The following is a 72,089-nucleotide window of genomic DNA, read 5'->3' as shown; positions in this document are numbered from 1 at the left end:
TTTGTTCGACCAGCTGAGAGGAGCCAGCGTGTTCTCAAAAATAGATCTAAGGTCAGGTTATCACCAGCTCAGGATTCGACCTTCGGACTTCCTAAAGACGACATTTATTACCAAGTATGGGCTATATGAGTTCACCGTTATGTCTTTTGGCCTAACAAATGCACCAGCCTTCTTCATGAATCTGATGAACAGCGTATTCATGGATTATCTTGACAAGTTTGTGGTGGTACTTATTGATGACATTCTTATATATTCTCAAAGTGAGGAGGAGCATGCAGATCATTTGAAGATGGTATTGCAGAGATTGCGAGAGCACCAACTCTATGCAAAGTTGAGCAAGTGCGAGTTCTGGATCGATGAAGTCTTATTCTTGGGTCACATAATAAACAAAGATGGATTGGTTGTGGATCCAAAGAAAGTGACAGACATTCTGAACTGGAAAGCACCAATAGATGCTCAAGGAATCAAGAGCTTCATTGGAATGGCCGGATATTATCGGCGATTCATTGAAGAATTCTCGAAGATTGCGAAACCGATGACAACTTTGCTAGCCAACAAAGTTGAGTTCAAGTGGACCCATAAGTGCCAAGAGGCCTTTGAAGCGCTGAAAGAGAAGTTGACTACAGCGCCTATCTTAGTTTTGCCTGATGTGCACAAGCCATTCTCGGTGTATTGCGACGCTTGTTACAGTGGCTTGGGATGCATATTGATGCAAGAGGGAACAATTGTGGCTTACTCGTCCCGGCAGCTGAAGGTTCATGAGAAGAATTATCCAATCCATGACCTAGAGTTGGCAGCGGTGGTTCATGCACTGAAGACATGGAGGCATTATTTGTACGAGCAGAAATGTGATGTCTACACAGACCACAAGAGTTTGAAGTACATATTCACCCAGTCAGAGCTGAATATGAGACAACGAAGGTGGTTAGAATTGATCAAAGACTATGAATTGGAGATTCATTACCATCCAGGAATTTGGTAGCAGATGCCTTAAGCAGGAAAAGTCAAGTCAATATGATGGTCGCTCATCCGATGCCTTATGAGTTGGCGAAAGAATTTGATAGATTGAGTCTTAGATATATGAATAACATGCGAGGAGTAACAGTTGAGTTAGAACCCACCTTAGAGCGGGAAATCAAAGAAGCACAGAAGAACGATGAGAAGATCAGTGAAATCCGGCAACTGATTCTAGAAGGTAGAGGCAAAGACTTTCGAGAGGATGCAGAAGGTGTGGTATGGTTCATGGACCGTTTGTGTGTTCCCAATGTCCAGTCTATTCGAGAGTTGACCCTCAAGGAAGCTTATGAGACAGCTTATTCCATACACCCTTGAAGTGAGAAGATGTATCAGGATCTGAAGAAGAAATTCTAGTGGTACAGAATGAAAAGGGAGATCGCAGAGCATGTGGCTATATGTGATAGTTGTCAAAGGATCAAGGCAGAGCATCAGAAGCTAGCTAGATTGTTGCAGTCATTGCGAATTTCTCACTGGAAATGGGATGAAATTGGGATGGATTTCATAGTCGGATTGCCTCGCACTCGAGCCGGCTACGATTCCATTTGGGTAGTGGTGGACCGCTTGACCAAGTCAGCCCACTTCATACCTGTCAAGACTAGCTACAGCAGTGCAATACTGGCAGAGCTGTACATGTCCCGGATTGTTTGTCTTCATGGTGTGCCAAATAAGATAGTGTCAGACAGAAGAACGCAGTTCACCTCTCATTTCTGGTAGCAGTTGCATGAAGCCTTGGGTACACATCTGAATTTCAGTTCAGCATATCATTCGCGGACAGACGGTCAGACTGAAAGAACTAATCAAATCCTTAAAGATATGTTGAGAGCCTGTGCGCTGCAAGATCAGTCCGGATGGGACAAGAGGTTACCTTATGCCGAATTCTCCTATAACAATAATTACCAGCCATCTTGAAGATGTCACCATTTCAGGCGCTTTATGGAAGGAGTTGTAGAACTCCGTTGCAATGGGATCAGCCTGGAGAAAAGCAGGTGTTTGGGCCAGACATTTTGCTCGAAGCTGAAGAGAACATCAAGATGGTTCGGGAGAATCTAAAGATAGTGCAATCAAGGCAACGAAGTTATGCAGACACAAGAAGGAGAGAGCTGAGATTTGAAGTCGGAGATTTTGTCTACCTAAAGGTATCGCCTATCAGAGGAGTCAGAAGATTCGGAGTCAAAGGCAAGCTAGCACCCCGGTATGTTGGTCCGTATCAGATTCTCGCAAAGCGTGGAGAAGTGGCCTATCAGCTCAGTCTGCCAGAAGATTTGTTAGCAGTGCACGATGTCCTTCATGTGTCTCAGTTGAAGAAGTGTCTGTGTGTGCCAGAAGAGCAGTTGCTAGTGGAAGGTCTGGAAGTCCAAGAAGACTTGACCTACATAGAGAAGCCAACACAGATTCTTGAGACTACAGACAGGGTCACCCGGAGGAAAACTATCAGAATGTGCGAAGTCAGATGGGGTCACCACTGTGAGGAAGAAGCAACCTGGGAGCGTGAAGATGATCTGATGGCCAAGTATCCCGAACTCTTTGCTGGCCAACCTTGAATCTCGAGGGCGAAATTCTTTTAAGGGGATAGGTTTGTAACGCCCTGAATTTTGGGGTAGGATTTTTTTTATTCTTTGATACTCACTAAATTCAGGTGTTACTCTCTTTTCTCTTCCCGTTTCGCTCCTTCTTCCCATTTTCAAAGCAGTATAACGACTGATGTTCGTCTCGAGTGTAAACAAAAACCTAAGTTGACATGGGTGTTGCATCATGCCGAAGCATATTTCTTTTGTCTGATGTTGTGTTTAATCGTGCGTCCGTCTCGCCTCGTTTCGGATTTTGATTGGCAATTGGATTCCGGTCAGTGGTTGTGTGTGTTGTGGGCTTCTGCCCCGGCCTGCGACCCAGCCTAGCCCGACCCGACCCAGCCCGGCCCGGCCCAGCGTGCCCCGCGCGCCCCTGGTGCCCCCCCCCCCCTCTTTCTCTCTCTCATTTGATTTTCCCGCGCATCAACTCTGTCTCCCCTTCTTCCACCTCTCTCTCCCACCCCTTTCCCCTAGGTGACGGCTATCGCCGGTTTTTGGATCCCAAGGTGAGCTCCCCCTCCTCTCTCTCCCTCTCCCTCCCCTTTCCCTTCCCTGCGTGTGCCCCTGCTTCTCCCCCCCCCCCCCCCCCCGCGTGCGTCCCTGCGCGACCATCCCGGCCCCTCGGCGCGGCCCCCTGGCCCCCTGCGGCGCGGCCTCCTGGCCCCTGTGCGGCATGGCCATCCCGGACCCTCGCGCGCGGCCGTCATGGCCTCGGCGCGTGGCTCGCGGCCCCGACGCGCGCAACACGTCCACGTGAGCGCGCAGCCTCGTTCCCGCGCGCGCAGCCCTAGTCGCGCGACGTTTAAATTTTAGTTTGATTATTTTTAAATTTGGTTTAATTAATGTGCTGCGTCGCGCTCTTTATCGAGTGACGATTTATTTAAAATTTAGATTTATTAGCGTGCTGCGTCGTGCGCTTCGTCGCGCGACGGTTCATCTTAAATTCAGTTTATTTAATGTGTGGCGTTGCGCGTCTAGTCGCGCGACGTTTCGTTTTAAATTCAGTTTAAGTGACGTGTGCTGTTGTGCGCTTCGTCACGCGACGTTTGACGTTATTTTCATAATTAATTCAAGTGTTTCGTCGCGCGCTTCGTCGCGCGACGATTCATTTTATTTCCAGTTTAGTTCGTGTGTGTCGTCGCGCGTTTCGCCGCGCGACAATCCTTCTAAATCTACCTGGAATTGTTTATAATAATTAAACATATAGCATAACTTTGTTCTATGTATAGTGTGATAGTCAAATTAATATGGTTATGTTTAAGAAAAATACTTTAGTCCATAACTGCTTAACGTAATCGGCTTTCGACCGTAGCCTCGACCGTTGTTTTATCTTTCTCGCTTAGTCGTAGATGCGAGCCCTGCGCCGAGCGTGTGCTTATTTATTATATTTTACTGCATGGTGTACTGTTCTTTTTATATTAAATTTGTGGAACGTATGTTTGAACTCGTATAGATAACAGTAAGTTGGCGGAGTCCGAAGTAGTTGTAGGTGAAGACCCTGAGCAACAACTGGTTGGTGAAGGCAAGTGTCCCTTGACCCATCTCTGTCCTACTCATTTTATAATTGACTCCCCGCATTTACACAATTTATACCTAAGGATTGACTAGCTTTTGTTCATCTTGTCCTTGTTTACCTATTTGGGTTAGGTTATTTTGGTTTAGGTTTATGCTAGTGCTTCACATTAATCAATGAACATGATGAGATTATTTATGATACACTGTTTTCCTTTATGATTATGATGATATACTTGTGGCATTTAAGGGGACTCAAACGGTTTCTCGAGTGCCTCTTCGTAATGACTGGTTCGTTGGATGACCTCCCGGGAAAACAGTGCAACCATGAGGGTGGTATGGGACGCCCTTAGCTGAATAATTAGAGGAACTGAGATGTAGTTCGCTTCGTCGTCGTGCTGTCATTGGGGCTCTGTGTATGCAGCTCGCTCTGCCGAGGGTGGATTGCCCCTTGGGGAGGAGTGTGATACATTTAGGAAACCTAACGGGCGGCTACAGCCTCAGGGAATCTTTGTAAAGACTACGTAGTGAACCTTGCATGTTCACCTTGGTAATGTTTAAGGGTTTGATCGGCCCGAGGCAAAAGGGAATCACGGCTTGTGGGTAAAGTGCGCAACCTCTGCAGAGTGTTATAAAACTGATATATCAGTCGTGCTCACGGTTATGAGCGGCCAAGGGAGCTCCATTGATTAGAGATACTTTGATCAAAGATGTTTGGTTTACAGGTGATGACGAGGATGATGGTTTTGATTATGATTATGGTAATGGTTTCTAGTATTCTTTCCGTTTGGAGAGAGTACTTTTGGGTTAACAACTTGGGTTAATGCTAAAACCTGGCTCTCTACTAGTAATAATAACCTGACCAACTAAAAGCAATTGCTTGACTTAACCCCACATAAAGCTAGTCCACTACAGCCAAACAGGACAACTGTTGAGTATGTTGATGTGTACTCACCCTTGCTTTACGCACCAAACCCCCCAGGTTGTCCACGTTGCAACCACTGCTCAGGAGAAGATGAAGTCGTAGAGGAGGACTTCCAGGAGTTCTAAGAGTACGATGAGTTCTAGGCGTGGGTTAGCGGCAAAACCCCAGTCGGCTGCTTGTGAAGGCCGCGTTTATCTACATTTCTTTTCCGCACTTTGATAATTGTTAATGACTACGTGGATGTCTCGGACATCATGATGTAACCGACTATTACTATCTTTTATGTTATTGTTCGAGCATTGTGTGATGATGTCCGGTTATGTAACTGTTGTGTACGTGAATTACTTGTGACGGAACCTCCCAAGTAATTAGGCCCACCTACAGTTGTCCTTATCCAATGGACCTCAAACAACCCTGCAGGTGCACCTGACCACTTGACAAGTTCGGTATCTGAACTTCTTTACCTTTCCCAAGAGCGTTTCACCCGTCACGCAGACATTACAATTCATCGGAGATACGGAAATGCGAAAGCAGTTACAATAATTTACTTTTATTGAAAAGTAAGATAATGTTAAATATTTATAGACTAGAACATACTATATGAGTGCTGAGTATTATTATACATACCATGGGGGGCAAAAACTTCTCCCCAAATAGACAGTAAAAAGTTTTAACGGAGGGCCTTCCCTCCCGCAGCTCTAGTCTTGGTTCTCCTCTTTGGGTACCACCTTTGAACAGAAGCAACAAAAGTTTGTCGCTTCTTCACCTAAAACAACATGGGACAAAGCCCTGAGTACGAAGTGTACTTTCGCAAGTCTTACCCGACTAAGGAAAAAGACTCTCAAGGATATGCTGGATTTAGGAATCAAGGAGAGGCTCTTAGCAAGAATCAACTTAGATACTTTTGCAGAAAAAGCTTACTAAAGTGAGTCCTTACTTTCAATATTTTAAAGCTAGATTAAATATTAATAGACTCTGATTGCACCTAGTCTAATTTCACCATCTCATCAATACAACATCATTTTTACTCATAATGTTTACATCCTGACTTAGGTTGTAGGTCGGAGATCAAGTCTTCACTCTCCGGGGATATAACAGCGATTCGAATCGATTTACTCAGCTGAGGATCTCTAACCACACGACATATGTTTCTCGTAAACCTTGCATGTCTACCATTCCCACGGATCCTCCACTGCATGAACAGGTCCGCGCCACCCGAGAGCACACCACCCCTTTTAGGCGGTCCTTTGCCAGGAGGGTACGTGCCACTCCCGCCATCTCTCCACTCCCAGTGTGCGATTGTCTTTTCATGTATGGAATAGCCGGGTTCAAGCTTACCCTGTCCCATTTCCAGGGCATGTGGCTAGTTAAGATAGTCCTTGATCAACAGGCCTACATACGCATCCAATCCTTAACTAACCTGGGTAGAACATCACCTGTTCCTAGCCCAAGTCCCGATTTAAGTACCTCCATCCTTAGGATTGTTTGTGTTCCTTAGGATGAAAAGAGCATTATAGGGAACTTTGCAGTAAGATCCCACCACGCTCTCAATGAAAATATTCTTGCAGGTAGAAGCCATCTTTGCTCAGGATAACCCCTGAGCTAGGCCTTAATGCAAAAGACAACCTCTATCCACAAGATCTGAGCAGGGCTAAGCATATTTGTAAATCATGTTTTGATACTTCACCAGAAGTATCTATAAAGGTATGGATATCAAGGAAGGCAATGCATCAAAGGGTTTCCAAGCAACTCCTATAAACCTAATGCACATTTCACTAGACTTAAAGTGTGCAAAAATTATTTAAAAACACAAGGAAGGGGTTGTATGCACCGGGGCTTGCCTTGGTTTACAGGTGAATCAGGCTCAGTCCCGCAGATGTCAAAATAAAAACAGTTGCCTGCCTGATGTTCCGCAGGTGGTGGTGGCGAAGTCTTCTCTTCTTCTACTTCAACTTCTTCTTCATTTTCTAAATATAACCATACATAATAATGAGTGCTCATGTAATGCTCATGAGAGTGCAAAGATAATAAAGGTTTATTATCTAAAGTCTTGAATACAATTTTCCTTCACGGATCTCCGAGAACTTAGGGTTTCCGGAGTCAATAGTGAAGTTCATAGGTTAGGGGGTAGGGTTTTGGGTTCTAAGTATCAAACAAAGTCCAAATCATACCAAACTCTACTCAAGGATTCTAAATGATGTATAAAGGTCATCTAATAAGTTTGGGGATTTTTGGGATTATTATTTATTTTCTAAAATTCCAGGAACAAGGTTTTAGACTATTTTAAATGCTCCAAAATTCCCTATTTGATCTAAAAATCATGAAACTATTTTTATTAAATACTATGGAAAATTAGGAATCTAAGAAAATTGGTTTGACATTTTTAGGATTTTTCTACAATTTTCTACAGATTTCCAAAGTTTCACTGAAAAAGAAAAGGGAAAAGCTTAAACAGTGCTGGGCCGAATTCAATCCAGGCGGCCCAAGTCCAGGGAAAATTGTGCGCGCCCGCGCCCGCGCTGCGGTCTTTGCAGAAAGGCCCTTGGCTTACTGAATAACTGGAAGCGGGCCCGACGCACTATTTAGATGAGTCACTAACGGTTTCTAAAAAGACCCTCCAAGTTCATCCCTTCACAAGCCGAGGTCCCCGACGGCGAGCGGCGCGGCAGAGTTCCGGTGAGCTCGTAGACCGGCCGAACGGGGCAAGGATTGGTGCCCTACTTCGGCAGAGATCAAATCCGAGACCTAATGAGGGTTTCCCCTCAATTAATTTCACCAACGGGACATTGAATCGATCGGTCCATGGAAACGGCGCATACACTCGAATGGGTATCGCGTTCCCGGTGATTAAGAGGGACTCAGTGTAATTGGGTTGGTTGAGGAGCATCAGGGAAGCACACTAATGCTGAAACAAGGTAGCAGAGAGCATGAACAAACCTGGAAGGGGCTGGCCACGGTGAGGTGCGTTTTACGGTGGCAGAAACCGTGATTGGGGAAAGTGAGCAATTCTTGGTCCCTAGTGGATAATCCGGGGCAAGGATTGGTGCAATAGATGTGTGATTACCCTGTGGAGCCACGGGTGCACTCAATTTATAGTGATCGTGAGCGGCGGCCAGTGAATTTGGGTTGGAGATCAGCTCACGGCGACTTGGATATTTTACCGTGCTCTGCGTATCGTGGCGCGCGTGGAGAAAACAGTGCCGGAGGGGTAACTGACTATCCTCCACGATCCCTACGACGTGGAGAATGCTTTGCGGCGTGGCACGGTTGAGTGAAACGGCGAGCTCCGGTGAGGATAAACTCGGTCGGCCGCGCGGCAAGTGGATAGGATGGCCGGACCAGCTAGCAATCACAATCCATCCCTCGCCCGATATTTTTACCCATCCCCAGTGTTATCCATTCCTCCCCGAGCACGAATCGAGAAGGCGGTGGCACGAATCGCGGCGGAGAGGTCGTCGACGGTGAACGGCTGATCTGATCTTATCCAGATACTGTACCATGGCATCCCTTATTCAGTTAGCCTGACCGAGCGATTTGAAACCCAATTTCCCCCCGATTTTCAATGGCAACCAGTTGATTGGCCAGTAACAAAGTTGTTGTCTGATGATCCAATAACAATCTTGTTATAGCAACCATGGCCAAATTCTTATTAGATCAGAGTTGATTTCTAGTTCAAAGTTGGCTCAGTATCACTGTTAGTTTGAATTTCAGACTGCAAACAGCCTGACAGCCCAACTTTGAGCTGAATTATCTCCAAATTCTTCATAACAACAATGTTTAACTCCTTAAACAAAGTTGTTCACCTTTGATAGATTTACATATTTGATGTGGTGACCTAGGGCAAAAACCTTAGAATTTGAAATTTACAAAGCTCCAAAGTTGAGCCCATATCACAGAATTTCAGACTTAGGGTGAGATCTCAAATAGGGTCTTTTTGCAAATAAGTCCAAAATTCATGGTTTAGCTTGCAAATCTTCATGATTGTGAACCAAATGACTTTATATGCCTTAACATCATAGTTTTTACACTTTAGTCCAAAAGTGCACTAATTTTGCACTTAACCCCCTAGGGTTTAGGTTTAGGGTTTTCCAGGGTCCTTATTAGGGTTTTTGGTATTTCAGGGGTGTGAATGTAATTTAGGTCCATTCTTAGTAACATATCATGACTATTTTACTTAAGCTTTAGGGTTTTCTCTATTTGGATTTTGTTTTACCCTTCTGACCCCTTTTAAGGTTAAGTACCCTACTCTAGGGTTTTATTTGCAAAATATCATCTCAATACAACTTGATTGAAATTTTTGCCTAGTGAATGCACTCTAGGTGTGTCAAACATATGCAATGCCAATGCTTATGATGTTATGCTCAAGTTTTAGTGACAGTAACACCAGGGGTGTTACATTACTGATCCTGGCACATACATGGTTTGCATTTAGTTTGACTTCTAAAACCAGGTGTGACAGCAACATGGAGCTATCGAGCGCCAGACAGACGATAATAACTTTGATGTGTTGAATTCATGATCGTAAAAATCCTCAAGTTTGAGCATATATAGTATTTAGATTTAACGTAAATGTTGATTCGGTCCCAACTAAACAAGAGCTCAACTTCACCCAATCTACTAACTAGAATGTAAAGGCTATGAAAAGGAGAACAACCCTAAGTCATAATGGCAAATACTAGCAAAGCAAATACATAAATTAAATTGCTCAAAGTAAATGTGGAAAGTAAAATAGGGACAAGAAAACTCCTCCAATTTTTTCTCTAGTGTTGAAGAGTCGGCACTCTCCACTAGTCCTCGTTGGAGCACCCACGCAAGGGTATCGCTCCCCATTGGTCCTCTCAAGAACCAAGTGCTCACTATGAGATGATTCTTTCACTCTTCAGTGCGATGGATCCCTCACGACCGCGTACAATCACCGAGTCGGGTCACCAACAAATCCTCCGAGGTGATCACCAAGCTCCAATCACCACCAAGCCATTTAGGTGATGCCGATCACCAAGAGTAATAAGTCATATACTTTTACTTGACCAAGAGAAGCCTAATGCATGCGATGTGTGCTCTAGGTGGCTCTCATGCACACTAATGAGGTCCTAACATGGGATTATGATTTCGTTAATCATCTCACTAGGCTTTGTGGACTTGCAATGCTCTAGCAATAAATTCTAGTTGGTTGGGGCAGCAATACAATAAATATAGCTGGTGGATGGAGTATAAATACCACAACCACCCACAAACTAGTTGTTACTATGTGTGCATGGGTGCACTGGACAGTCTAGTGCGCCACTGGTGCGCCAACAGTGCGATCCCAACGGCTAGTTTTGACAATCAGTCGTTTCTTAGAGGCGCACCGGACACAACACGGTGATTGTTTGGTGCTCCTTTAAAATCGGTTGGCGCCAATTGTCTGCTCTCGTGCGCAAACTGCCCACCTACCATCTGTATGGCTCTATCGACCATCTCCATGTCCAAGACTCCAAACCATGATCGAGCCTAGCTCGCAAAGGATTTTTACTGGTGCCCATCATCGACCTATTGACACTTACCAGAAGTAACAAATGCACGAAATATATAGCAAGCGGATCTAAAAGACCGAAACTAACCCATGAAAATAATGTCAGACCAAAGTTGTCGCAGGATCAAGTGCCTCTCCATCGATAACACCAACAAGCATTATTGTCGCGGCAATATCTTGCTATGTTATGCTGACATACAAAGCAGTACAGTCGCAGGATCAAGTGCCTCTCCATCGATAACACCAACAAGCATTATTGTCGCGACAATATCTTGCTATGTTATGCTGACATACAAAGCAGTACATTGGTCACAATTAGTAAAGTAATATCCTCTAGGGTTAATTAGATGTGTGCCATTACATTTTTTCTGGTTTTGACATATGCCATTAAACTATTTAGACTACTAACCTTGCCATTAAACTTCTTCTTAAATTTGGAATACACCACGATGTACTATTTTTGGTTGAATCTAGTCTTCCAGCAGGTATTTGTATTTTCCTATTGCCCATTCTACCCACGAGGCCCTTGCTTTCGTTTGCCCATCGCCTCTCATTTCCCACCGCTACTCAGCCGTCGCCCCGAGGAGCTCCCTTCACCGAAGATCGCCCTCACACCTGAAGCCCTCGCCAGACATCCCCACACCGATGATCGCCTGGTCACCGGACCCCCCACGTTGGTACTCATTTGGATGCCAGCGCTCATCGCCGGAGCTCCTTAGTCCACTAGACGTCATCGCCGGAGATCACCCTCTGTTCTCACAAGGGATGGAGCACCCCATGAACACAGTGAGCTCTCCAAAATTGTAAGAATGTTAATCCTATCCTCGTCAATTTGAGTTGAATTAGGAATCGTAACCCTTAACTCGCTGTCAGTTTTGGTTGATTTTGATCCGATTGATAGGAACTTGTACACAGTAGATATCAAAGTTGAAGGTTTCTTATCAGTTCACTCAGATGGTAAGAAAAGGTACACAAAAGGTTTTCATAGGAATTGGATCATAGATAGTGGGAGTATCACGATGGATTTCCTGGTTGCAACCTTAAGGTATGAGATAAGTTTGGGCAGAGGTCAAAATATTTTTTTCCTGGGTTTATGACAAGAGGTCTGGTGAGGATGTTGAACTAAATTCAGAGTCTCAGCTTATTGATGTCATTGAAATGTACAAGAGGAGGACTCCGAAGAAGAAAAAAACTCCCAAGAAAAAGGCTTTAGCTGAAGCAAGTGCACCGCCTACCAAAGTGATTAAGAAGCTCGCAGACTACCTTAAGGATTGATAATTCTTGTTTTTAGCTGAAACATATGTATGCTGTGAATCTGCACAAGTTCATCTTGTGCTAGTACAAGTAGCTGAAACATCTATCTGTACAGGCATTTTGCTCATCAAAGTTGCAGACTTGCAGACCCAAATAATATTGTAGTGTCTATTTACAAAACATATATTTGTTTCTGGAACAAATGAGAAGATATGGTTAAGTAGCATGTTCAGTCTGATCAGTTGCATGCTTCTGTTTCTTTGATATGTTGTTTCTCTGACCGGTTGTTAACTGTTAGGCATGTGGATGTCGGCTAGCAAAGACTGTTTTTTTCCTTTTATAGTGTGACTTGTAGAAAATCTGGATGTCAGCTAGCAATCACTAGCGAGTATCAGTTGCACAGGGAGCTAGCCGACGATCCTGGTGGCTGGACATAGCGGATGGGTGCTGTTGGCACGATGGGCAAATGAAAGAACGGCCTAGGGATAGGATGGGAAACAGGAAAATACGAATACGTGCCGGTGGACTTGATTCAAAAAGCATGGTGTATTCCAAATTTATGAAGTTTAATGGCAGGGTTAACAGCCTAAACAGTTTAATGGCATATGTCAAAAGCAGAAAAAATGTAATGGCACACATCTAATTAACCCTATCCTCTAACAGTAAAACAAAACATCACTTTGCAAGTTAATATGTTCAGTTACATGAATATTCTTGCTATCCTGCCATGTAAACACACAAAGAAAAAGTAACAGTTGGAAGTTCTTATTCTTTGGACAGTTACAACAGAGGTGGCACACGTCTGCACAGATATGGTATTATAAGTATCATTACGAAGTATTTCTTTGAAGGACCATTTAGATCAGCACTCCTCTCTTCTTTCTTAGAGTGGAATGTAGCCTTCTAAATTATTTATCCATATGTTCACCAGAGCAACAAAACAATAATTATCATATCAGTATTGTGTGTGTGTACTTTAGGTCATGGGCATGTTTAACTAAAGGTCCAATTAGGATAATGCCCATCATGGAAAGTGGCTTTCTGGAAGCTTGGCGATCAGAGTTGAAGAACATGTCTGATTAGCCTTTTAAAGTATTCTCCTGGTCTGTAGTAGTGAAGTTTTATTGGGCCAGCTAATGGAACACGGGAGAAGCGGATATATTTTGAGAATCGATTTACTTTCAATTGTGGCCAGAAGTTAACGCTTTGATCCAAGGGTATGTCCCTCTTTTGCCTCACCCAAAGTGCTTATTATTTGTTGTTGTTGCTACTGTCAATGGAAGTATTGTTGTTGTTGTATTACTAATACTCCTATTCTTAATATTACTATTGCTACAACTACTAATATTGTCGTTACTAAATTTTTTTACACAAAATAGGATAATAATCATCATCGATCCACTTTTATTATGGGATCATTATCAGCCTGCTGTCTGAAGGCTTCAAAAGTTATTTATATCTATTTATGTTATAGGCAGCTTAAGCTTATGTATAGTATTTGATAGTAGCTTGTAAAGGCCCAACAACAACAACGAGCCAAGGGACATAAGCCCATCACAGCTTCTTCTTTTTCCGAATCGTATTCTGGTAGTCACGATCCAGTTAGGGTCCCAACGACGTTTCATCTTTCTTTCCCTCGCTTTCTATCCTCATATGGAGTCGCCGGCGGTCTCGCGGCCCAGTTGCCCTGTCCTGCTCACAGCGCTTCCTCGCTGATTCGCCCGCGACTGCCCGCCGCCGTGGTGCGAGCAAGACGTGACGACAGACACTCGAGCTACGGGGACGGTTGGCCGCTGACGGCAAACAAGACACCAATCCGGCAAATCATGCATCACAGCCGTTATTTATTTTGCACATGTTAGATGTTGTATATTATAACAACTAGTCGGTTACTCGTGTGTTGCGACGGCTCACAACAATACCACGTAAATTATCCACCAAAAAGATCTCAAGATTTTTTATTGATTGTCTCTGTTCTTCGCATAATAATTTTTTTATTTAACTAACCGAGTCGACATCGTGGTAAAGGAAAGACCATGTAGACATGCGATGCCGAGCTATCGAATGGATACTATAGGCAGCAAATCAGGAACCCTCATCCCTCGACTCCCCCACTTCAAGATTTCGTAGATCAAGAAGGAAAGAGGCAGTCATACCTGTTCGTTGCCGGAGAAGGACACGACGAAGACATGGACATCTGGAGGTAACATGGGTAGTATACCGCTAGATACATACAGAGAGAGAGCATGCAAGCGGAGAAAGAAGCCCAGCTAGAGCAGCTCCAAATCGAGAGACACCCGCACCAAGTGTCAGTCCGAAAAGAGCGAGAGAATGTGAGTGCCTTCCAGCCTATGGATCCGCCGAGGCGACACAACACCACCACCAACTCGTAGCATATGCCGACTGTTGCCGCGCTATAGGCCTTGGTTGTCCAATATCTCAGATCTGGACTCGTCATCGTCAAGATAACCTAAGCGTGGCAGGTGCCATCGTGTCCTCCCGGCGGCACGCACGAAGAAAAGCTAGGAGTAAGACCGACTCACCCGTACCCGTGTCGACGAGCGTCGGTCGGCTCGCGGCTGCGACCGTGGGCAGGGGTAGCAGGTTGAGGAGGAAGAACAGGGCAAAGGCCGGGAAGACGAACGGGACGTCCGACGACGGTGAAAACGATGGTGCGTGCATGCTGTGAAACACCCTCGTGGACGTGCAATAGTCGTTGGGCGGGTCGCTGTCGGGGCTTGTGTCGGACGAATACAGGGAGGAGGTGCCTGCTCCCACGCCCTCTATCGAGAATAGGTGGCGCGAAGGGAGAGGTATGAGGGGAGAGAGAAAAGAAGTAGGATGACGAACGAGGTGGCGGCAACTGAGGCGAGGACCATCATTATCGTGCGGAGGTATAGATGGCCAAATGGGTCGTGTCTGGCAGGCTGATCCGGGGCATTGCCCATTTAATAGTGCCTGGGCCAGCTCGACACGATCGTCGTGTCGTGCTTGGGCCATAGCCTCGGCCCGTAGTGCTGATTTGGCCCGACACGATTATATATTTTTTATTTTACAAAACTGTACAATTTATATTCAATATTAGAAACAATTGATCATGATGTTCTACTGGTTAGATGGCTTCACTCAGTGTCTTATGCCCTTCTTTCATCAGGGCTTGTGTTTGAGGCCCACCTCCCAAACCATTTTTTTATATTTTATGCTAATTTAACCACCCGACTGGCTAACGGGCCAGACGTGGATGGTGTGTGCATGGAGGGATGCATGGTTAATTTGAGATAGATGTGAGTGGTTATTTGTAAAAATATGAGACAGGACGACCATTGAAACTGACGCTTTATAGTAGAGATTAAGTACTTATTGGGTGCTCATCAAGAAAATGAAAAGGAAAACAAAAAAGTTCAGTGGTTTAAATGGATCCTGGTTTTTGCACACTCAAGGGCCCTTGGAAATTGTAGAGCCAGCCCAGTTGAGGAGACCGCATGCATCTAAGGCTTCAGATCAGGTACAAACTGCAGGTATCGTGCAAACCTGAGCAAACCACGACGTCGGCCACTGGATCTATATCTAACGTGTATAACCATCCCTGTTGTACTTTTACAAATGAGCCCCCCATCTATTATCCAAACTGCAATCCAACCCTTGATTGGCAGCACAGTACCTAGCAACTAATTGTCATGCAACCAACCTTGGCGTCGCCGGACAGAATTGTGCCCAGCCTAACGGCTGACGGACATAATCATGGCCACGCCGCGCGAACGTCGCCATGGTTGTGCTGCCCTCCCTCGTCGAGCATGTGTCAGGCTCCCTGATCGCAAACATCTCGGACTACATGATCGCGAAGCCCCCGTTTTCTCTGATCTCGAGTGCACCTTCCACGTCGAGCACGAGTGTGACGCCCTCCATTGTCGAGCAGACGCCGAGCTCCTTGCCCGCAACGACGCCAGCCTCCCTGATCATGACGACGCCGACTTCCATAACACCTGATGTGTCGGCTTGCCTGACCACGACGACGACGCCAGCCTCCGTTGTCATGCACGCGTCGACCAGTTTGGAGTGCTTAGACCCAACAACCGGTCCAGATTATGGCGTATCCACACCAACAAAATCATCTTCCAACATTATTGTGAGTATGAAACATTGATTACTTTTTGTCATTTACTCATGAACTCATGTGTTGATTAGTCTTAAGATTGAATTTTAACCTTGTAGTGTTCCTCATTTATTCTTGATGTTGATCCAAGTTTGAAGTCCATGGTAGGGATGACATTTGATAGCATCACAGATGTGGAAAATTTTTACAAAGGTTATGCACATGATGGTGGGTTCTCAGTTCGTATTGGACAACATAAGAATGTTAATGATGAAATTAAAGGCAAATATTTTTATTGTGCAAGAAAAGGGTATAGAGCACAGAAGGACAAAAAAGATATTGATCAATCTGGAAAAAAGAGAAAGAAGATATATAACGTGATGGAAAACAAGGTGTGGGTGTGCGGCACACATCTATGTGAACCTTGGTACCGACAAGAAGTACAAGATTGCTTCAATGGTTGAGCAGCATAATCATGGTCTTGTATCGCCGTTCCACCGACATTTTCTTCGATCCAACCGTCATGTTACAGAGAGGGCGAAGAGTACTTTGTACAATTGCCATAAATCTAGTATTGGCACATCCCTTGCATTCAGATTGATGCATGTTAGTGATGGGGGATTTCAAAATGTTGGGTGTACACTGAGTGATCTCAAAAACTATTACCGTGACCTAAGGACAAAAATCAAGGATGTAGATGCCCAGATATTTGTGTGTCTCAGCTCGAGAGGAAAAAGGAAGTCAATTCTGCATTTTTTATGACTTTGAAGTGGATGATCATGGAAGACTAATGCGAGTGTTTTGGGTTGATGCCATAAGTAGGAAAAATTATAGTATTTTTGGTGATGTGGTTTCTCTTGATGCAACATATTCTACTAACCAATATAACATGAAGTTTGTGTCGTTCACTAGAGTGAATCACCACTTGCAATCCACAATAGTGCTACAATATCTAATTCTATGTGCTATACAATATCTAATTCGATGCGGTGCCTAGCCGGAGGCCGCGACGGAGTGGGCGAGGCTAAGTCGGAGGTGGCCAGGGCGGCGCATGGTCAGAGTCAGACGACGTCACTTGATCTAGAGATGGCTGGATGGGGTTGGATTGCAGTTTGGATAATAGATGGGGGGCTCATTTGTAAAAGTACAGCAAGGATGGTTATACACGTTAGATATAGATCCAGTGGCCAGCGTCGTGGTTTGCTCAGGTTTGCACGATACGTGCAGTTTGCACCTGATCTGAAGCCTGCATCTAAACATAACCCTTGGCGGCTGTTCGCTTCAAGTACTGCATGCGAATCTGTCCGGTCCATCAAGCAAGAATTATCATACGTTAGATTTTGCTGGCCTGGGTTCATGTGCCTGCATTTCCTACATTCGAAGTTGTACCGTAAGGAGCGAGTGAACCTTAGGAAAGATGTTCACTTCAGATTAAAGTCATACCACATCTGTTTGGACTAATGCATGGTCAGAGGTGCGCATAGGGGTGGTAACGGGCCATTTAATTTAGCCTAGCAAATTTAAGGATCGGATCAAGTTAGGGCCGGGTCATAAAACAATACAATTTTAAACTAATAAAATTAAGAGCCTTATTGGTTTGTGAAGGAAGTATTAGGGTCATGATCCATTACCACCCCTAGGTGCGCACGACTGCACGAGGAAGAGGAGACCGACCCCGGCTTAGTTCGCACAGTGATGCATGCATGCATGGTTGCTCTATGTGCGTATATAGAAGTACGTCTCCCTCCTTAAAACGCACGCACGCATATATTTGTACAATTACCCCACCTCTTTGTCAAGCACAGTAATGCACGTAGTAGTACTCCGTATTTGCTTTAGGTGCGCCGGGGGCCAGCCAACGAAAAAACACTCTCCAAAAAAGTTGGTCGGCACGGACTCCAAGGCAGGCAGTCGCACCATGCCACCAGGTTCATTCGTACGCATGCCGGCGGGAAAGAGGCCGGCCCCCTGCCACTGATCGACGGCGGCCGTCGACCGTCGTCCGTCCTGTCTCCTGTGTGTGTCCTTGCGTTGCCTTCGCACTCCAACTCAGAAATCGCTGCGCTAGCTAGACCGCTAGCAGTAGTTCCCAAACCAAAAAAAACCCATGTCCATCCTGCATCTGCAGTCTACTGACTCTCCAACGAGACAGCGCGCGCGTACGTGGCACGAAATCCCACGTCCATCTTTACATGCAGGCAGCGCAGTGGCAATGTGGCGTGTCCCCGGCCGGCCGCCGGCGGGGGCAGATGATCGCACGCTAGTAGTCCACTCCAGATTGCTTGCGAACTCTCATGCTTTTTTCTCTACATCGTCGTCTCTTGTTCGTTGTGGCACTGCTTTTGTTGCCACGCCTCTATCAATCCCGGTCGTCGTCCCCGCACTTTGTTTCCATCGTTCTTTGAATATTCCCATGCATCCCATCTGCCGCCCTCTACCCTTTGCTCCCCTCCAGTCCTGCCCAAAAAAAATGCAAAAGCCGGTGCCTTTCCCGGTGGCCTTTTGCGACCTGGCCGGCGCCTGTGATGTGCTGCCATTGTGTACGGCCGCGGAATGCACTGGACGGATGGAGAGAGGTCGACGGGACGGAGCTTATCTGCCAGCTTTTCTCTCCTAGCTAGCTAGTTTTAACTTTCACGTTTCACCGCACCATAGCTACGTACCGACTAGTTGCCGTTCACCCGCGACGGATGGCACGTCCTGTCGTCTTCCATCTACCTGACCGATCGACGACGCGAGTGATTCAACAGCCATCGGTCTCTGCGACTGCAAACCACAGGGCGGCGGGCGGCGGCTGTGCAGCTGTGCTCTAAGGCAAGCAATGGCGTTCCATTAACTTGCTTGTCGATCTGCACCTCGCGTTTGGCGCCGCCCACCGAAACTACCAAAGCACAGTGCGTGACAGCGTCCGTTTTCTACTACTCTCTCTATATACGCATGGAACCCCTGGTCTATTATTACGTACAATATATATACGACGCTGCTGCTAGTTTACTCTCTTGGATGCCAAGCAAAAGCAAAGGCGTATGCGTAGAACCATCATGTAGCGTGTCAAGCGGCGGCGAACATGCACGCTAGCAATGGCTGGCATCGTCTCCTGTGGCCGAAGTTGGATGTTGGGTGCAACTGTATCCAACACTTGTTCATTCACGCATGCATGCATAGTATATATTTTCCTCCCTAGCTCTCCTAACCAATCTATTCCCCCGGCTTGGTAAATCGGGGTAGGTGGTCAGTGCACTGCTCTGCTTTTGCATCAGGCGATTGCATGCCCATATATTCCGGGTAAGGAAGGCAAGAGGCCAAGCACCCCTAGTTTATTTTTTTTAAAAGAACAGAGGGGCGAAAACCCCCTACCGATTTTTCCCCATTTATAAGTGCATATAAGTACAAATTAGGGGGAGATGGATGTTACAAACTGGACCATAGCATAGAGAAAGAGGTAGGTGGGAAAAAGGAGAAAAGAGAAAATAAATCTAAGGCCCTATTCGTTTTGTGCTAATTTATAGGGATTGAGGGGGATTAAATCCCGTGCAAGTCAAAATCCTCTCTAATCCCTTCCAATCTCCCTCAATTCGTATGGTTTTGGGATCAAACGAACATGACCTAAGATAACGTTTCCAAAATTGGAGTGGCAAAAGAGAATATTAGATAACGTTTCCGTCCTAATTGTTCTTAGCTGTCTCGCAACCAAACGCATCTCAAATGTATACCCAAATGTATATGTTGTGTTGGACGCGGACGTGAGAGCCCTGGATGCCGCAATGATCGGGTCTCTGGGGGGCGACGGATCGAGGTGGATGGAGATGGACGCATGGATTCGCCAGTGGCGGACCCAGCTGCTATGTTTAGGGTGTGCCAAGAAAAAAATAAAAAAAACAAACAAAAAATAAGGATCAACGAGACTCGAACCTTGACCACCAAGTTTAAAATATAGCACTTACACCACTATACTAACTACACTTATGTGATCTTAGGGTGTGCCGTGGACCATATGGACCACCCGCTAGGTCCGCCCGATTCGGGAATGATCGGCCGGGCCGGGGGTTCTCTAGCTCGATCGGCATGCACGCGTAGTGCTGGGAATTGGGCCGTGCCGGGCCGGCCCGGCCCAAGCCCATCGTGTTTCGTGCCAAACGGGTTCGGGCCAAGAAAGCCCAGACAATTTTTGGGCCGTGCCGTGCCAGCCCGAAGTATAAAAACAGTGGCCCAGCCCGGCCCTAAACCACGCCGTGCCTTCGTTGGGCCGTGCCGGCCCAAGCCCGGCCCGTATATTTGACCACATAAAATCAAAACATTATAACCATATAAAGTGCATATCTTACTAAAATAAAGATATTAAACAATTATAGCATCATTTAACCACATAAACTCTAAATATAACAACAATATAAAGTCAATATCTTACTAAATTAAAGAGATTAAACAGATTGGGCTTAATTGGGCCGTGCCGGCCCAAGCTCGGCCCATTTATGCGTGCCGTGCTGGGGGCCCGACGGGTCGGAATTTGAGGCCCGGCCCAAGCCCGCCTTCGGGCCGTGCTAGCCCGGCCCATATTATTTCGTGCCGGACCGTGCTTTGGGCTCTTATTTTCGGGCCGTGCTCGTGCTGGCCTGAAAAGCCCGGCCCAGATTCCCAGCACTATGCACGCGGACGGAGGCAGGCTGCAGTGGCGGATCGATACGAGTATAGCAGAACGCCATCATCACGTTCACGTACCCAGAGTCAGGTTTCGCGGCTCTCTGGCTCGAAATGATGGGCTCGCCGTCGTCGGCCCGCCCGGCCGGCCGGCATGCAGGTCGTGGAGCCGGACTGAGAAGCTTGCATTGGCATTGCATTGCCATGGATATGGAGGATCCCTCAAAGGCCGTGAAAGCACACAGCATGCACAGAGCACGGACAAGAATCAGTTACTAGCTAGCATCGGAAGTCCCATCTGTTTGTCAATCAACGAATTATTCTCATCCCTGCACGTGTTCGACGTTTTCGCGCATCGGGTTCGCACAACAAACGCTAGCTAGTTAGCTAGCTTCAGAGATAATATAATTTTGTTTTTTCCTCTCTCTCTCTCTCTCTCTCTCTCTCTGTGGTTACGTTACACATGCATCCGAAGCTACATTTGTCAACTACGCGAGCCACCACTAGTTCATATATGCGCTCTCTCTCTGCGGTTGGCGCATTGTGAATAAAAAAAACGAGTTCGAGAGGAATCGTCCGATCCGCATCAACTAACTAACACCACACCGATCGCAATTGTCTAATCGATTAACAGAACGCAGTGAGATCATACTAGGCAGCTAGCTAGCTAGTCGTTGCTTCCAAGCCATCTTGTCGTCAGATGTCGTCGTCTTCCTGACCTACTGCGCGCAGCTAGCCGCGTACTGTACGCGAAGTGGTGCAGCAGCTAGCTACACGTGGACGTACGTGGTGGCTGCGAATGTTCCCGGCCAGCCACAAATCCACAACACGCGACGTACGGTTTTCGCGGGATTAGTTTCTGAGTCGGCCAGCGTTCGTTTCGCACGCGTGGCTAGTAGCCGCGCGCGCCGAATCATTCTCGTTCACTTGCAGCAGAGTCGCACCTGTGCTGCCGTTGCGCTGCTGACATTCTGCCGCGTCGGAACCATGCCTAAAACGTGCCCCGTTTCGTCTCGGTCAGCCTGCCACGCAGTGGTCGTGGAATCACAACACATGCACAGCACAGACGATCAGGAGACGACGCACGAGACGAGAATGATTGATGACACGGAGACCAGCAGCGACAGCGACCAAGTAAATAGCTCGCTCGCCGTTTTCAATACAGTAACTGATTCGATGCAGCAGCAGATTACATAAATTCGTGCAGGGAGTTGCATGCGCTCGGCTTGAGCGCCCCGGCCGCTCCACAACAGTTTGAATTCGAAGAGGGTCGGTCGGTCCTCCACCACAAGGTCGAAAAGGGTCGTGCCAAAAAAACGCAAAGGAGACGTCCCTTTTGTGTAGGCACCTAGAAACCAGATACATGTACACACAAATACACGCCGACAAGTTTCACCGGCGGGTGCCACAGCGAACCGCACGAGACGTACGCCACAGTGGCAGAGGAGGGGGGTGGGAGAGAAGGCACTCACTGGTCGATGCTGCACCACAGCTCATCTAAAAAAGAGCAGAAGTCATATAAGGGGTAAAGGAAAGGCTACGAAAGAGAGACAAAACTCAGCAGCGAAAGTGGTGGGGGACGAGGAGGGCAGAGCAGGGCTCCCCCACCCCTGATCTCAACCTCTCCACCCCCCAAATGGGACCCTAACAAATCATGATTCCAAATGGAGCCGCAATTCAAAAAGGTTAACCAACTCACATCCAAATCCAGCACAAACCCGCCGTGTAAAACCAGAGTAACTCCCACCAGGCCACCACTACCGGGTAACGTCACTGACATCCTGGACCCACAAGGCTGCGCCCACCTATCAGGCTGTCACTGACGGTTATTAGGTGTGGGGTAGTCTAGTAAGCCGGTGCAGCAAGCGCACTGTAATCTGTAAACAGTTTTGTCAGCGACACGGCGCCCCACCGGCAGGGCCTGTGAATAAATCCGCAGACCGCAGCCATAATAACACCCGCAGACGAGCCAGCGGTCTGCGCCCACCACCAGTCCACCACCACCCACCCGCAAAGCCAACCACAGGAGCTGGAGCTGCCGCGGCCAAGGACAATGGCGACGGCGTGGGTGCGCTCGCTCAGCTGCAGGTCCTCCTACGCCGTCACGGACGCCGCCATCGCGCCGTCACCGGCCAAGAAGCCGCCGCCGCAGCCGCTCCCCTTCTCCTGCGCCAGCGCCACTGCGGCGGCGGCGGACGTGATGGACGCCGTGGCGTACGCCCATCATCAGGCCAGGCGGAAGAAGCTGGGGAGGGAGAGGGAGAGGCGGAAGGAAACGCGAGAGCCGCGGCCACGGCCCAAGAAGAAGCCCAAGCCCATGGCGACGAAGGACGCGGCCGCCGCCGCCGGGGCGCCGCTGTCGTTCATGCCGTCGCCGGCGCCGGGCCCGCCCGTGAGCTCGGCGTTCCTCACGATGGCGGAGCTGCCCGAGGGCCACTCCTCGCGGCGTGTCGTGGAGCTCATCTTCGCGTCCGGGTGGGCCGACGCGGCGGGGCGCCCGTCGCCGTCGCCGTCGCCGGCGGTGGAGGCGCTGTTCCGCGTGCACAGCGCGCCGCGCGCGGTGGCGCGGTTCGAAGAGGCGCGCCAGGCGGCCCGCGCGCGCGGCGCCGCGGCGCGGTGCGGCGCCGACGGCAACGAGATGATGCGGTTCCAGTGCCGCGCGCCCGGCGGCGGGGTGTTCGGCGCGGGCGTCGCTACCTGCCGCCTCGGCGCGTCGGTCTCTGCAGTGCGCACGTTCGCCTGCAGCGGCGCCGCGCACGCCAGCGCCGCCGCCGCCACCGCCACCGCCGGCCGGCGGGCGATGCTGGTGTGCCGCGTCATCGCCGGCCGCGTCTGCCCCGCCAACCACCCGTCCTCGCGCCACGCCCACGGATCCGCTGCGACCGCCTATGACTCCGTGGACATGGGCAACGGCGAGCTGGTGGTCCTGGACAGCCGCGCCGTGCTCCCCTGCTTCCTCATCATCTACAAGGTCTAGCCGCCGCCGCCGACGACGACCCGGGACCACCGGACTAGAGCACTAACCGACCACCGACCGTGACCGTTAACCCCTCCCCCGTCGTCGTTAATCGCCACGCTGATCGCTAGGCTTCTCTAGCATTGTTTTGGGACTCTGCTTTTCCGGAGTGTCAGGTGCGTGTGGATGGTATTTGGTATGCTATGGTAGCAGCAGCGGCAGCAATGGAGCCCCTGGCCCTGCCGTGCCCGTGCCCCGTGCGTGTAAAAATCAGTACAAAAACCGCTGCCTATTTTGGTATAGAAACATTTTGCTTTTGGCTGTCCATTCAAACAGCTCCTCCCTCCCTCCGTCTTTTGCAATGGCATCGCTCGCTCCGCATCCGCATGCAATGTACTGTGCCTTCTTTGCTTCTGCTGCTCTTGTGCACTTTGCAGCGGACACCAGAAGACGACCAGAGCAGAGCAGAGCTCCCAGTCCCAGATCTGCTCGCGCGAATCAGCCGTGCCCCCGTCGTGCACGGCTCCGATCGCCCGGACGGCTACCCGTGACACAGCCACAGCCACAGCCAGCGAGATTCACGGCTTCTCACCGTCCCTTCCTCCCTGTTCCATCCACCGCAGAGATTTGTCGCCGCAGGTTTAAAGCGTTTTTGGCGCAGCGCTCGTGTTTTCTTCTTCCTCTCGCCGTCGCCATTCGTTTGTTTCCTTCCCGTCGGTCGATCAATGGCTGGGAGCCTGCTGCCTGGTACTGCGATCATAATTCTGCGTCCTAGCTGCTCTCAGACGACCGCCTCTCTCTCTCTCTCTCTCTCTCTCTCTCTTTCTCTCTCTTTCTCTTGTCCTGCCTGCGCTGTCCTTGCCGCTTTCCCCTTTTTCTTTTTCCAGATAGAAAGAAGCCGCAGCACGGGCCGGCCTTGCTCGCTCCGCCTCCCCCTTGGTGTTCTTCGTGGTCGTGGGCTCCCTCGCTTTTGCCTACTACCTAGCTGCTTGTTTTTTCAATGGCGCCTTCATTGAATACGGGTGTGGGGGCTGTTCTGTTTCGTTTGGTGGCAACTGCAATCCAGGCAAAGGCGTCTGGGATGTTAAAGTGAAGTAATGAATGCGAGGTAGAACTCGGTGGTGACGTTCGTTCTTGAGGTTAAGCATGCAGCACTGACCAATCGGCAACTGTTGCCTGCTTCCTTGGCGCTTGCTTGCTTGGGGTGCAAAGGCTCCTGTCCAGCGACAACGCATGCCACACGGTCCGTTTTCCCTGTGTCCATTTGAATGGCCGAACACCATCTCCATATCCATGTACGTAGTCATATGCTGAACTATCCGAAGCGTTAAGTGCTGCATTACATGGTGCGGGTACTCTGCACAGCTACGAAATTGTTTTTTTGTGCATGGTGGTAGATGCTTATCCAGAGTATGGGCCGGGTTTTTTTTTAACCACCATGAGCACATAGCATGGCCCCTATACATGGGTCAAGCTTAGGCCGGCACCGCCCAATGAAGTCCATGTTATCCAATTTCTTTAATTTAGTAAGTTTTTTACTTTATATTATTATAATATTTATACTTTATATAGTCAAATGATTTATACTTTATATAGTCAAATGATGTTAGTATTATTTAATATTTTTAATTTAGGAAGCTATGAATTTATGTGGTTGTAATATTTAGATTTTATGTGGTTTAAATATATAGGTCCGGCTTGGATTGATATGGTCTAACAAAAACAAAGTCACGACGTGCTTTAGCCAGATTGGATCATTATTTCTACTTTTTAGACTCACACGATACAGTTTAAAAGTTTTTTAAGGTCTTTTTAGCTCGAGTCGTTTGGCCCGAAACACGATAGACCTAGGCCGGGCGAGCCAAATTATCAGCACTAATCCAGAGAGGGATCCGACATGCCCATCACGTGTCGACAGGTTTGAACAGTGATGTACTTAAGATTAGCTGTGTAATCATGCATCTCCTCCGGAAGCGGCTGTGTAGATCTGGCTGACATGGCATGACCATACATCTGGATGGCTGACACCGGGCCCCACCGGTTCTCTCAGCCTCTCAGGGAGGGCTGAGCTATTGGCATGTTACCTTGTCTCTTGCGGAGCGGAGGCACGGGCACCTGACCAGATCAGACAAGGAGCGAGAGTGGTGAGGCTGTGACTGACTGGACCACCGTCTCCGTAAGCACCATGCACCAACCATCATTTCTCCTCTCTCTCTCTCGTTGTCAGGTTCGTTGAGCATGGGTGGCGACGAGAATCACTGCGAGTCTGCTTTCACCTGCCTAATCCACCACCGTCCACCGGGGATGCTTGTGCTCACCGGATGGAACCTCACGTTCTCGCCGCAACTGAACTTGCACTGAATTTTCGTAGCGGCATTTCCGGAGAGCAGGCGCCTTGACTTCTTCTCTTTGGGAACAGCAAGAGCTCTCTCTGACGACAGCAGATTACAGTCACAAGATCCGACTGGAATCTGAATGAACAATGATCCATTCGATTCTTCTCTCTCTCCGAGAGTTCCATCCATCCAGATGCAGGCAAGCCGCAAGTGAGCGACGAGACTCATTTATAAGAGCTTGTTCGGTTGTATCTGCATTAATGAAGATTGGATGATATTAAATCTCTCTCTAATCAAAATTTCAATTGCGCTCAAACCAAATGTAATCAAACAAAGCTTTAGGGCTAGTTTAATTACTCTAGTATTCACCTTAATCTATATATATTAAGTTGGATTGTGGCGTAACTTAAACTAATTTACACATCAATCCACTTCAACACATGTAGATTGACCATGGGTTTACTCTCTTATGGTTACTCCGCCTATCTCACCGCCCCGAGCCGGCCTGCATCTCGTCACCTCTGTCTGGTAGCTGTTGTTTACCATGCTTCCAGTTCCAGGTGACTCCAACATTCAGAACTGAATAACCAATCAACTATCAGCGCTAACCACTGTGGGGTGTGCCGGTGTGGGCTTGACCTCCGTCCAGGAGATTTGGACGTAGTCCTGCCTGCTGCCCGAGTGGCTGAGTCGTCTTTGCGTCACTGTTTCACCCTCACATGGTCAAACATGAACGCTGAAGGCTGAACAAGCGAACTGAAGACGTCCAGTACCCAGGGCCGGCCCGGGACCCACGCGAGTTACTCCTTGCGCAGGTTGCAGCGCGGCGACGAGCCGATGAGCGAGTCGCCGTATACCTGCACTGCACAGCACAGCAATCAGCAGCGGCACGGGCATAAAACTTGCCTGCGTTCCAGTAAGCAACAGTGCGCTAGCTGCGCATCTCTGAATGATAAATCCGTGCTGGTCTTGTCAAGATCCCCCTCCACTTGACCGGTACGATACGGGCTCCTGTCCTGAATGATGGTGGAGTGGGGGAGACTGGACAGCCGGCCGAGGATGCATTTGGATGATGCATGCCAGCGCCGTGTCTCCCTCTGGCGACGACCCGGCAGTAAAAATCTAGCGCCAATCATGCGGTGCCGGGTTTCGCCACCGACCATGTCCGCCCCTTTTATTGCGCGCAGGAGATGGGGCGACGGATGGCGGATGCGGTGCGACTGCGAGGATCCTGGAGCAGATTAGTACGGCTTCGCCTTGGATCATGGTCTCATGCTCTCATGGAGATGGAGCAGGGAGTCCACTGCTACAGCTACAACTGGCTCTCTCGCAGGCCATCATGCAATGCACCTGCACCGTGGTGACAATGAGATCTCAGCTCAGCCTCAATTCGGGGGGTCATCGATTCATTCAACCACAGCCGCAACCAAATGCCGCCCACCTGGCCACCCAGCGTCGAATCGAATTTCATGCACCGACCGACCGGCCGGCCAGATCGCTCCGAGAGATCCCACTCATACTCCACCGGTTTACGGCTCAGCGACTTGGATCATGACTCGGTACTTGTAGCAAGCAGTAGCCAGTAGGTCGCCTTCGCTTGCTTGCTTGACTGCCTACCCTACCTCCCGCAATGACTGTGACTGGACTCGACTCGAGTTCGTGGCGTTATAAATAGCTGCACGCGCCATCAACTTTACTCGACACGGTTTGACAGTTCAGTGGGTGCATCAGTACTACCCCCCGAGCTCGCCGGCGATCCCTGACCGATGTCTCGTTACACCGGGGCATTATTATCCTGCACATGGCCTGGCCTCTTGATCATCAATGGAGATTGGAGACAGCGTCGCAAGTGTTAGATGGATGCACTACCTGGTTCAACATCAAGACCAGGCAATCTGGAGAAGAGATCAAGACCTGGAAAAGATACCAATGCTGCACAAAGGACAGAAAATCTGGGGCCATTAGGACCCCCGATCAGTATGGTCGTCAATTGTACTGACAGACATGGTTTCTTTGATTCACAGGTCAGTGAAACCAGTCCAAATCGCCTGGATTGAAGTGAGGGCTTGTTGTTGAGATGCAGCAGTCAACAGGCCCAGATAAATTTAATCTAAGCAAGTATACTGTTTTCGCATTAATCCAAGGTATAACCCAAGATAGAAAGTGCTAGGTTATCATCAGGAACAACCATCTTGCCTTCTTCGTCGACTCTGATCTAAGCCTGGAATTTCGAGACTGATCATTGTGGCACTATGACTGTCTTCGCCGCTAGACTTTCAAATATAAAGGCAAAAAAAAAAAATCTTGAATCTAACAACCTGATCACTCCAGGAAAGATATAACAAGAGGGGAAAGGAAAGAATATCCCCAACTAAATGGTCACCAGCAAACCAGAGTTTGAAGCTAGGCTTGATACACACGAATATTCACATGGTTTAGAATGGACTCTCCTGTTCTGAATCGCCTGCCTTATGGCACCCTGCCACGGAATGCAGATGCTCCTGGTCAGCGCTTGACAGCTCCACGTTTGCACGGCCTCGGTTGAGCTGAGGATGCGCCTGGACCCTTGCGGGGTTTCCTGGACCGAGCTTTCTTTGGCGCATAGCCTATAACTTCCAAGTCCTCGCATATCTCTTGCCTCCCTAGAAGGAGGCCAGGAATGATCTCCCTCTGAAAATTTCTCATACCCCTCCCTCTCTTTAGCTTGATCCGACATGCTGGTCCTTCGATATAGGGTGGTGCCACATTGATCGATTGACCGTCATCTTGGATCTCCTCTAAGTTCAACACGGTTTGCTCGAACGAGTCCAATGAAGGCTGAGGCTCATCGTTCACGTTCTGAGCTGCTGTCTGGTTGCTGCTTCCAAAGCAATGAGCAATGCGTTCAGAACTATGCTGGAAAATGGAAAGAAGGGTTCTAGCTGCAGTATCAGCTGTTGTGCCATCACCATCGACCTTGTCTTGAAGCATGCTTAACTCTTGAATATTCGATGCTCCATTGTCGGATATCTCAAGTCTTGGAGGGAAACTTGTATCAACAAGAGGAGATCCAGGGATCAAAAACTCCTTGTTAATGGTTCCAGACTGTGTCAACTGAACCTTATTGATACCATTAGCTGTTGGGGATGTGAGAAGCACCTTACTATCATCCTCGTGCGCCAACATATGATCATGTCCAAGAACCGCATGTTTTGTGGAAGTTTCTGCATGCAGACTATCTTTATTGGAGAAAGAACGACGGGGTGCTGTTCCTTTACTTACATCATTATTTACATCCTTATCTCTATAATCACAGATTTCTGATGGCATGTCGGTGTTTTCAAGTGACACATTAAGGTCAAAAAGAAACTTCGGTTGAACTGGCGATTCAGTTACCACATCCCTTGAACTGTCTGCAACTGAGTTGGGGGTGACCACAGTGATGGAAGATCCTTTCATTGATCTGATACCAGCGATATGCTCTTTCTCAGAAGTTTCTCTACGGTTGTCTGAAAAAATTCCACAATACGTTGAAGAAGAAGGAACCAGAGTAGAAGACATAAAAAGACTTTCTTCTTGAGGAACATTCAGGTCAAACAGTGAATGTCTTGCTTCATTGTTACTTGTTTTGATAGGGGACTGGCAATCCGGAGTGTCACTAGATCCAACTGAACCTGAAAATGAACAAGGTTAGAATAGTCATGAAGCTCTATGAGCAGGCCATCTTGTTGCCTTGTTGGATTATGATTTAGCTTGCAATGAACAAAGCATCACATACAAGAATAAAGTAAGGGAAATAAAACCTGAAAAATGTTCAAATAATCACATTGTGATCTTGGACTTGTGGTCATGCTCAATTCATGGCATGTCTAATATTAACTAAAGCTCTAAAGCACGAATGATGCTACAATGGGAATATACAGACTTGCAGAACTTGGAACTCTCATGTGAATTATTAACATAGAAGTTTATAAATTTCAGTTAGCAGACATAGATATTAGAGCAACAGATATGTCATCCATGTTTATGACTTGTCCTAAACTAGACTTTGCATTGTAATAATCCCAGTAGAGCTGGCTAGCAACAAAACCTCCCTAAAAAACACAGAAAATATTTGAATGCAGACATGGATAGCATTGAGAAAGATCACATTGTTGTAACAAAGCTGTTTCTCCTTTCTGTGAAATATTGTAAAATATTTATTCCTCTTATTAATATAATGATACGAAGGTCTCCTAAGAAAAAAAATATTTCACCAAACTAGTAAAATGACATCGATCTTGTTCTCCAAAACTCAATTGCTGCAAATAGTTAGCAGTTTTTTTTTCAGAAAATGGAACTGTTTCCGGCCTCTATTTTAGTTTCTGTATTTGACAATTTAGGGACTAAAATGAAATAAAATGGAGGGACTAAAAATTAGTCATTAGAAACCAAACACCCTCTAAGTTACAAAAAGTTAGCATATATTACCTCCGTTCTTGAATATTTGTCATCCGCTAGCTCACTTTTGAACTAAAATGCGACAAATAAAAAAGAACAGAGGGAGTACATAACAACTTTTAGCTATTTATGTAACTTATGGCTGTGACAAACAATGTGGCAATATCATCCTCTTTGTCATTAATTGAGCACTATAGCCTTTATTCATCAAAGGTTCAACTTATAGACACATATGCAACAGGTACAGTCAAAAAATAGGTCATACAAGATGACAACAACCTGTTTGCATAAGTAGCTCTGAAACATGTTAGCACAGGATGCAAGGTTGAATAGAGACTCACCAACGCTTACACGCGATATGTTCCAGTCTCTACACGACTGAAGCGACTCTGCAAGTGAGGTGTTCTCTGGTGAAATACAGCATGAACCATCCTGAGACTTGCCATTTTGGTTGGCAGGGTTGCCAAAGCCAGAACAACCAATAGCTTCAATCGCATCACCAGAAATCGATGGCTTCTCCAAGTCAATCACTCCGTGATAAGCATCGGATTTTCTCCAAACTGAAGTCCTAACATCTGAAGTCAGTTCCACAGATTCGGAGAACGGTTTGCGTTTATTGAAATTGGTGGAAACTTCTTGGGTTTGATTGCGCCTCGAACCCAAATCCATCTGGGGCACCAAAAAATCCTTCTTTAGCAAGACAAATTTAGACTATCTTACATGGGAGAGAAAAGAAATCTAGCTGTTCCTCTCACCAGCTTATGCTCACGGATCGAGTGCAGGCTACTTCGTGAACTGCTAGATTGCTTCCAGAAAGAAGGATAAAACTTCTTCAGATCCTCCATCTGCAAAAAAAAAAATAAAATAAAAGATATCACATCGCATTCACGTTCGTCGCCACCCAAAGTAACCTTACAGTCCAATTTCACCCAAGCTGTTAACCCTAACTCAACGGGCTTATACAACCATAAACAAGAAACCAACCTTAATTGGACAAGCAACCAAATCTCCATATCATTTTTCTGTTGTCCCCGTGGAGAACAACCACTCCTTTAGCTACCGAAGCAACGGGAAAAGCTCTAGTATATACGGAAAAACAGGAAGGCATAAAAAGAAAGGATTATGGCGCATAATAAACAGGGGGGAAAAAAGGAAACCTTTCCGTGGCGGCGATACTTCTTTGTCGCGCCTCCCCTCGTCGAGCTCGGTCTGGATCTTCTCAATTCTTTCGCGGCTGGATACTGCTGGAGGCAGGCGGCTGTCCGTACCGTCAGGCCAGCCCCTGCGGCTTCTTCTCTCTCTCTTTTTTTTTCCTGCTCCTTTCCTGTTTCTCTCTCGGCTCACATGCTCTCTTTTTTTTCACCTGCTATGATTTTGATTTACTGATGCATGGCCGCATGGGTAGTGGGAGATGGGGATGGAGATAGGGATTGATACCTCTCGTTAGTCTAATCTTCTCTAGGGGATCTGCTTACCTGTGACTGCTGCTGCATATGCATGCAAGGAGCGAGGTGGGCTTGGGGACGGAGATGCGTCAAATCTGCCACTTTAATCACACAGTTCCGGAGGAGAAAGTAGGTGCTGTTGGTTGTTACTTGTATTTTGTATTAAAACACGTGTACGGATGATCTGCGTTCCGAAAAGCCACTAGAGTTCAGTCATCGACCAATTAAAAAAATGATAATTTTTGCATCAAGGAGTCCATTTTTTTTTGTCTCAATGTAATTTTGCCGTCAATATCTAACCAGTGTTCGAAAATAAAAATAAAAACCCACGGAGATATCTCGAGTTCAGTTATTTGTTTGGTTGGTTGGATGTGCCTCCAACACTGACAGTGATGGCTGATGGTATGGTCCACTGCAGCAAATACATGGTACTACCCGGCAGGAGTATACAATAGAAAAGCAACAGAAATAATAATCAAGTGGCGGAGGACAGCAAAGGCTGGCATAGGGGGAATACGGGAAGTGTACTATCTGAACAATTTCTAGGGCGGGGCGGGGATGCTTTGCCCCCAAAAAAGCCCCTCGTGTTTTGTTCCCTCACCTCCCGTTGCTTCACGAAGTAGACGATCTCTGACGAGGTCAGCCCAAGCCAGTGTTAAGTAATGCAACCGGCAATTGCTTGGTGGCAAAATTGTTACTGTTTGGTTGCCTGTCTTTGGTGAAAGGATGGCCTTGATTGCGAAATTATTGTTTTGGTTGCCTTTCTTTGGTGATAGGATGACCATGCTGTTGTATATCCATGGAGGTGGCACTGATCTTCTCCCTTTTCCTACACGTCTACTCCTACACTTTCGTGCTTCTCTAAATAAAAAGCCAATGCACACAATTTTACTTGTACCCAGTGCCGGACGTAGTACGAGAATTCATCGATGCAAAAAACATATGACAAAATCAAATAAGACAGTAAAAAACTAGTATTATGTAATTTAAATTTTATATCAATACATGATACAAGATCGGACATGTTGGGTGGACCGGCGTCGCGATGATGGCGAGCGGGATAAGGACACCGGGAAGGGAGCGTGATTGGGCGACATCGCATCGTGTGACGTCGGGAAAGGGGCGTTAGGGCATACTGGCTCGAGCAGCGTCTAGAAGAATGAGACCGAATGAATAGATGCAAAAACTAGGCTGAGGAGGAGGACGGATGTTAGGAGGACTAAACCAATTCGACGAGAAGGCCTATAATAGGACTGTATTAGCCCACCCAAAATTTTGATTTTTTCTATACATAACAGTAAATGAACCTCATACCCCCTTTGGAATACAAGATTGGTGAAATGTAGGAACAAGAAAAATGTGTAGGAATAAATTGCTTAACACTTGCAATTCTATAGGAATTAAAAATGCGAAAACTTCTAATAGAGCATTTTGGATGCAATATAGAAAGAACACAACAATTAGAGGAAAGAGATAGACACACAAAAAAATCTCGAAGAGGTTGGACGTCAAGTTAGAAATCCTTCAAAATCACACTACAATAGGTTATTCCATAGGAATTTTTATAGGATTTGCATGACCTCAATCCTTTGTTCTAAAGGTCTTTATAGAAAAATTTTCTATAGGAATTTAATACTCTAAAATTCCTCCACTTTTTCTTTGTCCCAAAGGAGATCTAAAAGGTTATAAAATTTGAGGGGGGCCATGGCCCACTTTGCCCCCTTTCCGTTGCCCCTGCCTGTACCTCGTTTGGATATATATATATATATATATATTTGTTGGTCCCTTGTTCTCAAATGTTGTGAATCAAGAACAAGACAACACAATTGTTAAAGATTAAGGACCTTCGTCCTCCGAAGTATTATCTCCTCTCGGATATAATAATCTTCTGATGAAGGTCATGAAGGACATGCCTTCATGATTCATGAAAATAAGAATGCATAAAGATAATGAATGCAATCTATTGCCTCTTACACATATGTATTTCATAATATGCACATGATCATTAACAAATTTATATTACATTGATACCTTCGGCTTGTTCGAAGGTGTAGATGCGATAGTGATTACAATTCAGCGTGAAAAGTACGGGAGTACTATTCACCTATTTATAGGCACGGGACGCAGCCCGGGTAAAAGTACAATTATGACCTTAACACTTGTCCATAATCGTAACAAAAATCACTAGGGACTAACTAGCCTTTTCCTCTTTGGCTTGGCTCCATGTTTGATATTCGGCATCATTTTAAGGCGAAGTTGTTGTCCTTCGGTGGTAGCTTCGGTATTCGTCATCGTTGCTTCCAAACAGTATCTTCGTCTCGAGGATCTTCGACAGAGAGAGACAGAGAGAGACCTCAAAATTACTTTGCCAATGATACCTTTGTCTTGAGGACCTTCGGCGGAGAAGAAGACCTCCAACAATATTGGAGCACGAAATTAGGAATTGGAATTAGATTTCTAGAAGTATATTGTTTAGTTGCACATGGAATTGAGATTTGGAATCAAAGACTCAATTCCCTGGAATTGGACTATAACTATAAACTCACTCTCTCAATACATAGCATCACCCCTCTGTATTTTGTGGAATTGAACCACACAATTCCAAACTCCAATTCAGTGACATCCAAACAATAACATTAGAATTACATCTCATTTCAATACTATGGCTGATTTGGTATTGAACCCAATTTAATTCCATGTCCTCCAATATCGACATCGAAACAGAGCATTGGTTGAATAGCAACCAGCATGGAGGAAGGGTACCTTGTTTCAGCGCATGAATTACGAGATTCAGAAGGCTAGAGGTCCCCGCTGGGACAATTATCGAGCATCTCTCGCTTTGGCGCTTCGATCTGCGAGCATGCACACCACCTAGATCCACAGCGGCGACTGCGTCGCGCCCCCTCCCGACGCTTCTTGGTCCCGGTCCCTCTACCTCCACCGCCAACGATGGAGACGTCTACGCCCTCAAGTAGTATTATGTATCTCATCTTCTATTTTAAATTCTAACAATATTTTGCAGAATCATATGTAACTATGTAAGATTACTAGCCATAGCGTTGCGAAATATAGCAGCAACGAAGCATAGCCACCAGAGACGCTAGTCGCCACACAATTTCAGAAGGTCACGAGATTTTTCCCGATGGCCACCGGCCAGTAGCACAAGCTTGGCTCAACGAAAATTGTCACCTCCTGCGTTTTTGTTAAGCCAAAGCTTAAGAAACATCAGTGCTCTTTTTACTTTATACCAAACACGCTCGTAATATTTCTAACTAAAGATCCAAGGTGCCAGGTCCATCATCCTCTTTTTATCTATAACAGAACAAATTATGAAGTGTCACATACTCGCATATTAAAAAGGTGTTCGCAGGTCGCTATGATTTTCATTTATGCTTGAGTATAAAGTATAAAACACAAATATATTATGTTAGTTAAGTGGGTGTGAATGTGGGTTTGGATCCAACAATCACAGTTAGAGTATGCATAATTTTAACTTTTTTACCATTTAAATGTGGGGGAGTGAAACTGGTGCTTTTATAATACCACATCTTAGGGCTTGTCCGACAGTAATGTTTCTTAAACCATGGTTTTAAAATAGTAGATTTTGCGATTGTTATGACAATACAATAGTTATGGTGACTTCTAAAAATACTATCTAGTGTTTGGCTACAGCATTGTAAACAATAATATCATGTCACAAAAACTTTAGGTTCAAGTGGAGTTTCAATACTCTAAAAGTAACATGATATCTAAAATACTATGGTTTTGAAAACATAGTTTTTACAAATGCAACCAAACACCTAATGGCATAAAATACTCTAGTATTTCTATAAACCATGGTATTTCATTTTCAAACAAACCCTAAGGTATTTTCAAAACATGTTTAGTGAACGATCCTCTCCCTTCGATTTGTTTATGCCTTTTTCCATAATTAAATCTTGTCTTTCTAAGTCTTAGACTTTTTATTAGTACCTTGTGCTCCTCTAAATCACTTCTTTATGTTCATTAATTATCAACTTCTTAAAAGTTTATCAGGATTTTTAACAGTTTTTGGACCTCCCTAAAATTTGGACTCTTCATGTTCCAAAATGCCGATTGAGAAATTTATGGACCTTTTAAAAAACTAAACCTCAACTAAGATTCTAGATTTTTTTTCTAGAATTATTTTTATTTTAAAATTCAATAAATTCAAAATTAATAAAATATATTGTTTTTGCACCAACTTAAGATCATATCAATATGTATATGTCGAAGTTCTCCTTGACGCGAACGATCTAAAAGTACAACCCATTTTTCGCAGTTGTTGCTCTTATCTCCTTAGATCTAAAGTCGAGGTTTCGAATCCATACAACTACAATGACTTTTTTGACCATCTTGAATATCTCCTATGAAAACCACTACCATACCATTCGGTAACTCATGTCGTTCTCTGCACTATTTAGATATCATATAACTTTTCTTTCTTTTCTATTTTTCGATGAACTCCACCATGACCACCTACGACGAATGTTAGTCAAACTCAACTGTGCCACATGGGCTACTATTTTTAGTAGAAATGCTCATTGAAAGGGAAATGTGCCTTTGGGCAATTTCTATTATGTTTTGGTGATTAAGTGTCCAACACATTTAAATAAGCTCTCATGTGCTAAACAAAGAGAGAAGTGATAATCAAGGCAAAGGTTTGGTTCTAGACTTAGTACATTGGTTTTTGTAGCCGTACGCCGCCAAAAACTCCCGAGAGGTGCCAGACCGAGCTGAGTCTTGGCTGCTCCAGCCAAGTTCTTTTCTTCTTCTCTTTTCTGATTCTAGCACTTAGACAAATATATTAGTACACACAAAAACCAATGTACTAAGTCTAGAACCATACCTTTGCCTTGATTATCACTTCTCTCTTTGTTTAGCACATGAGAGCTTATTTAAATGTGTTGGACACTTAATCACCAAAACATAATAGAAATTGCCCAAAGACACATTTCCCTTTCAATCTCCCCCTTTTTGGTGATTTATGCCAGCACATTCAAAAGCAATGCAAAACATGCAACATTGATTCAAATTGAAGACCAAATTGTTTTTGACTCGAATTTGGCATATTTGGATCATTCTTTGCCACCACTTGGTTTGTTTTTGCAAATCAAATTCATTTTTCTATCTCTAAGTCAAACTCATTTGTTTGAGCATAAAGAGAGATAATCCAAGAGTAAAAATGATTAAGAGCCAAAAAACTCCCCCTTTTTCCCATAATCAAACATTCTCCCCACAAGAGACCAAATTTTGACTATAAGAGTTTTTTGACAAATCAAAAAGTTCTAACTCTACTATTTTCAAAATTCTCAAGTGGTAGCTGATCCATTTGCTTTGGCCTTAATTTCTCCCCCTTTGGCATTAAGCACCAAAACGGGATCATTATTGGCCCATTAACCCCATTGCCTCACCAAAATTGTCAATTAAGAGCAAACGACAATAAGAGTATAAATATGAACTTGGAGTTAATACCGGAGTGCAGTGGAAGTCTTTGCATGGTCCAAGTTCACTTTTCCCTTTCAATTCACCTTTGAGACTACATCAAGTAAACTGAAGCACAAATGTTAGTCTCAAAGGGTCAAGTTGTAGCACTTCTCCCCCTAAATATGTGCATCATTCACATATGGACTTGTGAGGTCCGGGGATCCCTTGCACAACTTGAGCACCATAAATAAACAATAAATCTCATAAATGCATAAAGTAACTTGATCAAAGGCATAAAACACATGTATGCTATAAATCAATCCAAGTTATGCGAATCTAAGACATTTAGCTCACTACGCAGCCTGCAAAAGGTTTTCTCATCTAAAGGCTTGGTAAAGATATCGGCTAGCTGGTTCTCGGTGCTAATATAGAACACTTCGATATCTCCCTTTTGCTGGTGGTCTCTCAAAAAGTGATGCCGGATGTCTATGTGCTTAGTGCGGCTGTGTTCAACAGGATTATCCGCCATGCAGATTGCACTCTCATTGTCACATAGGAGTGGGACTTTGCTCAGATTGTAGCCAAAGTCCCGGAGGGTTTGCCTCATCCAAAGTAGTTGCGCGCAACACTGTCCTACGGCAACATACTCGGCCTCAACGGTGGATAGGGCAACAGAGGTTTGTTTCTTAGAACTCCAAGACACCAGGGACCTTCCTAGGAATTGGCACGTCCTTGATGTACTCTTCCTACCAACCTTGCATCCAGCATAATCGGAGTCTGAGTATCCAATCAAGTCAAAGGTAGACCCCTTTGGATACCAGATCTCGAAGCAAGGCGTAGCAACTAAATACTTAAGAATTCGCTTAACGACCACAAGGTGACACTCCCTTGGATCGGATTGAAATCTAGCACACATGCATACGCTAAGCATAATATCCGGTCTACTAGCACATAAATAAAGCAATGAACCTATCATGGACCGGTATGCCTTTTGATCAACAGACTTACCTCCTTTGTTGAGGTCGACGTGTCCGTCGGTTCCCATTGGCGTCTTTGCGGGCTTGGTGTCCTTCATCCCAAACCGCTTGAGAAGGTCTTGTGTGTACTTCATTTGTGAGATGAAGGTGCCATCCTTGAGTTGCTTCACTTGGAACCCAAGGAAGTAGTTCAACTCGCCCATCATCGACATCTCAAATTTCTGTGTCATCACCCTGCTAAACTCCTCACAAGACTTTTGGTTAGTAGAACCAAATATTATGTCATGGACATAAATTTGGCACACAAATAGGTCACCATCACAAGTCTTAGTGAAAAGAGTTGGATCGGCTTTCCCAACCTTGAAAGAATTAGCAATTAAGAAATCTCTAAGGCATTCATACCATGCTCTTGGGGCTTGCTTAAGTCCATAGAGCGCCTTAGAGAGCTTACACACATGGTTGGGGTACCTGTCATCCTCAAAGCCAGGGGGTTGTTCCACATACACCTCATCCTTGATTGGCCCATTGAGGAAAGCACTCTTCACATCCATTTGAAACAACCTGAAAGAGTGGTTAGCGGCATAAGCTAATAGTATTCTAATGGACTCTAGCCTAGCCACAGGAGCAAAAGGTTTCTCGAAATCCAAACCTGCGACTTGGGCATAACCTTTTGCCACAAGTCGAGCCTTGTTTCTTGTCACCACCCCGTGCTCATCTTGCTTGTTGCGGAACACCCACTTGGTTCCCACAACGTTTTGCTTTGGACGTGGCACCTGGGTCCAAACTTCGTTTCACTTGAAATTGTTGAGCTCTTCCTGCATGGCCAACACCCAGTCCGGATCTAGCAAGGCCTCTTCTACCCTGAAGGGCTCAATAGAAGAGACAAACGAGTAATGTTCACAAAAATTAGCTAATCTAGAGCGAGTGGTTACTCCCTTGCTTATATCACCCAAAATCTGGTCGATGGGAGGATTCCTTTGAATCGTCGCTCGGACTTGAGTTGGAGGGGCCAGTGGTGCTTCTTCCTCCATAACTTGTTCTTCTTGTGCTCCCCCTTGATCACACGCCTCTTCTTGAGGAACCTGTTCATCATCTTGAGTTGGGGGATGCACCATGGTTGAGGAAGAAGGTTGATCTTGTTCTTGTTGTTCCTTTGGTCGCACATCTCTAATCGCCATGGTGCGTATTGCGGCCGTTGGAACATCATCTTCATCTACATCATCAAGATCAAGTTGCTCTCTTGGAGAGCCATTAGTCTCATCAAATACAACGTCGCTAGAGACTTCAACCAAACCTGATGATTTGTTGAAGACTCTATACGCCTTTGTATTTGAGTCATAACCTAGCAAAAACCCTTCTACAGCTTTGGGAGCAAATTTAGAATTTCTACCTTTCTTCAATAGAATGTAACATTTACTCCCAAATACACGAAAGTATGAAACATTGGGTTTGTTACCAGTCAGTAGTTCATACGAGGTCTTTTTGAGGAGGCGATGGAGATAGAGCCGGTTTATGGCATGGCAAGCTGTGTTCACAGCTTCCGACCAAAACCGCTCGGGCGTCTTGAACTCTCCAAGCATCATCCTCGCCATGTCAATAAGCGTCCTGTTCTTCCTCTCTACCACACCGTTTTGCTGTGGTGTGTAGGGAGCGAAGAACTCGTGCTTGATCCCTTCCTCCTCAAGGTATTCCTCCACTTGAAGATTCTTGAACTCGGACCCATTGTCGCTTCTAATCTTTTTCACCTTGAGCTCAAATTCGTTTTGAGCTCGCCTTAGAAAGCGCTTGAGAGTCCCTTGGGTTTCTGATTTATCCTGCAAAAAGAATACCCAAGTGAAGCGGGAAAAATCATCAACAATAACAAGACCATACTTACTTCCCCCAATGCTAAGGTAGGCGACGGGTCCGAAGAGATCCATATGTAGTAACTCTAGTGGTCTTGATGTAGTCATCACATTTTTGTTGTGATGAGTGCTTCCCACCTGTTTTCCTGCCTGACAAGCTGCACAAGGTCTATCCTTTTCGAAGCATACATTGGTTAGTCCTAACACATGCTCTCCCTTTAGAAGTTTGTGAAGGTTCTTCATCCCAACATGTGCTAGACGGCAATGCCACAGCCAACCCATACTAGTCTTAGCGATTAAGCATGCATCTAGATCGGCCTCCTCTTTCAAAAAATCAACTAAGTAGAGTTTGCCATCTAGTACACCCTTAAATGCTAATGAACCATCACTCCTTCTAAAGACAGATACATCAACATTTGTAAACAAACAATTGTAGCCCATGTGGCACAATTGACTAATAGACAGGAGATTATAGCCTAGCGACTCTACTAAAAATACATTAGAGATAGAGTGCTCATTTGTGATGGCTATCTTGCCCAAGCCTTTGACCTTGCCTTGGTTCCCATCTCCAAAGATAATCGTATCCTGGGAACCTTGTTCTTGACGTAGGAGGTGAACATCTTCTTCTCCCCCGTCATGTGGTTTGTGCATCCGCTGTCGATAATCCAGCTTGAGCCCCCGGATGCATAAACCTGCAAGACAATTTACGCTTGGGTTTTAGGTACCCAACTCTTGTTGGGTCCTACAAGGTTAGTCACAATAGTCTTTGGAACCCAAATGTAAGTCTTGTCTCCCTTGCACTTGGCCCCCAACTTCCTAGCAACCACTTTCTTATTCTTACAACAAATTGCAAAAGAAGTATTGCAAGCATGGTAAATTGTAGAGAGTTCATTACATACTTTCCTAGGCACATGATGACCAACATTTTTCCTAGGCATATTTCTACATGCACAAAAGAAGAATTTGAAGCAATCATAACATGTGAATCATAAGCATAACTCCTATGAGCATTTCTAGAAAATTTTCTATCACTATAGATGAAAGCATGATTCCTTTGAGCACTATTAGCCATAGGGGCCTTCCCTTTCTCCTTGGCGGGAATGGGATCCCTTTGGCTTGTTAAGTTCTTGGCTTCCTTTCGAAAGCCAAGCCCATCCTTAATTGAGGGGTGTCTACCAACCGTGTAGGCATCCCTAGCAAATTTTAATTTATCAAAGTCACTTTTGCAAGTCTTAAGTTGAGCATTAAGACTTGTCACTTCATCATTTAATTTAGAAATGGAAATTAAATGTTCATTACAAGCATCAACATTAAAATCCTTGCATCTATTGCAAATAACGACATGTTCCACACATGAACTAGATTTATTAGCTACTTCTAGCTCAGCATTTAAATCATTATTAACACTCTTTAAACTAGAAATAGTTTCATGACAAGCAGATAATTTTGAAGATAGCATTTCATTTCTTTTAACCTCTAAAGCAAGAGACTTTTGCACACTTACAAACTTATCATACTCTTCATATAAAATATCCTCTTGCTTTTCTAAAAGTCTATTCTTTTCATTTAAAGCATCAATCAATTCATTGATTTTATCTACTTTAGTTCTATCTAAACCTTTGAATAAACTTGTGTAATCTACTTCATCATCACTAGAGTCATCATCACTTAAAGTAGTATACTTAGGGGTATCTCGAGCGCTTACCTTTTTCTCCTTTGCCATGAGGCAAGTATGACGCTCGTTGGGGAAGAGAGATGACTTGTTGAAGGCTGAGGCGGCGAGTCCTTCGTCGTCGGAGTCGGAAGAAGAGCAATCCGAATCCCATTCTTTTCTAAGGTGCGCCTCGCCCTTCACCTTCTTGTAGGACTTCTTTTTCTCCCTCTTCCCGCTCTTTTCTTGTCCATGGTCACTATCATTATCAGGACAATTAGCAATAAAGTGACCAGTCTTACCGCACTTGAAGCAAGATCACTTTCCCTTTGTTTTGTTCTTGTTTGGGTACTCCTTGCGTCCTTTCAATGCGGTCTTGAAGCGCTTTATGATTAGGGCCATCTCATCCTCATTTAGCCCGGCCGCCTCAACTTGTGCCACCTTGCTAGGTAGCGCCTCCCTGCTGCTTGTTGCTTTGAGAGCAACCGGTTGAGGCTCATAGACGGGTAGAGGGCCATTGAGAGCATCATCAACGTATCGCGCTTCCTTCACCATCATCCGCCCGCTCACAAATTTCCCAAGAATCTCCTCGGGAGTCATCTTTGTGTACCTGGGATTTTCACGGATGAGGTTCACAAGATGAGGATCAATAACAGTGAAGGACCTGAGCATAAGTCAGACGACGTCGTGGTCCGTCCATCTCGTGCTTCCATAGCTCCTGATCTTGTTGACCAGGGTCTTGAGCCTGTTGTACGTTTGTGTTGGCTCTTCTCCCCTGATCATTGCGAACCTTCCCAGCTCGCCTTCCACCAACTCCATCTTGGTGATCATGGTGGCGTCGTTCCCCTCATGAGAAATCTTGAGGGCGTCCTAGGTTTGCTTGGTGTTGTCCAAGCCGCTCACCTTATTATACTCGTCCCTGCACAAGGATGCTAGCAAAACAGTGGTAGCTTGTGCATTTTTATGGATTTTCTCATTAATGAAAACAGGGTTGTCAGTACTATCAAAATGCATTCCGTTCTCAACTACCTCCCAAATACTAGGATGAAGAGAGAAAAGGTGACTACACATCTTGTGACTCCAAAAAGTGTAGTCCTCTCCATCAAAGTGTGGAGGTTTACCAAGAGGAATAGAAAGCAAATGTGCATTGGAATTATTCAGAATACGAGAATAATCAAATGAAAAGTTTGAGTTAACCGGTTTCTTTTTCTCGTCGTAGTCATAATCTCTTGGGGAAGAAGAGGATTTGTCGCTGTCGTAGTAGACTATCTTCTTGATGCGCCTCATTTTCATCTCGTCCTTCTTCTTATGACTTGAGCCAGAGTCAGTGGGCTTGTCGTCTCTTGGCTCGTTGAGGAAGGACTCCTTCTCCTTGTCATTTACCACGATCCCCTTTCCCTTAGGATCCATCCCTTCGGGCGATTAGTCCCTTTTGTGAAGAGAACAGCTCTGATACCAATTGAGAGCACCTAGAGGGGGGTGAATAGGTGATCCTGTAAAAATCAAATACTTATAGCCACAAAACTTGGTTAAGTGTTAGTATGGCTAATAAGCGAGCTCTTGCTAACACACGATATCACAGAAAAACAATCACAAGAGACACGATGGTTTATCCCGTGGTTCGGCCAAGTATAACACTTGCCTATTCCACGTTGTGGTGGCCCAATGGACGAGGGTTGCACTCAACCCCTTTCAAGTGATCCAATGATCAACTTGAATACCACATGTTTTCCTTTCTTATGCTTTCTCCCGTTCGCGAGGAATCTCCACAACTTGGAGCCTCTCGCCCTTACAATTGATGATCACAAAGAAGCACAGAAGTAAGGGAGGGGAGAGAAACACACACAAGACTCAAAACAACGAGCACAATCACGCACACAAGCCACAACTTGAGCTCAAAACACAACGCGAGGAGTTCTCTACTCAAATGGAGCTCAAGTCACTATCTCAAAGAATCGAATGCGTGAGAATGGAGTCTTGGTGTCTTAGAATGAAAAAAGAATGCTTGGGTCTCTCCTCCATGCGCCTAGGGGGTCCCTTTTATAGCCCCAAGGCAGCTAGGAGCCGTTGGAGGCATTCTGGGAAGGCAATTCTTGCCTTCTGTCGGGTGGCGCACCGGACAGTCCGGTGCACCACCGGACAGCCACTGTTCATGTCCGGTGCGCGATTTCCTTCCATTCCTGGTGCAGCCGTCCGTTGCAGTCTTCTGGCAGTTGGCGCACCGGACACTGTCCGGTGCACACCAGACAGTCCGATGTCCCCTGCCGACCGTTGGAGCGGGCCACGCGTCGCCCGCGGATTTGGCGGCCGACCATTGCACTGGCGGCCGTTGGCTCACCGGACAGTCTGGTGCACCACCGGACAGTCCGGTGAATTATAGCCGTACGCCGCCAAAAACTCCCGAGAGCGGCCAGTTCGCCGGAAGCCAGCCTGGCGCACCGGACACTGTCCGGTGCACCACCAGACAGTCCAGTGTGCCAGACCGAGCTGAGTCTTGGCTGCTCCAGCCAAGTTCTTTTCTTCTTCTCTTTTCTGATTCTAGCACTTAGACAAATATATTAGTACACACAAAAACCAATGTACTAAGTCTAGAACCATACCTTTTCCTTGATTATCACTTCTCTCTTTGTTTAGCACATGAGAGCTTATTTAAATGTGTTGGACACTTAATCACCAAAACATAATAAAAATTGCCCAAAGGCACATTTCCCTTTCAGTAACTCATGTCATTCTCTACACTATTTAGATATCATATAACTTTTCTTTCTTTTCTATTTTTCGGTGAACTCCACCACGACCACCTCCATTACTAGCGAAACATTTTTTCTTTCTGCGGTCATGTGTAGAGATGGCAATAGGTACTCGCAACCCGATATCCGATGGTTATTTACTCTATTAAGGTATGTATATGGACTAAATTTTCTATCCATGGATCCCTTATTGGGCAAAAACCTTCACCCAATGGGTAGACGGGTATTAGAACGTTCCGCCCTCATCCATACTCGTTAATCCATGGGTATAAAATACCCGGTATAAACTTAGCCCAAAAGCATGAATCATGCTTCGTTCATCCATGTCTTTTGACTATTTAACAACCTTTTGGACGATAATGTCATAGAAGGCTTAACAACTATTTGAATGATGACCATATAATGGAACATGTAATGTGTTATATGGTACTATCCTAGTGTTGCTACTTTATCCAATTATATGTGGTGTTCTTGAATAGATGATTGAATGATGCTAGAAATTTTGTAGATATTTAGATGGATATACTTGACATTTGTATAATGTAGATGTTTAATCTTTGTGGGTACGGGTGACCCGATGGGTGACCCATACTCACATGGGTATGGGTATGGGGATAAATTTATACCCAGTAGTGGATATGGGTGACCCGATAGGGATATTTTTCCATCGTGGGTATGGGTATGAGATAGTAATACCCGGTGGGAATTTACCTATTGCCATCTCTAGTCATGTGCCTCCTTCTCAGCCCTACACTGACCATACCCCCACGCTGGTGTCATCCAACTGTTGCCTTCCCGTGCCCTAGGTCGTAGTCGTCCAACCTCGTGCCTCCCCTACGCGCTTCACCATGTGAAAGTTGCCTAGAGGGCACCAATAGTAATACCTGAAAAATTCTAACTCAAATACAAGGAACAAATTGAGTATTCTAACTTTGGTGGTTAGTGTGGGGATAATATAGCCAAGATACATTCAATGTTAAATACTTGCTATACTGCTAGAAAAAACTTAAGTGTGAAATAAAGGCTAGCAACAATATATATTATCAGATAAAGTTCAATTAATGATAAAAGCAAGTATTAACAAGAAGAGGAAAGACAAATGCAAATGGAAAGGAGAATGCACAAGAGGCTCAAGATTTATTTACCGGAGTTTGGATTCACAAATAATCTTGTGTCCCCATTGAGGAGTTCATAAAGAAGCGGGCCTCTTCCAAACCTTTATTCACTCAAGCGATCATCAATATCAAGCTTGAGTTCTTCTCTTATCAAATGGTGAGAGCAAACTCTCTCACAAGACACTCCACACAAAGTCAGAGGCTCTTGACCGCTTTATAACTTGGAGCAGCAACTCCACAACACTTTGATCACTTTTCTTCTCTCTTTTCAATGAGATCAACTCAACACAAGTGCTCTTGAAGCTCTATCACAATTTCTATCTCTTGCAATGTGTCTATGCTAAGCATACTATGGATTTTGTGCACTTTGGTGGCTTGGATGCTAAAGACACGATTTTCTAACTTGTTGGCAATGTTTCTTAGCTTATATATAGGCTGTCCATCTTAAAATAGGCGTTGAAACCCTACTTCAGCTTCTGCATACTAACTGTACATGTCTGGTAGTGCATCAAACCATCTTAGAGGTTATCGTTAAAAAAGTTGTCAGCCTTTGCGAGTTGTTATAAGTCACCGGACATGTCCAGCGGGTCACCAGACATGCCATGTCACCTAGTCATTGGAGTCTTCTCGTTGACGACCGTTGTGCACTATGTATCTGGTGCTCCACCCAGTGTTGCACCAGATATGTCTAGTGCCTTCGCTGGACTTATGCATTTTGACACTCTCTAAGTGTCATGTCCGGTGCTCTGACTAGTGATGCACTAGACACGTCCAGTGCCCTCTATCTGACTTAGTCCTTTCCCCCCTCTTTGCATGTCGTATCCATTGGGGGTTCCAGTGTGCCACTGGATACGTCCGGTGCTCAGTTTCTCTAAAGTCAAGCTTTCAACCTCTTTGCAAGCCATATTCGGTGTAGGGATGGCAATTGGGTGGGTAGTACACAGATATATAGTTCGCGAATCCATACCCGCGAGACAAAACTCAACCCATACACGTACCCATAAACGTTCATGGGTATGGATCTCTACCCATACCCGTACCCGTCGGGTATCCGTTATCCGACGGATACCCGTTACCCACCCGCCCACTACAATTTTAGCATTCAACATCGAACAACAATTCTATCACATTTCAAAATCAATTATCATTCCAACAGAATCAAATGATAATTCAACACCAAACAACATGTCATGGATAAAAATTGAAAAATGAGACTTTAGGATAATATATTAAATCTGGATGGCCCACATGTCAGATATCCATTGGGCAACGGGTATGGATACTGGATATCCATACCCGCGAAAAAATTATCCGCGGATACCTTATTATATTCATAATTGTACATGCGGATACCAAATTCCACCGTACCCATATCCAATGGATAATTATCCGCGGTTATTTAACCATACCCGTACCCATTGCCATCCCTAATCCGGTGTATTCTGACCTGTTTTGAATTGTTTCTTCGAGTTGCTTCGCTTGGGCTTGTATTGTCTTATATCTTAGAATTTTGTATAACTTTGACAAATATTCAATAAGTCCTTAAAAGTACTTTACTTGATGTGTTGACCTTTTGAATCGTTTTGTTGATTTTATCCAAGTTTATACCGCATACTTTAAACTCTATAAATAACTGAGAGCACCTAGAGGGGGGTGAATAGGTGATCCTGTAAAAACTTAAATTTATAGCCACAAAACTTGGTTAAGTGTTAGCACATTGGAATTAAGTGGCTAATGACCGAGCTCTTGTGAAACACAATGGTCACAAATAAAACAAGCACAAGAGACACGATGATTTATCCCGTGGTTCGGCCAAGTATAACACTTGCCTACTCCACGTTGTGGCGTCCCAATGGACGAGGGTTGCAATCAACCCATTTCAAGTGATCCAATGATCGACTTGAATACCATGATGTTTTTCTTTCTTTAACTCTTTCCCGTTTGCGAGGAATCTCCATAACTTGGAGTCTCTCGCCCTTACAACAAAGATCAAAGTGAAAGCACTAGAGTAAGGGAGGGAAGCACACACACACAAATCCGCAGCAATACACACATACACAGCCAAGACTTGAGCTCGAATGAATCGCAACAAGTTCACCACTAGAACGGGGCTCAAATCACTAAGAAAGTCAATCAAGTGAGCGGAGACGGAGTGTGGAAGATTTAGAATGCTCAAAGTATGCTTGGGTGTTTCCTCCATGCGCCTAGGGGTCTCTTTTATAGCCCCAAGGCAGCTACGAGCCGTTGGAACCCAACAAGGAAGGCAATTCTTGCCTTCTGTCGGGTGGCGCACCGGACAGTCTGGTGCACCACCGGATAGCCATTGTAGCATGTCCGGTGCAGATCTCCTTCCATTCCTGGCGTAGTCGGTCGTTGGATCTTCGGGCTGGTTGGCGCACCGGACACTGTCCGGTGCCCCCAGCCGACCGTTTGCGTGGGCCACACGTCGCACGTGGATTGCGCGACCGACTGTTGCGCTGGCGGCCGTTGGCTCACCAGACAGTCCGGTGCACCATCGGACAGTCCGGTGAATTATAGTCGTACGCCGCAACAGTTTTCCGAGGAGTGGCCAGTTCGCCGGAGACCAGCCTGGCGCACCGGACACTGTCCGGTGTGCCAGACTGAGTAGAGTCTTGGCTGCTTCGAGCCAAGTTCTTCTCTTCTTTTCTTTTCTCTGATTCTAGCACTTAGACAAATATATTAGTACACAAAAACCAATGTACTAAGTCTAGAATCATACCTTCTTGTTGATTTGCACTTCATCCATCATTTGGCATATAGTTACTTACTCAATATGTGTTGGGCACTTAATCACCAAAATATACTAGAAATGGCCCAAGGGCACATTTCCCTTTCAATCTCCCCTTTTTGGTGATTTATGCCAACACATCAAAAAGCAACAAATAGAAGTGCAACATCAATGCAATTGAGAACAAAAATAGTCTTTGACAAGATTTGACATATTTGGATCGTTCTTCGCCACCACTTGGTTTGTTTTTGCAAATCAAATTCATTTTCCTATCTCTAAGTTAAACACACTTGTTTAGACACAAGGAGAGATAATCCAAGAGTAAAAATGATTAGGAGCCAAAAACTCCCCCTTTTCCCATAATCAAACATTCTTCCCACAAGAGACCAAATTTTGATAGTAAGAGTTATTTTGATAAATCAAAAGTTCTACTCTACTCTTTTTCAAAAATTTCACAAGTGGTAGCTGATCCATTTTCTTTGGCCTTATTTTCTCCCCCTTTGGCATTAAGCACCAAAACGGGATCAATCTTGGCCCTTAAACCCCATTGCCTCACCAAAATTGTCAATTACGAGTAAAAAGGCAATAAGAGTATGGAGATGAACTTGGAATAAATTACCCTCTCATCGGAGTGCAGTGGAAGTCTTGCATGGTCCAAGTTCACCTTTCCCTTTCAATCCACCTTTGAGACTAGATTGAGTAAATTCGAGCACACGGTTAGTTTCAAAGGGTCAAGTTGTAGCACATCTCCCCCTAAATATGTGCATCACTCACACATGGACTTTTGAGGTCCGGGGATTGCTTGCACAACTTGATCACCATAAGTAAGCAATAATATGCATGAAGGAACATGATCAAAGACATAAAACACATGTATGATATAGATCAATCCAAGTTATGCGAATCTAAGACATTTAGCTCACTACGCAGCCTGCAAAAGGTCTTCTCATCTAAAGGCTTGGTAAAGATATTGGCTAGCTGGTTCTCGGTGCTAACATAAAACACTTCGATATCCCCCTTTTGCTGGTGGTTTCTCAAAAAGTGATGCCGGATGTCTATGTGCTTAGTGCGACTGTGTTCAACAGGATTATCCGCCATGTAGATTGCACTCTCATTGTCACATAGGAGTGGGACTTTGCTCAGATTGTAGCCAAAGTCCCGGAGGGTTTGCCTCATCCAAAGTAGTTGCGCGCAACACTGTCCTGCGGCAACGTACTCAGCCTCAACGGTGGATAGGGCAATGGAAGTTTGTTTCTTAGAACTCCACGACACCAAGGACCTTCCTAAGAATTGGCACGTCCCGGATGTACTCTTCCTATCAACCTTGCATCCAGCATAATCGGAGTCTGAATATCCAATTAAGTCAAAGGTTAACCCCTTTGGATACCAGATCCCGAAGCAAGGCGTAGCAACTAATTATATAAGAATTCGCTTAACGGCCACAAGGTGACACTCCCTTGGGTCGGATTGAAATCTAGCACACATGCATACGCTAAGCATAAAATCCGGTCTACTAGCACATAAATAAAGCAAGGATCCTATCATAGACCGGTATGCCTTTTGATCAACGGACTTACCTCCTTTGTTGAGGTCGACATGTCCGTCGGTTCCCATTGGAGTCTTTGCGGGCTTAGAGTCCTTCATCCCGAACCGCCTGAGCAAATCTTGTGTGTACTTCGTATGAGAGATGAAGGTGTCGTCCTTGAGTTGCTTCACTTGGAACCCAAGGAAGTAGTTCAGTTCGCCCATCATAGACATCTCGAATTTCTGTGTCATCACCCTGCTAAACTCTTCACAAGACTTTTGGTTAGTAGAACCAAATATTATGTCATCGACATAAATTTGGCATACAAATAGATCACCATCACAAGTCTTAGTGAAAAGAGTTGGATCGGCTTTTCCAACCTTGAAAGCATTAGCAATTAGAAAATCTTTAAGGCATTCATACCATGCTCTTGGGGCTTGCTTAAGTCCATAGAGCACCTTAGAGAGCTTACACACATGGTCAGGGTACCATTCATCCTCAAAGCCAGGGGGTTGCTCTACGTATACCTCCTCCTTGATTGGCCCATTGAGGAAAGCGCTCTTCACATGCATTTGGAACAACTTGAAGGAATGGTGAGCGGCATAGGCTAATAAAATGCGAATAGACTCTAGCCTAGCCACAGGAGCAAAAGTCTCCTCGAAATCCAAACCTACGACTTGGGCATAACCTTTTGCCACAAGTCGAGCCTTGTTCCTTGTCACCACTCCGTGCTCGTCTTGCTTGTTGCGGAACACCCACTTGGTTCCCACAACGTTTTGCTTTGGACGTGGCACCAGGGTCCAAACTTCATTTCGCTTGAAGTTGTTGAGCTCTTCCTGCATGGCCAACACCCAGTCCGGATCTAGCAAGGCCTCTTCTACCCTGAAAGGCTCAATAGACGAGACAAACGAGTAATGCTCACAAAAATTAACTAATCTAGAGCGAGTAGTTACTCCCTTGCTTATATCACCCAAAATCTGGTCGACAGGATGATTCCTTTGAATCGTCGCTCGGACTAGAGTGGGAGGGGCCTGTGGTGCTTCTTCCTCCATAACTTGATCATCTTGTGCTCCCCCTTGATCACACACCTCTTCTTGATGAACCTGTTCATCATCTTGAGTTGGGGGGTGCACCATTGTTGAGGAAGAAGGTTGATCTTGCTCTTTTTGTTCCTGTGGTCGCACATCTCCAATCGCCATGGTGCGTATTGCGGCCGTTGGAACATCATCTTCATCTACATCATCAAGATCAACTTGCTCTCTTGGAGAGCCATTAGTCTCATCAAATACAACGTCGCTAGAGACTTCAACCAAACCCGATGATTTGTTGAAGACCCTATACGCCTTTGTATTTGAGTCATAACCTAACAAAAACCATTCTACAGCTTTGGGAGCAAATTTGGAATTCCTACCTTTCTTCACTAGAATGTAACATTTACTCCCAAATACACGAAAATATGAAACATTGGGTTTGTTACCAGTTAGAAGTTCGTACGACGTCTTCTTGAGGAGGCGATGAAGGTAGACCCAGTTTATGGTGTGGCAAGCTGTGTTCACAGCTTCCGACCAAAACCGTTCGGGCGTCTTGAATTCACCAAGCATCGTCCTCGCCATGTCTATAAGCGTCCTATTCTTCCTCTCGACCACACCGTTTTGTTGTGGTGTGTAGGGGGCGGAGAACTCGTGCTTGATTCCTTCTTCCTCAAGGTTCTCCTCCACTTGAAGATTCTTGAACTCGGACCCGTTGTCGCTCCTTATCTTTTTCACTTTGAGCTCAAATTCGTTTTGAGCTCTCCTTAGGAAGCACTTTAGGGTCCCTTGGGTTTCTGTTTTATCCTGCAAGAAGAATACCGAAGTGAAGCGGGAAAAATCATCAACAATAACAAGACCATACTTACTTCCCCCGATGCTGAGGTAGGCGACAGGTCTGAAGAGGTCCATGTGAAGTAGCTCCAAAGGTCTTGATGTGGTCATCACATTCTTGCTATGATGAGAACTTCCCACCTGTTTACCTGCTTGACAAGCTGCACAAGGTCTATCTTTTTCAAAAGTTACATTGGTTAGACCTAACACATGTTCTCCCTTTAGAAGTTTATGGAGGTTCTTCATCCCAACATGTGCTAGACGGCGATTCCACAGCCAGGCCATGCTAGTCTTAGCGATTAAGCATGCATCTAGAATAGCCTCCTCCTTAGAAAAATCAACTAAATAGAGTTTGACGTCTAGTACACCCTTAAAAGCTAATGAACCATCACTCCTTCTAAAGACAGACACATCTACATTGGTAAATAAGCAATTGTAACCCATATTACATAGTTGACTAAAGGACAACAAGTTATACCCGAGCGATTCAACTAAGAACACATTAGATATGGAATGCTCGGATGAAATAGCTATTTTTCCTAGTCCTTTAACCTTGCCTTGATTCCCGTCTCCAAAAATGATAGAATCTTGGGAATCTTTGTTCTTGACGTAGGAGGTGAACATCTTCTTCTCCCCCGTCATGTGGTTTGTGCATCCGCTGTCGATAATCCAGCTTGAGCCCCTGGATGCATAAACCTGCAAGACAAATTAGGCTTGGGTTTTAGGTACCCAACTCTTGTTGGGTCCTACAAGGTTAGTAACAATAGCCTTAGGGACCCAAATGCAAGTCTTGTCTCCCTTGCATTTGGCCCCCAATTTCCTAGCAACCACTTTCTTATTTTTACATGAGAGTACAAAATCAGTGTTGCAGGCATGAAAAACAGTAGCAGATTCATTTTGCATTTTCCTAGGCACATGATGAACAACATTGTTTCTAGGCATATTTCTACTATGCACAAAGGAAGAACTTGAAACAATCATGGCATGTGAATCATAAGCATTATAACTCCTATTATAATGAGCATTCCTAGAAAATTTTCTATCATAAATAAATGCGTGATTCTTTTGACTACTACTAGTCATAGGAGCCTTCCCTTTCTCCTTGTTGATAATGGGAGCCCTTTGACTTGTTAAGTTCTTGGCTTCCCTTCGAAAGCCAAGCCCATCCTTAATTGAGGGGTGTCTACCAACAGTGTAGGCATCCCTAGCAAATTTTAATTTATCAAAGTCACTTTTGCAAGTCTTAAGTTGTCACACCCGGTTTTAGAAGGCAAACCGAATGCGAACCATGTACGTGCCAGGATCAGCAATTCACGTACACAGCAGTTACATAACATGGACATCATCACACAGTGCTCAAATAGTATTAAAAAGGGAAATAGTCGATTACATCATATGTCTGAGACATCCACATAGTCTTTACAATAAATCAAAGTGCGGAAAAGAAACGTAGGTAAACGCCGCCTTCACAGGCAGCCGACTGGGGGTTGCCGCTAACCCACGCCTAGAACTCGTCGTAGTCTTGGAACTCCTGGAAGTCTCCTTCCACAGCTTCATCTTCTCCTGAGCAGTGGTTGCAATGCGGACAACCTGGGGATGGGGGGGTTTGGTGTGTAGAGCAAGGGTGAGTACACATCAACATACTTAGCAAGTATCCTGTTTGGCTGTAGTGGACTAGCTTTATGTGGGGATAAGTCAAGCAGTTGCTTTTAGTTGGTCAAATTATTATTTACTAGTAGAAAGCCAGGTTTTAGCATTAACCCAAGTTATTAGCCCGATGTACCCTTCCCAAACGGAAAGAATACCACTTACCAGCACCATAGGCATAACCAAAACCATCAGTCTCATCGCCACCTGTAACCCAAAATGTCTCTGATCAAGTACCACTAATCACTGGAGCTCCCTTGGCCGCTCATAACCGCGAGCACGACTGATATATCAGTTTTCAAACACTCTGCAGAGGTTGTGCACTTTACCCACAAGCCGTGATTCCCTTTCTGCCCGGAGATCATGACTCTCCATTGATCACTACCAAGGTGACCCAGCAGGGCATCACTACGTAGCCTTTACAAAGATTCTCCGGGGCTGTAGCCACCCGTTAGGTTTCCTAAATGCACCGCACTCCTCCCCAAGGGACAAATCAACCTTGGCAGAGCGAGCTGCATACACCGAGCCCCATTAACGGCACGACGGCTAAGCGAACTACACCCCGGATCCTCTAATTATTCAGCTAAGGGCACCCCATTCCACCCTCATGGTTGCACTGTTTTCCCGGGCGGTCATCCAAAGAACAGGTCCTTACGGAGAGGCACTCGAGAAACCGCTCGAGCCCCCTTAAAGGCCACAAGTATAACATCATAATAAGAAGAGGGAAAACAGCGTATCATAGATAATCCCATCATGTTCATTGATTATAGTTGAGCAATAGCATAAAGCTAGACAATAATAATCCAACCCAAATAGGTAAACAAGGACATGGATAACAAAACTAGTCAAGCCTTAGTCATAAGTGTGTAATGCGGGAGGTGAATTAAAGAATGAATAGGACAGAGATAGGTCAAGGGACACTTGCCTCCACCAACCGACTGCTGCTCAGGGGCTTCTCCTGCGAGTTCTTCGAGCTCTTCAACCGGATCGTTCTCTATGCGAGCGCAAACATACATACATCCACACATTTAATACAAACGAACAGTATACCATACAATAGAATGCAGTAAGTAAACAGACGTTCCACGCGGGCTCGCAATTAAGGTTAAGAGGGAAAGAGAAAAAGAGACGGTCGAGAAACGATCACGTTACATTATTATAGATTAAACCACTTGCTATATAGAAGGGAATCAATTTGGATACTACGTTTAGCATAAAGTAAAGTCATGTTTCATGTCTAATCATTATAAGCAGATGAAGATAACATAGAAAAGATTGTTGCGCGGCGAGACGCGCGACATAGCACTCTAAATCGAATTAATAAATCCACGACTCGTCGCGCGACCGAGCGCACAACGAGACACTTCGCATTAATTATAAAGAGACGTTAAGCTTCGCGCGACGAAACGCACGACGGCATAGGTCAACTAAACTGAGTCTAAAGCAGAACGTCGCGTGAATACACGTGCGACGTTACACATTAAACAACCTGAAATTAAAATGGATCGTCGTGCGACGAAGCGCACGACGCAACACATAAATAGAATATGAAATTAGACAAATCCGTCGCGCGACAAAGCGCGCGACGCAACACGCTAATTAACGGAGCTTGACATTAACTACAAACCAAAAATAATCACCGCGCGCGGGTTTGCGCACGCGGGAACGCGTTAGTGGATGAACGAGGTCGTGCGAGTCGCGCCGGGGCCAGGACGCCACGCGCAGGGGCTGAGGGCCGCGCGCCGGGACCGAACCGCCGCGCCGGGGCAGAGGACCACATCAGGCCGTGCCGGGGGCCGCGCCGGGGCCACGCCGGGCGAGCAGGGGAGGCGGGACCGCCGCTGCGCGCGCAGGGGGCGGGGGAGGGGGCCGCCGCCGCGGGCAGGGGGCGGGCGGGGTTGCGCGCCGGCGAGCAGGGGACAGGGCCGCGCCGCCGCGGGCCGGGAGAGGGGGCGGGGCCGCCGCCGCGGGCAGGGGAGGCGGGGCCGCACCGCCGGCGAACGGGGAGGGCAGGGGCGCGCGCGCAGGGAAAAGAGAGGGCGCGCGCAGGGGGAGAAGGGGAGGGAGAGGGAGAGAGAGAGGGAGAGGAAGGGGAGGGGGAAACTCACCTCCGGGGATCCAAATTCCAGCGATCTCGACTCCGATCCCTAGGGCACCACGGGGAGAGAGAGGTGGAAGAGGGAGAGGGAGATTGCTGCGCGGGAAATCCAAATGAGAGAGAGAGAGAAGGGGGCGCATGGGGGGGTGTGGGCGCCAGGGGCACGCAGGGCCGGACCGGACCGGGCCGGGCTGGGCTCGGTTGGGTTGGGTTGGGCCGAGCCACTTCGCGGATTGAAACCCACGACGTGCATGACCACTAAACGGAATTAAATCGCGAATCGAAATCCGAAACGGAACAAGACGATCATGCAACATCAGACAAAGAAATGTGCTTCGGCATGATGCAACACCCATGACACTTAGGTCTTGGTTCATACATGACATGGACACTTGTCACTATACTGGTTTTGAAATTGGGAAGAAAGAGCGAATCAGGAAGAGAAAAGAGAGTGACGCCCGAATTTAGTGAGAGAAAAGAAGAAAAAATTCTACCCCCAAATTCAGGGCGTTACAAACCTATCCCCCTTAAGAGAATCTCGCCCTCGAGATTCAGGGTTGGCTAGCGAAGAGCTCAGGGTATTTGGCCATCAGATCATCTTCGCGCTCCCAGGTTGCTTCTTCCTCAAAGTGGTGATTCCATCTGACTTTGCACATTCTGATGGTCTTCCTTCGGGTGACTCTATCTGCAATCTCAAGGATTTGCGCTGGTTTCTCTGTGTAGGTCAAGTCCTCTTGGACTTCAAGACCTTCCACTGGCAATTGCTCTTTCGGCACACGCAAGCACTTCTTCAATTGAGACACATGAAAGACATCATGCACAACAGACAAATTCTCTGGCAGACTGAGCTGGTAGGACACTTCTCCACGCCTTGCGAGAATCTGATACGGGCCAATGTAGCGGGGTGCTAGCTTGCCTTTGACTTCGAACCTTCTGACTCCTCTGATCGGTGACACTTTCAGATAGACAAAGTCTCCGACTTCGAAACTCAGCTCTCTTCTTCTTGTGTCTGCATAGCTTCGCTGCCTTGATTGCGCTATCTTCAGATTCTCTCGGACCATCTTGATGTTCTCTTCGGCTTCAAGCAGAATGTCTGGCCCAAACACCTGCTTTTCTCCAGGCTAATCCCATTGCAATGGAGTTCTACAACTCCTTCCATAGAGCGCCTGAAATGGTGACATCTTGAAACTGGCCTGGTAACTGTTGTTATAGGAAAACTCTGCATAAGGCAATCGCTTGTCCCATCCGGACTGATCTTGCAATGCACAGGCTCTCAACATGTCTTCAAGGATTTGATTGGTTCTTTCAGTCTGACCATCCGTCTGCGGATGATAAGCTGAACTGAAATTCAGATGTGTGCCCAAGGCTTCATGCAACTGCTGCCAGAAATGAGAGGTGAACTGCGTTCCTCTGTCTGACACTATCTTCTTTGGCACACCATGAAGACAAACGATCCGAGACATGTACAACTCTACCAATACTGCACTGCTGTAGTTGGTCTTGACGGGTATAAAGTGGGCTGACTTGGTTAAGCGGTCCACCACTACCCAAATGGAATCTTAGCCGGCTCGAGTGCGAGGCAATCCGACTATGAAATCCATACCGATTTCATCCCATTTCCACTGAGGGATTTGCAACGGTTGCAACAATCCAGCTGGTCTCTGGTGCTCTGCCTTGATCCTTCGACAACTATCGCACATAGCCACATGTTCTGCGATTTCCCTCTTCATTCCATACCACCAGAATTTCTTCTTCAGATCTTGATACATCTTCTCACTACCAGGGTGAATCGAATAGGCTGTCTCATGAGCTTCCTTGAGGATCAACTCCCGAATAGACTGGACATTGGGAACGCACAGGCGGTCTTTGAACCATATCACACCTTCTGCATCTTCCCGAAAATCTTTACCTCTGCCATCTAGAATCAGTCGCTGGATCTCACTGATCTTCTCATCATTCTTCTGCGCTTCTTTGATTTCCCGCTCCAAGGTAGGTTCCAACTCAACTGTGACTCCTCGCGAATTGTTCAGAAACCCAAGACTCAACCTGTCAAACTCTTTGGCCAACCCATAAGGCATCGGACGAGCGACCATCAGATTGACTTGACTCTTCCTGCTCAAAGCATCTGCCACTACGTTCGCTTTACCTGGATGGTAGTGAATCTCCAACTCATAGTCTTTGATCAGCTCTAACCATCTTCGCTGCCTCATATTCAGCTCTGACTGAGTGAATATGTACTTTAGACTCTTGTGGTCTGTGAAAACATCACATTTCTGTCCATACAGATAGTGCCTCCATGTCTTCAGTGCGTGAACTACTGCTGCCAACTCTAGATCATGGATTGGGTAATTCTTCTCATGAACTTTCAGCTGTCGGGACGAGTAAGCCACAACTCTTCCCTCTTGCATCAACACACATCCCAAACCAGTGTAACAAGCATCACAATACACCGAGAAGGGCTTGTGCACATCAGGCAAGACTAGGACAGGCGCTGTTGTCAACTTCTCTTTCAGCGCTTCGAAGGCCTCTTGACATTTCTGGGTCCACCTGAACTCAACCTTGTTGCCTAGCAACGCTGTCATTGGTTTCGCAATTTTCGAAAACCCTTCAATGAATCACCGATAGTATCCGGCCATTCCAATGAAGCTCTTGCTTCCTCGAGCATCTGTTGGCGCCTTCTAGTTCAGAATGTCTGCCACTTTCTTCGGATCCACAGCCAATCCTTCTTTGTTGATTATGTGACCCAAGAACATGACTTCATTGATCCAGAATTCACATTTGCTCAACTTTGCATACAACTGGTGCTCTCGCAATCTCTGCAATACCATCCTCAAATGATCTGCATGCTCTTCTTCGCTTTGAGAATAAATCAGAATGTCATCAATGAATACCACCACAAACTTGTCGAGATAATCCATGAATACACTGTTCATCAAGTTCATAAAGAAGGCTGGCGCATTGGTCAAACCAAAAGACATCACAGTGAACTCATACAAACCATACTTGGTAATGAATGCCGTCTTCGGAATGTCCGAAGGTCGGATCCTGAGCTGATGATAACCTGACCTCAGATCAATCTTGGAGAACACACTGGCTCCTCTCAACTGGTCGAACAGATCTTCTATTCTTGGCAAAGGGTACTTGTTCTTGATCGTGACTTCATTCAAAGCTCGGTAATCGATGCACATCCTTTTGGTGCCATCTTTCTTCTCCACGAATAGGACAAGGGCGGCCCAAGGCGAGGTGCTTGGCCGAATGTAACCTTTCTCTGACAGCTCATCAATCTGCTTCTTAAGTTCAACCAACTCTGGTCCGGATATTCTATAAGCTCTCTTAAAGATAGGGGAGGTTCCAGGAAGAAGCTCTATGGCAAACTCAACTTTCCGCTCTGGTGGCATGCCCGGTAAGTCCTTTGGGAACACATCTGGAAACTCAGACACAATCTTGATCCTCTCAATTGGGTCTGCTTCACTGCTATCGACAGCCATCTGATAACAACTTCCTTTCTTCGGCTCAGGCGGGACTAACTCAGTCACCACTTCTTCTCCTAGTGGAGACACCAACTTGATTGTCCTCTTATCACAACTGATAACTGCCTGATACTTATCTAGCCAATTCATCCCTAGGATGACATCTATTCCCTGAGTACCCATTACTATGAGGTTGGCGGGAAACGCTATCCCCCTTATTTCCACACATTCAAACAAATGCTATCGGCTCGAATTCTACCACCGGCTGAGTCAATTTGAATGGGGGTTGACATGGTAGTAATTGGAAGATTATGTGCTCCTACCCATGATGCAGTAATGAAAGAATGCGTTGCTCCAGTATCAAATAACACTTCTGCAATATGGGAGTCGACTGGGAACATACCTACTATCATGTCGGGGGTCTCCTGAACTGCTTCAACCTCCAAGTGGTTCAGTCTTCCATGATTGTAGCGCGGCTGGGAGCGGTTGCCTGCTCCTGGCTGAGGCACATTCTGCTTTGCCGGGGCATTGGGGCCTGACTGCTGCTGGGCTGCCTTCTTCGGACATTGCATCACCCAATGGCCTTGCTCTCCACAGTGGAAACATGCCCTGTTTCCAACCTGAGCTGGTGCTGCCTGATTGCTCTGCTGGTTTGCTGGGGCAGGAAGACGAGGTGCCTGCTGATTCTGCCTCTGAAACTGACCTCCTGACTGATTGCTCTGATGGTTCTGATACTGGTGCTGAGGATACTGCCTTTGGAACTGCTGATGCTGCTGAGGTGGACGCTGGTTCTGCCTGAACTGCTGAGGTTGATTGCCTGAGAAACGAGGACGATTGCTGCTTCCAGGCTGGGGTCCACTGATCTTGCGCTTACGATCCTCCATCTCCTTACGCTTCCTCTCTGTCATGATTGCTCTGTCAATCAGGTGCTGGAATGTCGGGAAGGTGTGATTCATCAGTTGATACTAAAGAGGGTCAACCAAGCCTCTCAGGAAACGGTATTGTCGCTTGGCATCGGTGTTGACATCTTCAGGAGCATAGCGAGACAGCTGCAGAAACCTGTCCCGATACTCACTGACAGACGATGACCCTTGCTTAAGGGCCAGGAACTCCTCCTTCTTCACTGTCATCAGACCTGCAGGAACATGGTACTGACGAAAGCTACCTCTGAACTCTTCCCAGGTGATGGCGTCGGGGTTGGCATGGGTGGTGAGATAAGACTCCCACCATGATTGGGCTGCTCCTTTCAACAGACGGGGACTGTACAAGACTTTCTCTCTGTCATCACACTGAGCGGTATGCAACTCCCGCTCCACAGTGCGCAGCCAGTCTTCAGCACCCATGGGGTCAGAAGAATGAGCAAACGTGGGTGGATGACCTCTCATGAATTCAGCACGCTTGTCTCTGGGCATCTGAGGCTGAGGTGGTGCCTACTGCTGCTGCTGCTGCTGAATGGCGGCCAGAGTCTGACCAATGGCTTGAACTGCCTGAGTCTGCATCAGGAACATCTGCTCGATCGACATCGGGGGCGGGGGTGGCAGCTGCTGTTGCTGGGGTACCTCTTCCTGCTGAGCGGCTTGCTCCTGCTGAGCACGCCTTCCTCCTCTGTGCCTGTTCTCTGACATCTGCAGAATGCAACCACACATCAGAACTGATCTGGCAAATCTTGCAGCATAAGAAAAGAGTATAGAATTCTCCACAACACTAAACAGATGAGCATCTTCACTGATCTCCAACACGGACCACACAACTTCTCAGATAAAGAGGAAAGTGGAATAAAAGGTTTCCCAACTAGATAACTAACTCCATTAATATAATAGGTAAACCAAAATGCAGGGGATACCCACACTCTGGTGATAGTCATTACAAAGATCCAAACCAAACATAGTTCATCATGACAAACATAAATGCACAGGATATAGCAAACTACCCTGTCTAACTAAGACTAACTAAGAGCGAGACTAACGCTAAGGCTATAGCTTCTACGTATATATATTTTGTATTAATTACAAGATCCAACTCTAGCGATCTATGGTTCTAGATTTATCTTGGTCTTGCAGTCGGGATTGCCATAAGACTGGCGTCCACGCCGAGGTGAGCGGTACGGGTGCTGAGTCCCGACGGGAGCGGGGGAACCATCATCCAGGTGACGACGCTCCGCGCGCTCAGCCTGCAGCAGGGCGATCTCAGCACGAGCCCTACTCAGCTCGTCTAGCGCATGGTCCAGCTCCGTGTTTAGCACGACGGCTAGGTTGACTGTGCTGCTCAACCTAGGTATGTCCTCACCGATAGGTGAAACAATCACGCCTCCTGTGCTGCCAGATGGACGGCGGGGGTAGTACTTCAGGTTGAGACCGTCAGCTACCCCACCGAAAATCGAGCAGTAGTGCGAAAGCGCACGCCATGCAGCATCTTGCATGGCCGCCTCAGCTGAGTCCCGCTCAGAGATAGAATAGTGCTCTGAGCAGGCCTCTGCACCCTAGAGACTGTTCTCCGGACGGCGCACCAAGCAGGTCGCCTCCCAGCGGTCCGGGTAGACCCCGCGACTATGCTGGTAGACCACACAGCGATACTCGATGGACCAAGTACAGTAGTACACCGGTTAAGTGCCCGACGTAGCAGGGTGTCGAGCGCATCGTGGAAGTGACACCCGCGAGCAGCGTCGCGAGTGATGGGTCGAGCAACCCATCCTTCCGGCTCCTGGTCAGCAGAAAAGTCGGTGTCGTGGCTCGAGCTGTCGTCGCCACCTCCGTCGTCTGGGTCTCCTCCAGCAGCTACTCCAGGGGCTGGGGCGCCCAGTGGTGGTGCAGGGGGCGCCTCCAGGGGAAGCACAGGGGAGCACCTCCTCACAGACTCTATCTCCTACTGGAGCGAGAAAGAAGAGCCTTGCTGCTCCTGTCGTCGACGCTCCTGCTCCTCATGCAGGCGGTGGTGCAGCCTCTCCAAGTGACTGGACTGACCGGCCACGGGACGGCGAAGCGGATGCTCAGCAAGACGGGAGGGTAAGAAGGGGATGACAGACTTTCGTGAAGTGTGTCTAAGACGAGCCATCTACAAAAGACACCGCAAGCAAAAGAGTGAGAACAGGATTAATATGACCAGTAAATAATGAACCATAAATAAATGAAGGATTAGAATAAAACATAATTTTCAGCAAGGTATAATATATAGTAGAACATAGGTTTGGTCGGTATGACCAACTTTTGAAGGGATATCAAAGTCAAGGCAGGGACAGAGGTCTATAGTCCTTAGAACGACCATTCTACTCTAGGTTAGCGGTCCTACAGTCAGCACGGCTTTAATACCACTTATGTCACACCCGGTTTTAGAAGGCAAACCGAATGCGAACCATGTACGTGCCAGGATCAGCAATTCACGTACACAGCAGTTACATAACATGGACATCATCACACAATGCTCAAATAGTATTAAAAAGGGAAATAGTCGATTACATCATATGTCTGAGACATCCACATAGTCTTTACAATAAATCAAAGTGCGGAAAAGAAACGTAGGTTAACGCGGCCTTCATAGGCAGCCGACTGGGGGTTGCCGCTAACCCACGCCTAGAACTCGTCGTAGTCTTGGAACTCCTGGAAGTCTCCTTCCACAGCTTCATCTTCTCCTGAGCAGTGGTTGCAATGCTGACAACCTGGGGATGGGGGGGTTTGGTGTGTAGAGCAAGGGTGAGTACACATCAACATACTCAACAAGTATCCTGTTTGGCTGTAGTGGACTAGCTTTATGTGGGGATAAGTCAAGCAGTTGCTTTTAGTTGGTCAGATTATTATTTACTAGTAGAAAGCCAGGTTTTAGCATTAACCCAAGTTATTAGCCCGATGTACCCTTCCCAAACGGAAAGAATACCACTTACCAGCACCATAGGCATAACCAAAACCATCAGTCTCATCGCCACATGTAACCCAAAATGTCTCTGATCAAGTACCACTAATCACTGGAGCTCCCTTGGCCGCTCATAACCGCGAGCACGACTGATATATCAGTTTTCAAACACTCTGCAGAGGTTGTGCACTTTACCCACAAGCCGTGATTCCCTTTCTGCCTGAAGATCATGACTCTCCATTGATCACTACTAAGGTGACCCAGCAGGGCATCACTACGTAGCCTTTACAAAGATTCTCCGGGGCTGTAGCCACCCGTTAGGTTTCCTAAATGCACCGCACTCCTCCCCAAGGGACAAATCAACCTTGGCAGAGCGAGCCGCATACACCGAGCCCCATTGACGGCACGACGGCTAAGCGAACTACACCCCGGATCCTCTAATTATTCAGCTAAGGGCACCCCATTCCACCCTCATGGTTGCACTGTTTTCCCGGGCGGTCATCCAAAGAACAGGTCCTTATAGAGAGGCACTCGAGAAACCGCTCGAGCCCCCTTAAAGGCCACAAGTATAACATCATAATAAGAAGAGGGAAAACAACGTATCATAGATAATCCCATCATGTTCATTGATTATAGTTGAGCAATAGCATAAAGCTAGACAATAATAATCCAACCCAAATAGGTAAACAAGGACATGGATAACAAAACTAGTCAAGCCTTAGGCATAAATGTGTAATGCGGGAGGTGAATTAAAGAATGAATAGGACAGAGATAGGTCAAGGGACACTTGCCTCCACCAACCGACTGCTGCTCAGGGGCTTCTCCTGCGAGTTCTTCGAGCTCTTCAACCGGATCGTTCTCTATGCGAGCGCAAACATACATACATCCACACATTTAATACAAACAAACAGTATACCATACAATAGAATGCAGTAAGTAAACAGACGTTCCACGCTGGCTCGCAATTAAGGTTAAGAGGGAAAGAGAAAAAGAGACGGTCGAGAAACGATCACGTTACATTATTATAGATTAAACCACTTGCTATATAGAAGGGAATCAATTTGGATACTACGTTTAGCATAAAGTAAAGTCATGTTTCATGTCTAATCATTATAAGCAGATGAAGATAACATAGAAAAGATTGTTGCGCGGCGAGACGCGCGACATAGCACTCTAAATCGAATTAATAAATCCACGACTCGTCGCGCGACCGAGCGCACAACGAGACACTTTGCATTAATTATAAAGAGACGTTAAGCTTCGCGCGACGAAACGCTCGACGGCATACGTCAACTATACTGAGTCTAAAGCGGAACGTCGCGTGAATACACGCGCGACGTTACACATTAAACAACCTGAAATTAAAATGGATCGTCGTGCGACGAAGCGCACGATGCAACACATAAATAGAATATGAAATTAGATAAATCCGTCGCGCGACGAAGCGCGCGACGCAGCACGCTAACTAACGGAGCTCGACATTAACTACAAACCAAAAATAATCACCGCGCGCGGGTTTGCGCACGCGGGAACGCGTTAGTGGATCAATGAGGTCGTGCGAGTCGCGCCGGGGCCAGGACGCCGCGCGCAGGGGCTGAGGGCCGCGCGCCGGGACCCAACCGCCGCGCCAGGGCAGAGGACCACGCCGGGCCGTGCCGGGGGCCGCGCCGGGGGTCGCGCCGGGGGCCGGAGGCCGCGCCGGGGCCACGCCGGGCGAGCAGGGGAGGCGGGACCGCCGCCGCGCGCGAGCAGGGCGGGGCGGGGCAGAGGACCACGTCGGGCCGTGCCAGGGGCCGCGCCGGGGGCCGAGCCACCGGGGGCCGCGCCGGGCGAGCAGGGGAGGCGGGACCGCCGCCGCGGGCAGGGGGCGGGCGGGGTCGCGCGCCGGCGAGCAGGGGACGGGGCCGCGCCGCCGCGGGCCAGGAGAGGGGGCGGGGCCACCGCCGCGGGCAGGGGAGCCGGGGCCGCACCGCCGGCGAACGGGGAGGGCAGGGGCGCGCGCACGCAGGGAAAAGAGAGGGCGCACGCAGGGGGAGAAGGGGAGGGAGAGAGAGAGGGAGAGGAAGGGGAGGGGGAAACTCACCTCCGGGGATCCAAATTCCGGCGATCTCGACTCCGATCCCTAGGGCACCACGGGGAGAGAGAGGTGGAAGAGGGAGGTTGCTGCGCGGGAAATCCAAATGAGAGAGAGAGAGAGAAGGGGGCACATGGGGGGGTGTGGGCGTCAGGGGCGCGCAGGGCCGGGCCGGGCCGGACCGGGCCGGGCCGGGCCGGACCGGGCCGGGCTAGGCTGGGTTGGGTTGGGTTGGGCCGAGCCACTTCGCGGATCGAAACCCACTACGTGCACGACCACTAAACGGAATTAAATCGCAAATCGAAATCTGAAACGGAACGAGACGATCACGCAACATCAGACAAAGAAATGTGCTTCGGCATGATGCAACACCCATGACACTTAGGTCTTGGTTCATACATGACACAGACACTTGTCACTATACTGGTTTTGAAATTGGGAAGAAAGAGCGGATCAGGAAGAGAAAAGAGAGTGACGCCCGAATTTGGTGAGAGAAAAGAAGAAAAAATTCTACCCCCAAATTCAGGGCGTTACATAAGTTGGGCATTAAGACTTGCTACTTCATCATTAAGTTTTGTAATAGAAGTAAGGTGCTCAACACATGCATCAACATTGAAGTCCTTACACCTATTACAAATCACAACGTGCTCTACACAAGAATTAGATTTATTTACTACTTCTAGCTTAGCATTTAATTCATCATTCAAGATCTTCAAGCTAGAAATAGATTCATTGCAAATAGATAACTCAGAAGCTAGTAATTCATTCCTTTTAATATCTAAGGCAAGAGACTTTTGAACACTAATAAATTTGTCATGTTCCTCATACAAAATGTCCTCTTGCCTCTCTAGCAGTCTATCTTTTTCATTCAATGCATCAATCAACTCATTAATCTTTTCTACTTTAGCTCTATCTAATCCTTTGAACAAGCTAGTGTAATCTACTTCATCATCACTAGAGTCCTCATCACTAGAAGTAGAGTACTTAGGAGTTTCTCGAGTGTTTACCTTCTTCTCCTTTGCCATTAGGCAAGTATGGCGCTCGTTGGGGAAGAGCGACGATATGTTGAAGACCAAGGCGGCGAGTCCTTCGTCGTCGGAGTCAGACGAAGAACAATCTGAGTCCCACTCTTTGACAAGGTGCGCCTCGCCCTTCGCCTTCTTGTAGGCCTTCTTTTTCTCCCTCTTCCCATGTCTTTCGTCTCCCTGGTCATTTTCATTATCGGGACATTGAGCAATAAAATGACATGTCTTACCACACTTGAATCAGGAACGCTTTCCTTTTGCCTTATTCTTGTTTGAGTACTCCTTGCGTCCCTTCAATGCGGTCTTGAAGCGCTTGATAATGAGGGCCATTTCATCCTCGTTTAGCCCGGCCGCCTCAACTTGCGCCACTGTAACACCCTGAATTTGGGGGTATAAAATTTCTTTGCTCATATTCACAAATTCAGGTGTTACTTCCTTTTCTCATCCTTCCTAATTCTTTTCTCTCTCATTTCTATAGGAGCTAAGTGCTTATTTTACTTGTAATTGTAGTCTATTATGTTAAACCCTAGTGGAGTATGAATTGTTGCATCATGTTGAACCCTAGATTTCACTTTTGTTTGGTGCATAATTCTCAAAAGGTCTAATTTGAATTTGGGGCCCATTTGAATTTGAATCAAATAGAATAAATAAAAGAAAAGGGAAAAACAATTCAGAATAAAAGAAAAAGGTAAAGCAGCCCAACCCAACCGCCCCCTCGGCCTTTCGGCCTAGCCGGCCCATCTCTCGCGCGCGCGCCTCCCTCCCCTCCTCTCTCTGCGCAGCGGGCCCGGCCTGTCGGCGCGGCCGCCTTCCGCGTACCCGCCCCTTTCTCTCTCTGTTCGCCCGGCCCCACCTGTCGGCGCCCGCTTTCCCCGCGCGCGCTCGCTCCCTCGCTCTCTCTCTGCTCGCGGGCCCGGGCTGTCAGCCTCGTCTTCCTCGCGTAACCGCCGCCGAGCTGCTCGCGCCCGCCTTCCCCGCGCCCACGTCGCGCGTGGAACTCGCCCCACCTCGCCCCTGGCCACTTGTGCCCCGAACCCCACTCGCCCTCACCCTCTCCCCCCATTTGCGCCCAGTAGACTCTCTCTCCCCCTCGCTGCGCGCACGCAGAGCGCCACCGCCATAACCCCGCCGTCCCGAGCTCGGTTTCTCGTCGCCGGTGGAGCTCCGCCGCACCCTTAGCCCCGGTGAGCTCCGCTCTGGCGTCCGCAACCCGGAACGCGCCCCAATTCCCTCTCCCCCTCCCTATTTCTCTCTGCCCGCGCTCACCCGTCGTCCGCCGTGCAGCCGCCACCGTCGACCCGGGTCCCCGTCGCGTCCCCGTCGCCGCCAAGGAGTCCCCGGAGCCCGCCTTGAGGTAACGGACCTCTCCCGCCCCTATCGCCCCTTGCTTTGCTCTCTGTTGCGCTTGATTGCTCGCCGGAGTAGAATAACCCCGCCGCCGAGCCGCCCCGCCGTGAACCGCCCCCCTCCGGTGCCTCTGCCCCGACCCAGACCCTACCGGAGAACTCCCCGCGCCCTCCCCGACCTCCCCGACCACTCGGATTGCCCCAGAGCCCCGCCAGTCGCCCGCGCCCCTCGTCTCCGGCGAGCCCTCCGCCGCGGGGACGAGCGCCGCCGCCCCAGCTAGCCGTAGGGGAAGCCCAGGCCGGCCACCCGATCCCCACCGTCCATCCCAGATCGGGCGGCCCCGTTTTAATCAGGCCAAACACAATCCTGGCCGTCCGCCGGAGATCCAGCGGCCCAGGCCCACTACCCCCTCACCCCGTCTCTCTGCCCGCTAGGCCCCGCCTGTCAGCCCGCCCGCGCGCTCGCTCTGCCGTTTGGGCCCAGCCTGTCAGCCCGCCCCGCGCGCGCGCTGTCCGCCCGGCCCCGCCTGTCAGCCTGCCCGCGCCCCGCGCTGCCTGCCCGGCCCCGCCTGTCAGCCGCCCAGGCCGCCGCGCGCCCGCGCGCCCGCCCGCAGGATCTAATCCTGATCGTTCGCTTTAGATCTGACGGCTGTAAGCGCTCGATACCCCTTCGCCCGCGCTTTTCTTAAAGAGCCCCCCTGTTTTCTGGAAATTGCGCCCGCCGTCCCTGGTTTCTCGCAGTTAAGTCCCTGGCCCTTTTATTTAATTAAAAATAAGTCCTTAGGGTATAATTTTAACCCCTAAACTTGTAAAATTCATAACTTTGTCATATGAACTTCAAATTAGGTGCTTCAAATTGCAAAAGGTTCATAATATTATTATCTATCTGTTTATGCAATGTTTCCCTGCTGTTTCCATGTATTAATTAATAGCTAATCACTAGGATAGGATTAAGACTATTGAAATCTTATTTAAGATAATTGGAAATGAGTAGACTTTAATAAAAGTTGGATTACTTAAGTTTGTGGACTTAAACACTTAAGTTTAGAAACTCAAACCAGATAATTATTTAATCCCACCACCAACTTAGACCTGATTAGTGGTTAGTGAATCACTTTGTGTAACCCTCTACCCCCAGACCTAGGGAACTTTAGAGTGCCTATCCCTTTTCTGTTATGAACTTGTGACCCCTCTCTGCTGCATATGTTTGGTATATTGTTTTTGTTTGTTATTTTCCCAAGTGCATAGTGTGAATGATTGCTTTGCGTAGACACCGAGCAGTCTGTGTTTCCCGAGGCAGTTGCAGAGGAAGTCCCTGATCAGCAGTTTGGTGAAGGCAAGTGTCCTCTGTCCCATTATGTCCTATTCATTTATAACTTACTACCCCGCATTACTTACCTGAAACCTAAGGATTGACTAGCTTTGCACTTTACTTTATCCTTGATGACCTTATGGGCTATTATGGTTAGCACTTTGCTACTGCTTTAACATAATCAATGAACATGATGTGGCTATTTATGATACTGTTATCCTGTTGATGTTGATGATCTTGTGATACTCTAGGGGGCTCAGGCTGTTTCCTGAGTACCTCTCCGTAAGGACTGGTTCGTTGAGAGACCACCCGGGATAACAGTGCAACCATGAGGGTGAAATGGGATGCCCTTAGCTGATTAATTGGATGAACTAGAGGTGTAGTTGCTTAGCCGTCGTGCCGTCAATGGGGTCCAGGCACAGTGCTTGCTCTGCCGAGGCTGAGTGCCGAGGTTCTTTCGTTTTGCTCTTTGTTAGTCACTCTCCTGCGGGGAGGGGTACTGTGTTTATCAAACTGGAGAAACCTAACGGGCAGCTACGACCTCTAGGGAATCTTTGTAAAAGCTACGTAGTGATGCCCTGCCGGACCACCTAGGTAGTGGTCAATGGGGAGTAGCTCTCCCCGGGTAGAAAGGGAATCATGGCTCATGGGTAAAGTGTGCGACCTCTGCAGAGGGTAGTGAAACTGGTATATCAGCCGTGCTCACGGTTAAGAGCAGCCTTGGGATCCTCTTTGATTAGGGATACAGATGGTTCGAGATATAATGATTATGACATGGTTTTGGTTCGACTATGATGATGATGTTCCTCGATGAGGAAATGGTTTACGGATTGGTTAATGCTAAAATCTGGCTTCTACTAATGATAAATACTTGACCAACTAAAAGCAACTGCTGGAGCCTAACCCCACATAAAGCTAGTCCACCTCAGCCAAACGGGACATTTGCTGAGTACGTTGATGTGTACTCATCCTTGCTTTACCACAAAACACCAGGTTGCCCGCATTGTAACCACTGCTCAGGAGAAGTTGAAGCCGTGGAAGGAGACTTCCAGGAGTTTCAAGACTACGATGAATTCTAGGCGTGGGTTGGCGGCAACCCCCAGTCAGCTGCCTGTGAAGGCCTTATCTTTACTGCGTTTCGTTTAGCACTTTGATTTACTTGTTAAGACAATGACTTTGTGGATGTCTATGACTCTATGATGTAATAAGTACTCTTTTATGTTATTATTCGAGCATTGTGTGATGATGTTCATTTATGTAATCGCTGTGTACGTGAGTTCTGATCCTGGCACGTACATAGTTCGCATTTGGTTTGCCTTCTAAAACCGGGTGTGACATAAGTGGTATCAAAGCCCATGCTGACTGTAGGACCGCTGACCTAGAGTAGCACTGGTCGTACTAAGGACTATTGACCCTTCCCCTCACCTTGACATCTGATGTTACTTCAAAAAGTCGGTCACCTCGACCAACCCTATATTTTACTATCTATCTATACAATACCTTGTTAAAATTTTTATCTTATTCTGTCTTTGGTTTATTCACTTGTCATATTAGTTCTGCTCTTACTCTTATGCTTACGGTGTCTTTTGTAGATGGCTCGTCTTAGACACACTGCACGTAAGTCGGTGATTCCTTTCCTGCCGTCTCGACTTGCGGAGCGTCCTCTGCACCGCACCGTGTCCGGACAGTCGAGTCACCTGGAGAGGCTGCACCACCGCCTGCGTGAGGAGCAGGAACGCCGGCGCCAGCACGGAGAGCAGCAGGGCTCTTCCTCCTCACCCCAGCAGGAGGTGGAGACCGTGAGGCCCCGTTCCTCTGTTGCCCAGCTGGAGGCGCCCCTTGTTCCACCGCGGGACGTCCCGGCTGTTGGAGGAGCTGTTGGAGGAGCTACGGGAGGAGACCCCGACGACGACGACTCAGCCCACAGCACGGAGTCTTCTGAGCCGCAGGAGGCGGAAGGATGGGTCGCCCGACCCATCACCCGTGACGCCGCTCGCGGTTGTCACTTCCACGACGCGCTCGACACCTTGCTGCGCCAGGCTTTCGACCGGCACACCTGGTCGATCGAGTATCGTTGTGTAGTCTACCAGCACAGTCGCGGGAGGTACCCGGACCGCTGGGAGGCTACCTGCCTAGTTCGCCGTCCGGAGGATGACCTCCGGGGTGCGGAGGCCGTTTCGGAGCACTACTCCATCTCCGAGAGGGACACTGCAGAGGCGGCTATGCAGGATGCAGCACGGCGTGCACTCTCCCAGTACTGTTCTTTGTTCGGTGGCGTGGCCGACGGTCTTAACCTTCGGTACTACCCCCGCCGCCCTACTGGCAGCACAGAGAGTGTGGTTGTCTCACCCGTTGGTGAGGCTAACCCTAGGTTGAGCAGCACAGTCAACCTAGTCGCAGTGCTTAACACGGAGCTGGATCACTCTCTGGACGAGCTAAGCAGGGCTCGAACGGAGATTGCGGAGTTGCGTGCTGAGTTGGCAGAGCGCCATCACCAGGAGGGTGGTTCTCCCGCTCCTGTTGGGACTCAGCACCCATACCGCTCACCGCCACGTGGTCACCACACTTATGGTTCCCCTGTCTGTAAGACCAGGATAGATTTGGATCCTTAGGTCGTTAGCGTCGAAGTTTGTAATAATTCTAAGTCAGATGTCTCAGTCTTAGGTAGTCAGTTTAGTTTGCTTATCAGTTGCTTCCATTTAGTTTAGTTTGCTTATCAGTCGCTTGCATGCTTGTTATGATGAACTTGTACTGGATTTGGATCTTTGTAATGACTGTAGCCAACCTGTGGGTTTCCCCTGCAGTTTGGCTTAGCTAGTAATATTAATGAAGTCAGTTGTTTAGTTGGGAAGCCATTTACTCTTACTTTCCTTTCTTATCTGAGAAGCTGTGTTGAATCATGAATGAGGATCAGTGAGGCTCTTTTGTTCGCTCAGTGTCATGAAGAATTCTGTATTCTCTTTTCTTATGCTGAAGGGTTGTAGGATCAATGCTGATGTATGAATGTCTTCCACAGATGTCTGACAACAGGCGCCGATGCAACAGGCGTGCTCAGCAGGAGCAGCATGACCAACAGGAGGAAAATCAGAGGCAGCCTCCCCCGCCATCCCCGATGTCAGTGGAGCAGATGTTCTTGATGCAGACCCAGGCAGTGCAGGCCATTGGACAGACTCTGGCAGCCATGCAGCAGGCTCAACAGCAGCCCCAACCCCAGTTGCAAGTGCAGATGCCCCAGATGCCACGAGATAAGCGTGGTGAGTTCATGAGAGGGCACCCTCCTACCTTCGCCCATTCTGCTGACCCCATGGATGCAGAAGACTGGTTGCGCGCAGTGGAGAGGGAACTGCGCACCGCCCAATGTGACGACAGGGAGAAGGTTCTGTATGGTCCCCGCCAGCTGAGGGGAGCAGCCCAGTCCTGGTGGGAGTCCTACCTCGCCACCCATGCTGACCCCGAAGCCATCACTTGGGAGGAATTCAGCGAGAGTTTCCGTCGGTACCATGTGCCAGAGGGACTGATGATCGTGAAGAAGGAGGAGTTTCTGGCTCTGAAGCAGGGACCCATGTCTGTTAGTGAGTACAGAGACAAGTTTCTGCAGCTGTCTCGTTATGCACCCGAGGATGTCAACACTGATGCCAAGAGGCAGTACAGGTTCATGAGAGGTTTGGTGGATCCCCTGCA

General features: G+C 47.1%; 2 protein-coding genes across 4 annotated transcripts; one reads left to right on the top strand and one right to left on the bottom strand.

Annotated features, from left to right (window-relative positions):
• Positions 1–22,447: 22,447 nt before the first annotated feature.
• On the top strand, positions 22,448–23,815 carry LOC103637635 (zinc finger (C2H2 type) family protein). The gene has a single exon (XM_023301293.2). The coding sequence runs from the start codon at positions 22,573–22,575 to the stop codon at positions 23,494–23,496; it is 924 nt and encodes a 307-aa protein (XP_023157061.1). The 5' UTR covers positions 22,448–22,572; the 3' UTR covers positions 23,497–23,815.
• A 4,045-nt stretch (positions 23,816–27,860) lies between these two features.
• On the bottom strand, positions 27,861–31,921 carry LOC100278787 (uncharacterized). 3 transcript variants are annotated; one of them, XM_008673946.4, is made up of 5 exons: positions 31,388–31,921; positions 31,215–31,286; positions 30,986–31,075; positions 30,572–30,899; positions 27,861–29,464 (listed from the first exon to the last, which is right to left on the bottom strand). In XM_008673946.4, exons 3-5 carry the CDS (start codon positions 31,073–31,075, stop codon positions 28,317–28,319), a joined length of 1,566 nt encoding a protein of 521 aa, XP_008672168.1. In that variant the 5' UTR covers positions 31,215–31,286; positions 31,388–31,921; the 3' UTR covers positions 27,861–28,316. The 3 variants fall into 3 exon arrangements, with proteins under 3 accessions (XP_008672168.1, NP_001182954.1, NP_001145422.2); NM_001196025.2 differs by having other exon boundaries at positions 27,886–29,464; positions 31,215–31,309; positions 31,388–31,677; NM_001151950.2 differs by lacking the exon at positions 31,215–31,286 and having other exon boundaries at positions 27,886–29,464; positions 31,388–31,752.
• Positions 31,922–72,089: the final 40,168 nt, after the last annotated feature.

Source organism: Zea mays, chromosome 1, assembly GCF_902167145.1.
Source record: "Zea mays cultivar B73 chromosome 1, Zm-B73-REFERENCE-NAM-5.0, whole genome shotgun sequence".
Classification (NCBI taxonomy): domain Eukaryota; kingdom Viridiplantae; phylum Streptophyta; class Magnoliopsida; order Poales; family Poaceae; genus Zea; species Zea mays.
This window is presented reverse-complemented; position numbering and strand designations above follow the sequence as displayed.

Bases quoted from the DNA above. Each gene is read 5' to 3' on its own strand.
- LOC100278787 (XM_008673946.4), bottom strand. From the start codon at position 31,075: ATGGAGGATCTGAAGAAGTTTTATCCTTCTTTCTGGAAGCAATCTAGC. The intron at 30,900-30,985 runs GTGAGAGGAACA...TTGGTGCCCCAG, and splicing joins CGATCCGTGAGCATAAGCTG to ATGGATTTGGGTTCGAGGCG. The intron at 29,465-30,571 runs GTGAGTCTCTAT...GTTCATTTTCAG, and splicing joins CATATCGCGTGTAAGCGTTG to GTTCAGTTGGATCTAGTGAC.
- LOC103637635 (XM_023301293.2), top strand. From the start codon at position 22,573: ATGGCGACGGCGTGGGTGCGCTCGCTCAGCTGCAGGTCCTCCTACGCC.